The 65,061-nt window shown below is 46.6% G+C and overlaps 3 protein-coding genes across 5 annotated transcripts; 1 reads left to right on the top strand and 2 right to left on the bottom strand.

Moving 5' to 3' along the window:
- Positions 1-7,233: 7,233 nt before the first annotated feature.
- Nr0b2 (nuclear receptor subfamily 0 group B member 2) lies at positions 7,234-9,361 on the bottom strand. Its single transcript, XM_020183103.2, has 2 exons — positions 8,768-9,361; positions 7,234-7,721 (listed from the first exon to the last, which is right to left on the bottom strand). Exons 1-2 carry the CDS (start codon positions 9,306-9,308, stop codon positions 7,480-7,482), a joined length of 783 nt encoding a protein of 260 aa, XP_020038692.1. The 5' UTR covers positions 9,309-9,361; the 3' UTR covers positions 7,234-7,479.
- Positions 9,362-20,915: 11,554 nt separating this feature from the next.
- Nudc (nuclear distribution C, dynein complex regulator) lies at positions 20,916-37,943 on the top strand. The gene is made up of 9 exons (XM_020183090.2): positions 20,916-21,117; positions 23,639-23,716; positions 34,972-35,175; positions 35,268-35,324; positions 35,843-35,962; positions 36,048-36,242; positions 36,849-36,932; positions 37,032-37,150; positions 37,674-37,943. Exons 1-9 carry the CDS (start codon positions 21,037-21,039, stop codon positions 37,723-37,725), a joined length of 990 nt encoding a protein of 329 aa, XP_020038679.1. The 5' UTR covers positions 20,916-21,036; the 3' UTR covers positions 37,726-37,943.
- A 1,691-nt stretch (positions 37,944-39,634) lies between these two features.
- Positions 39,635-48,357, bottom strand: Kdf1 (keratinocyte differentiation factor 1). Of its 3 annotated transcripts, none has more exons than XM_074080893.1 (4): positions 48,283-48,357; positions 41,393-42,472; positions 40,673-40,747; positions 39,635-40,199 (listed from the first exon to the last, which is right to left on the bottom strand). In XM_074080893.1, the coding sequence occupies exons 2-4, from the start codon at positions 42,438-42,440 to the stop codon at positions 40,117-40,119; spliced, it is 1,206 nt and encodes a 401-aa protein (XP_073936994.1). In that variant the 5' UTR covers positions 42,441-42,472; positions 48,283-48,357; the 3' UTR covers positions 39,635-40,116. The 3 variants fall into 3 exon arrangements, with proteins under 3 accessions (XP_073936994.1, XP_020038669.1, XP_073936995.1); XM_020183080.2 differs by having other exon boundaries at positions 48,223-48,334; XM_074080894.1 differs by lacking the exon at positions 48,283-48,357 and adding an exon at positions 47,621-47,745.
- Positions 48,358-65,061: the final 16,704 nt, after the last annotated feature.

Raw genomic sequence — 65,061 nt, 5'->3', positions numbered from 1 at the left:
TTTTTTTTTCATTTTTCTTTTATTATTCATATGTGCATACAAGGCTTGGTTCATTTCTCCCCCCTGCCCCCACCCCCTCCCTTACCACCCACTCCACCCCCTCCCACTCCCCCCCTCAATACCCAGCAGAAACTATTTTGCCCTTATCTCTAATTTTGTTGTAGAGAGAGTATAAGCAATAATAGGAAGGAACAAGGGGTTTTGCTGGTTGAGATAAGGATAGCTATACAGGGCATTGACTCACATTGATTTCCTGTGCGTGGGTGTTACCTTCTAGGTTAATTCTTTTTGATCTAACCTTTTCTCTAGTTCCTGGTCCCCTTTTCCTATTGGCCTCAGTTGCTTTAAGGTATCTGCTTTAGTTTCTCTGCATTAAGGGCAACAAATGCTAGCTAGTTTTTTAGGTGTCTTACCTATCCTCACCCCTCCCTTGTGTGCTCTCGCTTTTATCATGTGCTCATAGTCCAATCCCCTTGTTGTGTTTGCCCTTGATCTAATGTCCACATATGAGGGAGAACATACGATTTTTGGTCTTTTGGGCCAGGCTAACCTCACTCAGAATGATGTTCTCCAATTCCATCCATTTACCAGCGAATGATAACATTTCGTTCTTCTTCATGGCTGCATAAAATTCCATTGTGTATAGATACCACATTTTCTTAATCCATTCGTCAGTGCTGGGGCATCTTGGCTGTTTCCATAACTTGGCTATTGTGAATAGTGCTGCAATAAACATGGATGTGCAGGTGCCTCTGGAGTAACAGTCTTTTGGGTATATCCCCAAGAGTGGTATTGCTGGATCAAATGGTAGATCGATGTCCAGCTTTTTAAGTAGCCTCCAAATTTTTTTCCAGAGTGGTTGTACTAGTCTACATTCCCACCAACAGTGTAAGAGGGTTCCTTTTTCCCCGCATCCTCGCCAACACCTGTTGTTGGTGGTGTTGCTGATGATGGCTATTCTAACAGGGGTGAGGTGGAATCTTAGTGTGGTTTTAATTTGCATTTCCTTTATTGCTAGAGATGGTGAGCATTTTTTCATGTGTTTTCTGGCCATTTGAATTTCTTCTTTTGAGAAAGTTCTGTTTAGTTCACTTGCCCATTTCTTTATTGGTTCATTAGTTTTGGGAGAATTTAGTTTTTTAAGTTCCCTGTATATTCTGGTTATCAGTCCTTTGTCTGATGTATAGTTGGCAAATATTTTCTCCCACTCTGTGGGTGTTCTCTTCAGTTTAGAGACCATTTCTTTTGATGAACAGAAGCTTTTTAGTTTTATGAGGTCCCATTTATCTATGCTATCTCTTAGTTGCTGTGCTGCTGGGGTTTCATTGAGAAAGTTCTTACCTATACCTACTAACTCCAGAGTATTTCCTACTCTTTCTTGTATCAACTTAAGAGTTTGGGGTCTGATATTAAGATCCTTGATCCATTTTGAGTTAATATTGGTATAGGGTGATATACATGGATCTAGTTTCAGTTTTTTGCAGACTGCTAACCAGTTTTCCCAGCAGTTTTTGTTGAAGAGGCTGCTATTTCTCCATCGTATATTTTTAGCTCCTTTGTCAAAGATAAGTTGCTCATAGTTGTGTGGCTTCATATCTGGATCCTCTATTCTGTTCCACTGGTCTTCATGTCTGTTTTTGTGCCAGTACCATGCTGTTTTTATTGTTATTGCTTTGTAATATAGTTTGAAGTCAGGTATCGTGATACCTCCTGCATTGTTCTTTTGACTGAGTATTGCCTTGGCTATTCGTGGCCTCTTGTGTTTCCATATAAATTTAACAGTAGATTTTTCAATCTCTTTAATGAATGTCATTGGAATTTTGATGGGAATTGCATTAAACATGTAGATTACTTTGGGGAGTATCGACATTTTTACTATGTTGATTCTACCAATCCATGAGCATGGGAGATCTCTCCACTTTCTATAGTCTTCCTCAATCTCTTTCTTCAGAAGTGTATAGTTTTCCTTGTAGAGGTCTTTCACATCTTTTGTTAGGTTTACACCTAGGTATTTGATTTTTTTTGAGGCTATTGTAAATGGAATAGTTTTCATACATTCTTTTTCCGTTTGCTCATTGTTAGTGTATAGAAATGCTAATGATTTTTCTATGATGATTTTATATCCTGCTACTTTGCTATAGCTATTGATGATGTCTAGAAGCTTCTGAGTAGAGTTTTTTGGGTCTTTAAGGTATAGGATCATGTCGTCTGCAAATAGGGATATTTTGACAGTTTCTTTACCTATTTGTATTCCTTTTATTCCTTCTTCTTGCCTAATTGCTCTGGCTAGGAATTCCAGTACTATGTTGAATAGGAGTGGAGATAGTGGGCATCCTTGTCTGGTTCCTGATTTTAGAGGGAATGGTTTTAATTTTTCTCCGTTAAGTATAATGCTGGCTGTAGGTTTGTCATATATAGCTTTTATAATGTTGAGGAACTTTCCTTCTATTCCTAGTTTTCTTAGAGCTTTTATCATGAAATGATGTTGGATCTTGTCAAAGGCTTTTTCTGCATCTATTGAGATGATCAAGTGGTTTTTGTCTTTGCTTCTGTTAATGTGGTTTATTACGTTTATTGATTTTCGTATGTTGAACCACCCCTGCATCCCTGGGATGAAGCCTACCTGGTCGTGGTGAATAATCTTTTTGATGTGTTGCTGAATTCGATTTGCCATTATTTTGTTGAGGATTTTTGCATCAGTGTTCATTAAGGAGATTGGCCTATAGTTCTCCTTTTTGGAGGTGTCTTTGCCTGGTTTTGGGATAAGTGTAATAGTGGCTTCATAAAATGTGTTTGGCAGTTTTCCTTCCCTTTCTATTTCATGGAACAGTTTAAGGAGGGTTGGTATCAGTTCTTCTTTAAAGGTCTGATAGAATTCAGCAGAGAATCCATCAGGTCCTGGACTTTTCTTTTTGGGGAGACTCTTGATTGCTGCTTCAATTTCATTTTGTGTTATAGGTCTATTCAGGTGATTAATTTCCTCTTGGTTCAGTTTTGGATGATCATATGTATCTAGAAATCTGTCCATTTCTTTTAGATTTTCAAATTTATTTGAATATAGGTTCTCAAAGTAGTCTCTGATGATTTTCCTGGACTTCCATGGTGTTTGGCTGGCCTTGAACTCTTGATCATCCTGAGTCGCCGCCTGAGTGCTGGGATTACAGGTGTACACAACCATACCCAGCTCTCTACCATCTTGTTCTGTGATGCATTCCCTAACCACCTCTTCAGACCCATCTCCTGCTATGCTGGGCCCCATGCTCCAGGCTACTTGCAGCAAGCAGCAAGCACCCCTTGCTTTCATATACCTCTGTGCCTTTGTGTATGTCGCTCCCTCTGTCTGGAATGCCCATCCCTTGCAAACCCTGATTCATTCTCAAAACAGTGAAGCATTTTTCCACCTCCAGAAAGATTTAATCATTCCTGCTGTCTGTTGTACTTTCTTCTATCACCGTTCCAATCACTCTGTGTTATAATTACTTATATGTCTTCCTGTACCATAGACAGGATTTCCTTGAAGGCAGTAACTGCATCTTATTTATTTTGTGCCCTTTTCCCTGGCTCTAGCACAGGATCTGGTACAAGTGGATATCAAGGTATTCCGAGTGCTAGAATGAATGATCGAATGGATAATGAGTATTGGCCTTCTGCTGGAATCAAAGGTTCTAGGATATGCAAATTCCCCAAGGGCAGGGAGGTTCAGTCCAGGGATCAGCACATGTCAGCTGCCTGACCGCTTAATATGAAGCTAATGAAGACCGAGATTAGGATGGCAATAAAATGGTACCCTAGGCTAATCCAGAGTCACTGCTTTCCAATGAGTCATTCCTGGCTGAGTCTGAAGACAGGGACGGTGGCTAAGAGGTAGATGGTCAGTAGACAGTGGCAGAGTTGGCACCAGACAGCCTGGGTCCTAGCCATGAGTCACTTCAGCCTGTGTTAGTATAAGAACCCAGCCTTCTGAATCACACAGGTCTGAGCTCAAAGCTCAGCATAGACAGTGGTCAGCCCAGACCTTGAGTAAGTCACATGCCCTGTCTGGGCCTGTTTCCTCATCTTGCTTACCTGGAAATGAGACAGAGGTCCCATCCCAGGAAGTTAGTAAGGGAGACACAGTCCCTCTCCTTTGAAAAGCCTACAGTCCTTATTACATTGGACCATTATTGTCCCATTTGTTTTGTCATGTATATATATATATATATATATATATATATATTTTTTTTTTTTTTTTTTGCGGTACCAGGGCTTGAACTCAGGTCCTACACCTTGAGCCACTCCACCAGCCCCTTTTTTTGTGTGTTGGGTTTTTTTGAGATAGGGTCTTGAGAACTATTTGCCTGGGATGGCTTTGAACCATGATCCTTCTGATCTCTGCCTCCCAAGTAGCTAGGATTACAGGCGTGAGCCACTGGCACCTGGCTTGTCATATTTGTTTGATGCTCCTTGCACAAGACTTAGAGTGAAAGATAAAGAAACAGAAGTGTAGCTTTCCAACTCTGTGGAGGGGTAGGGAAGAAATTTGAAAAAGATAGAGTTAAAGAAGGAAGCTATTTAGATGACAAAAAAATAAGTTAAGGAATAGGCTGTCATGGGGTATGGTCCCAAATTAGACACAACGCATGTGTTTTTCAATAGACGAATGGTTAAACAATATGTAGTACATCCATATCATGTAATCCTACTTAGTAATAAAGGGGAGTAAACTATTAATACACACAAAAACATGGATGGATTCCAAGGGAGTCACGATGAGTGAAGATAGCCAATATCAAAAAGTTACATTTTGGCTGGGTGTGGTGACTTGCAACTGTAGTCCCAGCTACTTGGGAAAGACTGGAATATTCATGATTCAAGATCAGCCCAAGAAAAAGAAAGACCCCCATCTCAACCAGTAAGTCGAGTGTGGTGGAGCACACCTTGTTTCCAGCTACATGGGAGGCATAAGTAAGTGAAGCAAGGTTTGAGGCTGGCACCGGGCTTCCTAATGCTTGGTGGGGTTGGAGGAGGAAGAGTGAGAGGCAGGAAGATGGCCTGAGGGTTCAGGGAGGTACCATGGTTAACTAACAGAGGCAGTTGTTGAAGAGGCATCAAAGATACAGTGTGGGAGAGTGGGGTGGGAAAGGGGGAGAAAGGACCCGAACATTGTATGCACATATAAAAGAAAAAAGAAAAGAAAAGAAGTGGTCTACACAACTTTCCAAGCCAAAAAAAAAAAAGATATAGTGTGAGCCAGGTGCCGGTGGCTCACACCTCTAATCCTAGCTACTCAGGAGGCAGAGACCAGGAGTATCACAGTTGGAAGCCAGCATGGGCAAGTAGTTTGAGAGACCCTATCTCAAAAAAACCCATCACACACAAAAAGGGGGGACTGGTGGAGTGGCTCAAGGTATAGGCCCTGAGTTCAAACCCCAGTACTGCAAAAAAAAAAAAAAAGATATAGTGTGACCCTCAAACTCTGAATCTGCTGATTGGGTCCCATGGGGGAAGCAGGCTTTTAACTCTTGCAAGAGTGGCCTCCTGTGTCTGCATGGTTTGAGGGTCTGGTGTGGGCCACAAGGCTGGGGGTGGAGGGCAGGGCAGGGAAAGGCCTGAGTATCTAAGGCCAGGGTTTGGGGGTCTGATGGGAGGTGGGAAAATGCAAGGCCTGTTTGGGGCTCTAGAGGATCCTTCTACTGGGGGATCTTGGGTGTGTGTGTGGGGAGTGGTTAAAAAGAGGGTTGTCACCCATGTTGTCACTGTGGAGAAAAGGATGATTGGTTAGTTGAGGTTCCAAATGCCAGGCAGAGAAGTTTGGTCTGGATATGTAAGATCTGGGTAGATCCTAAAGATGTGTGGACACAGGTGTGCTTACTTTGGAGCCTCTTTTCTCTTTACCATGATATAGGGAGGATGAAAAACGTGCCCTGGTGTGAGGGTGTCTCTGTTGTGTGCTCCACACTTGTGCAGGGTGTTTGTGTGGCTGTGTGGCTTGGGGCATGTCTCTATTGTGGGAGCGTGTATATGTGTCTGCTTCATGGTGCTGGGTGAATGTGGCTGCGCCAAGCTTCTCTGTTCTGTGTAGGGGTGGGTGGAGAACCTGTTTATGGGGTGTGTGAGTTGTATGTCTGTGTGGGTGTGTATAGGTTGTACATCTGAGTTGCATGTGTCTTTGTCGTGAGGTCTGAGCTGTGTGTTTCTGTCTCATGTCTCACTTGTGAGCAGAAGGCTAGGTAAGGGACAGAGGTGCCCTTGTTGCTGTCTAAGCTGGGGGCCTTAGAGAAAGGCCTAAGCTGTTGCCCCTGACAGAATGACCTCTCACTGAGCAATAATTAATTTGGCCCCTGTGAGAAGGATCCAGATTGTGGTGTCAATGGGGTGATGTGTGGCCAGGGCAGGAGGAGGCCTGCAAGTCCTATAGGCATCTGTGCTGTTATCATCCCCTCCTGCCCACCCTTAAGGTCAGTCACCCTGACTAGGTCAAAATATTTAACAAACAGTGAAGCACAGACATTGACCAATCCAAATAGACCTAAGCCAGGCTCAGAATGGAGTAGTGCTGGAGGCCATGGCTAGGTCTTTCAAGTGGCTAGACAATGGGAGTGTCCAGGGGGAGGGTCCCAGGACAAAGGCATAGCAGAGAGGCAGTGGAAAGGAACTCAGGGGCTTAGGGTGGGTAGCTGTGAACCTTCATGGAGTGGCATGACCATGCCCTGTGGCTAAAGCTTAGCATGCCTCTGCCTCTAGGCAGTTTCCAGGCCAGCCCTGGGTGCCTTGTGTCCTCACGTTGGGAGAGTAATGGTGCACTCTCTTCTGCCAGCTGCAGGAATGGAGGAAGTGAGGAATCCCAAACCTCAGAAATTGCAGTGGCCTTGTTTAATTTAAGACTGGGTGTCTTCCTGATTTGCTGTGACCCCACTTCCTGTGAGGTGAGAGGGAACCTATAGGGAGCAGGAGCCTTAGAGGGGTTAGTGGAGGATTTGGTAGCGAGGAGAGAAAACTCCCCCTTCCTATAATAAAGGCAGGTTGGAGACAGGGTTGTGAAGTGGTACTATCAGCTGGATTCAAACCCAGATGCAGAATAAATCTCATCCCCAGAAATGAAGTCACCATCCCACTCTGAAAAATTAATGCCCCAGCTCCCCAAGGCCTGGGCCTCCCTGTGCCCCATATGGTTCCTTCCCATGGGCTCCCTCTGACAGGAACAGATGGGACCTGGAGGTGAGCTAGTCCCTTCCGTACACACGAACTACAGTGTCAGGTTCCAAGCATGTCACACCTTTTATTACAAAAACCAATAACTTAATTCAGTTCTGTACAAAGTCAATAGGAATTCTGGCCCAGTGAGCAACCTAAACTTCCATCCCTATCCCAGACAGCTGGAGGACTGTGTCCAAATCAAGGAAGTCCAAGTTGGGGTGTGGCTGAGTGAGGGGCTGCTTCTGGAGAGGTAAATGTGGTCAGGCTTCCCCCTCCAGGAGCACTGGGTCTCCCGTCTGCAGGTCACCTCAGCAAAAGCATGTCCTCCAGGAGTCCAGCGATGTCAGTGTCTCCAATGATAGGGCGGAAGAAGAGATCCTCAAGAAGGCTGGGCGGAATGCTTTTAAGGGTGGAGGCCATGAGGAGGGTGCGGGCCAAGCGGTTTTGGCCTGCTGGATACCATGGCTCCAGAACTTCACACAGTGCCCAGTGAGCCTCCTGCTGCAGGTGCCCGATGTGGGAGGAGGCATGGAGGCCTGGCACATCTGCAGCAGAGAGGGCAAAGCGATTGATGAGCACCCACTTCCAGCCACCAAAGGATGAGGCTGGCCCAGAATCTGAGGATGCCAGTGACACCCTCTGCCTCTCTCTTTTTTTGCAGTGGATGTATCTCAGGGTCTCTAGAATGCCAGTCAAGCACTCTAATTCTGAGCTACATCCCCAGCACCCCCTCTGCCACTTTTGCTCCACCTATGAGGCTCCAACTACCACCTCCATTATTTATTATCATATTGTTCATCCACTTATGGATAGGCAGTATATAATAATAGTTAAGGACCAGGGTGGCCGGGTTTAAATCTCAGTGCTGTCAATTATTAGCTGAGTAACTTTCAGCAAATTACTTAACCTCTGTGCCTCAGTTTCCTCATCTGTAAAATGGGGATAGGATGGCATTGTTATGAAGTAGAAATGAGCCAGTATATGTAAAACCCTTAAAATAGGGCCTAACATATGGTAAGTGTAACTCGAGTATTTACTACTGTTATCACAGTTAATCACTGTACTTCACGCTAGCCTTCAGGGCCTTTTGGTGGGGTTCTCATTTCATTCTCTCTAGTTATGAAGAACAAGAACACACTCTCTGTTGCTCTCTAGGGTAGATTTTACAAGGACTCCCTCCCCGTCCTCCACATCTCTTCGTTACACTCCTCTGTGTGGTCTTTCTGAACCCACAGAGGAGTTTAACCTTCAGAGCTTCAAGGGCAAACTGCCCTTGAAGATGTGGCTGAGACACAGTTGTCTGCCTTACCTCCTCCCCGCTCCCACATTGCTTGAGGGTCAGAGCAAAAGTGGCAAAGGTCAGTCTCTGGAGTGAACAGACCTGAGTTTCCATCCCTGCTCTGCCCCTCCCTGTCTGTGTGACCTTCAGTTAGTCACTTAGCCTCTCTGTGCCTGTTCTGTGAGAAAGCTATTTGATAACAATGGGGACCCAATGAGATAATGGATGTCAACCCCGTAGAAAGTCCTGGCCTGGCTGGACCCTATCTCCCTCCCATCTTGGCACTCCATCCAGGAGTACCTGAGAGCTTACCTGGGTTGAACAGGATGGTTCCTTTCATGTAGGCATACTCCTTGGGGCCCAGCTCCAGGCTGCAGAAGGACTCCAGGCAGCATTGAAGCCACTGCACGGCAGCCAGAGAGGGCTGGTGTCTCTCCAGCAGCTGCTCGCTGCCAGCCCTGCTACTGGGCTCTTCCAGCAGGATCTTCTTGAGTATGCTGGGCACTGGGGCTTCTGCCACCTCAAAGGTCACAGTGTCTTGGGCCAGTCCAAGCAGGAAGAGGGGGCCCCAGCAGCTCTGCAGCAAGCGCCGCTGATCCTGGGGGTGCAGCTGGCAGAAGGAAGGCAGGTTCCTGAGGAAGGCCACTGTCTTGGCCAGGACGTCCAAGGCCTCCCGGCAGGTGCGATGGGGAGCACACAGGCGAACAGGTCGGTGCTGCCTGCAGAGGCAGTGGCTGCGGGATGGGGGCACGGAGGGCCTGGGCCTGAGGCTGGGGCTCAGAAGTGCATACAGAATGGTCGGTTGGCCTGCAGTGCCCTGGCATGGGCAGGCCCCTGACTGGCTGGAGCTCATGGTTGGGGACCTGCTCCTACTTCTTCCCAGTGCTCTGGCCCTGGATGCTGCACTGTGTGTGCTATTTATATGCCTAGTGTGCAGGAGGGGGAATGGCCTAACAACCTTGACTCCAGAAGTCATGTTCATTGAAAAAAAACAATGCAGACACATTGACCCTGGCAAGACCGGTGGGGAAGCAGCAGGGGAGGGGACATTAGGAGCTCCACGTGGCGTTGATATGGCTTCAGTCAATGAAGTGGCCGGTGCAGGGTGCAGGGCACAGGGCCACCTGCCTGCTGCCTGGCTATCCCTTATCAGATGACTCAAGTGGATAAACAGGGTCATTAACCCAGGCTGTACCAGGACACCAAGGCCTCAGGTGCCCAATCAGCAGGCGACTGTGACTGCCATTTCCATTGGTGCCAGCTCTTGTGTATGCACAAGACCATATTTCTCACTGAGCCAGGAAGCTGGCCGCAGACTGGACAAGCCTTGAATACAAGGCCCAGCATGGAAGTGCCTTATCGCTGGCTTGTTTGCCTAACCTTGGAGCCCTGTTCCTTCTGTCGGTAAGGAACAGGCGGCAGGGAAGGGAGCCAGAACCCTGGGGGCTGGGAGGACTTTGTCCACTGTGCAGTCCAGGAGGTCCCTTTCCTCTGACTCCAGTGCTGGGAACCCTGCAGGAACAAGGTCCTGCAGAACCCCCTTTTCCAATCCTGGATTCCTACAGCTGGTATGTTAATCACTTCCCAGTCTAACATTGAGAGCTTTTACATGAGACTAGATTCTTACTCTGTGAGACTCAAGCAGATGAAACGACTCTCCCAGTGTCTCCCCAGCAGGAAGGGAGAGGGCCCAGATCTGCCCAAAGTCCTTGTTTTTCCCCAGGATCTCCTGACCCAATTATGCAGTCAGAGTCTGAGTTTCCTGAAGCTGGTGGCCAGCTGCTTGCCCCCTGCTGCTGCCTGGTCTGCAGATGATAACTGCTTGTGATCTGAGCCAAAATGTTGTCCTGCTGCCACACTGCTACTGTGTCCTGGACATCTGTCTTAGGCTATGAGGTGGAGGGGAGTGGTTGTGTCATACCCCTGAATCCTGGTTAGCCTAGCCTGCAGGCCCTCTGCCACCACACACTCTGGCAGCTTGGTGCTCTGAATGGGAGAGAGTGGCTGTGGCATTGCCAGCCCCAGCACCTGCTCCTGGCTCCATCGCTTCCCAGCTGTGTGACTTTGGGCTGATTGTCACTCATCTGTGAGCCTTACCTGGGCAACAAGGCCTGCCTGTGGGGCTATGAGGACAGAACGAGAGACTGGCTGTCAAAACCCAAGCAGTTTCTGACATAGGGTAGGGGGACTTAGCGCTCCACTCTCTAACTAAAGAACTAAGCACCAGTGGGCAAGCACAAGCAAGTGCACATCTTGCACCTGATTGATTGTGGATAATCTGTTTTTTTTTATACTCAGGCTCACTGTGTAGCTCAGACTGGCCCAGAACTCTCAATCCTCCTGCCTCACTCAGCCTCTGGAGTGCTGGGATTATAGGCATGAACAACACACCTAGTTTTTATTTATAAAGATCCTGTCACATCATTTTTTCCCCATAGTACCAGGGATTGAATTTTGGTACTTGTACTTGCTAGGCAGATGTTCTAATGTCATGACCTTTTATCTCATTGAAGCCTCACAGTGTTTCCTCAAAGAAGACTGTGGGGTCAGATTGACTGGATCCAAATTCTTCTTCACTTAGCTGACTGACTTTGGCAAGACACTTTCTCTTCCTTTCTTTTTTTTTTCAGCACTGGGCCTACATCTTGTGCCACTCCACCAGCCCTTTTTTTTTCCAGAGTGTTAAAGTTTTTTTTAATTGATTTTTATTTTTATTTTCATTTATCCACATCAGCCCTTTTTTTGTAATGGGCTTTTTTTTTTTTTTCTTGAGATAGCGGACTATTTGCCCATGCTGGCTTCAAACCATGGTCCTCCTGATAGCTGCCTCCTGATTAGCTAGGATTACAGGTGTGAGCCACTGGCAGCCAGCTGACACTTTCTGTGCCTTGGTTTCCTCATCTTTAGAATGGTAGCAAAAATGTTGAGAAATAGATATTGGCTTTGGGGCTAGAAGGTTAGACCACTTAGAGGATCTGTGTTAGGAAAAGAAGGAAAAGTCAACTATGAAACTGAATGCTCAAAACAAATCACTACAAAATACAAATTAAAATAAGCTGACAGCTGGGCGCTGGTGGCTCACACCTCTAATCCTAACTACTCAGGAGGATCAAGGTTTGTAACCAGTCCCAGGCAAATAGTTCAAGAGACCCTATCTCAAAAATACCCAACACTAAAAAGGGCTGGTGGTGTGGCTCAAGTAGCAGAGCACCTGCTTAACAGCATGAGGCCCTGAGTTCAAACCCCAGTACCATCACCACCACCAAACCAAAACAAAACAAAACTGAAAAAAAAACAACTGACAGAGCCAGGTGTGGTAGATCACACCTGTAATCCCAGCACTCAGGAGTCAGAGGCAGGCCAGCCTGGGTTACATAATGAGACCCTATCTCAAAATAAATAAACAAACAAAGCTAAAAAGCTGACAGAAAATACAAACATCACAAACCCAGCAGAATAACAAAATATTTTTACTGATCAATTGCTTGTCAAAATTCACTCATATGGTTCAACAGCCATTCTTTCTTGCCCCTTTATGGAGCAATGATTTATTTTTATTTTGAAACAATCACATACACAAAAAAGTTGCAAGTACAGTTAGAGCACTTTTTTGGGAGGGAGGGGCAGTACTGAGGTTTGAACTCAAGCCCTCATACAGATAAGGTGCTATATATGTAAGTCACGAATCCAGCCCTAAAAGCACTTTTTTAAAACTTTGAACCATTTGAGAATAAGTTTCCTGGCTGGGGATGTGGCTTAGTTGTAGAGTGCTTGCCTAGCATTCTCTTTGTTGGGGTTTGAACCCCAGTGCTCTACCACTTGAGCCATACCTCCAGCCCCCTTGTCTAGCATTCTTGAGGACCTTGGTTTGATCCCTAGCACCAAAAAAGAGAGTAAGATGTCAACTTAATGCCCCATAATCCTGGAACACTTCTTTAGTGTGTAATTTCTACAAAGATATTCTCCTACATAATCCCAAAGTAACCATTAAAATCAGGGAGGAATCTTTGCTCCCATTTCCTGCATGGGGGACAGGAAATGAGTCTCCCCCTCCCCTGCCTCTGTCTATACTTTGTCCTGTTATACTAAAATAAATTCTTGCTAAAAGTTACAAAAAAAATTCAGGAAATTAACATTCAAAATTTTATCATCTAACCTCAGATCCTATCTAAATTTTACCAAACAATCCAGTGAAATCCCTTACAATGAAAGGCCCAACATCTCAAATGGCATTTATTTGCCATGTTCCTTTCATCTGGAAAGGCGCCTGTGTTTTCTCTTGCCTTTAATGGCCTTGACACTTTGGAAGGCTAGTAGTCATTCTGTTACATGGCTCTCTGTTTGGGTTTGTGCAAGCTTCCTTGTGATTCTGTTCAGGTTGCACTGTAGCAGGAGTATGGCAGAAGCAATGCTTTGTTGTCAGCAGCAGCAGTTACTGTGTGTGTGTGTGTGTGTGTGTGTGTGTGTGTGTGTGTGTGTGTTAGGAGAGTTTATTAAGATAGAAAAGTAGCGAATGGCAGAGCTCCCAGAGCAGAGAGGGGTCCCAAGAGAAGGTGTCAAGCAGTTATTCTTTCCCTTTGTAATGTATCAGGATTTTGTGAGGAAGTATTTTGAAACTATGTAGATATTTCTCTTCATACTGTGTGTTTTGTTTACTTCTGTTGCTATCATTGTTTACCATGATGCTTACATTGTCACTAATTTGAGACAGCTGGGACACTAGGGCATCTTGGGCTGCAGAGGGTGTGGGTTAAGAATTGGAATTGATGCTGGGCGCTGGTGGCTTACACCTATAATCCTAGCTACTCAGGAGCCAGAGATCAGGAGGATTGAGGTTCAAATCCAGCCCCGAGCAAATAGCTCTAGAGACCCTGTCTTTAAAAAACCCATCACCAAAAAGGGCTGTTGGAGTGGTTCAAAAGGTAAGAGCACCAGCCTAGCAAGCGTGAAGCCCTGAGTTCAAACCCTAGTGCTGTCAAAAACAAAACAAAAAAAGAATTGGAATTGAGGATAAGGAGAACCAACTGACTCATGGGTGGTGGTGGGGGGAAACAACTGGAATTGAGAATTGGTAAGCCAGTACTTAGGTGTCTTTTTCATCCTCAACAGGTTAAACACCTTGATTTCACCTCCAACCTTTTGCCCATGCTGTTCCCTCTGCCAGGAATGCCTTTCCCTTACCCTGTGTGCTTGCCACACTCCTGGGCACTGCTCATGGTCTAGCGGAAATGTTATGGTTCTAGTACAGGCTTCATACCTCTCCTTTTCATGTCTCGGGAAGAAGAAAGTGCTCCTTTCCCAAGTTCCAGGTCACCTGGTCCACACCCCTGATAGCACACTCAGCACGTGGTGTTCAGATCACTTAGTTACCTGCTGTGGTAGTGTTCAAATGCCAATGGAGTCAGAGGTCACTAGGGGAGGCTGGTTTCCCCAAGAACACTTCTTGGGCGACATTAGTTATCTTGATGAATTCATCAGGGGCCAGTGTCAGGCCTTTGTCTCTCAGGGAGGAGTCACAGCATATGACTGCCTGAGACTGACTTATAAAATCAGAATGCTGGTTCAGGGCTGAGTCCTGAGAAGTGGACAAGCTGTGGATTCTGGAGTCAGGCTGCTTGCCAGGGGTTAGTCAGCTTTCCATTGCTGTGACAAAGTACTTGAGACAATCAGCTAGGCATGGTGAGTACTCAGGAGGCTGAAGCAGGAGTATCATGAGTTTGAAGCTAGACTGGGCAATATAGGAGACCCTGTCTCAAAAAAAAAAAAAAAGGCTGGAGGCGTGGCTCAAGTAGGGTGGCTGTCTCACAAGTGCAAGTTCCTGAGTTCAAAACTATACTACTGGCTCAAGTGGTAAAAATGCTTACCTAGCAATTATGAGGCCCTGAGTTCAAACCCCAGTGACACAAAACAAACAGATGAACAACCAAAACAAACCCAAAATCAAAACTATACTACCAGTCGGGCCCCAGTAGCTCACGCCTGTAATCCTAGCTACTTGGGAGGCTGAGATCAGGAGGATCATGGTTTGTGGCCAGCCTAGGCAAATACTTTGCAAGACCCCTCTCTTCAAAATAATGATAGCAAAATAGACTTGAGGTGTAGCTCAAGTGGTAGAGTGCCTACTTTGTAAGTGGGAAGTCCTGAGTTCAAGCTCCAATACCACAAAAAAAAAAAAAGAAAAAAAACTACAAAAAAAAATCAACCTCTTTTGGTTTGGAGGCGTGGCTCAAATGGTAGTGTGCTTGCCTAGAAAGCATGGAGCTCTGAGTTCAAACCCTAGTCCTCAAAAAAAATCAACATAAAAGAAGAAAGATTGTAGATTTATTTGGGCTCCTGGTTTCAGAGGTTTCAGTCCATGGTCAATGATCCCTTTGCTTTTGGTCTGACAGGAGGCTGAATATCATCCTGCTCTCTGCATCCTGAGTAGCTAGGATTACAGGCATGAGCCACTGGCACCAGGCTTGGGGACTATATCTTACCCTTAGCCCCTTCCCCCCCGCCCCAGCAAGCGTGAGACCCTGAGCTCAAACCCCAGTAACACCAAAAAAAAAAAAAAAGAGAGAGAAAAAAGAGAAAGATATCGTCCCCAAGGGCACACCCCCAAGGATCTGCTTCCTTCTAATAGATACCACTTCTTAACTTTCTATCACCTCCCAGTCACCCATCAAACTATGAATTCATCAATGGATTAATCCAGTGATAAGGTCAGTGTCCTTATGATCCAGTCACTTCCCAAAAGCCCCACCTCTGAACATTGCTACCTTGGAGACCAAGCCTTCAACACATGAGCCTTTGTGGAACATTTCAGATCCAACCCATCATACTGGGTTTGAATCCCAAGTCAGCCCTTTCAGCTATTGTGACCTTTGGGCACATAATGTCATTTCTATCTTTTATTTATTTATTTATTTATTTATGTATTGTTTTGTTCATGTATTCACATGTGCATACATCATTTGGGTCATTTCTCCACCCTGCCCCCCTCCCCCACCTTGTCTCCCTCCCCCCCTCAGTTCCAGGCAGGTCTCGTTCTGCCCTTATCACTGATTTTGTTGAAGAAAAGACATAAGCATAATAAGGAAGACAAAGTGTTTTTGCTAGTTAAGTTAAGAATAGCTATACAGAAAGATTCCTACTATTGCTTTCGTGTACCCATGTGTTACAACCCATGTTGATTCAATTCTAACTGATCTTTACATTGTTTCTTGATCCCCTGCTCCCCTGTCATTTTAAGGTTTCTGTATTAGTTCCTCTGGAGTGGGGACATCAAATGCTTTCATGTTTTGGGTTTTCTACCTATTCCTATATCTCCTGTATGTGCTCTCCCCTTGTCTTGTGATCTAAGTTCAACCACATTGCTGCATTTGCCCTAGATCTAAAGTCCACAATGAGGGAGAACATACGATTTTTGGTTTTCTGAGCCTGGCTGACCTCGCTCAGAATGATGTTCTTTAGTTCCATCCATTTACCTGCAAATGATAAGATTTCATTTTTCTTCATGGCTGAGTAAAATTCCATTGTGTACAAGTACCACATTTTCTTAATCCATTCATCAGTAGTGGGGCATCTTGGCTGTTTCCATAACTTGGCTATTGGTGCCACCAATAAACATGGGTGTGCAGGTGCCTCTGGAGTAACCTGTGTTGCATTCATTTGGGTATATCCCCAGGAGTGGGATTGTTGGATCATATGGCAGGTCTATGTTTAGATTTTTAAGAAGTCTCCAAATTTTTTTCCAGAGTGGTTGCACCAGCTTGCATTCCCACCAGCAGTGGATTAGGATTCCTTTTTCCCCACATCCTTAGTGTGGTTTTGATTTGCATTTCTTTTATGGCCAGAGATGGTGAGCATCTTTTCATGTGTTTTTGGCCATTTGAATTTCTTCTTTTGAAAAAGTTCTGTTTGGTTCAGTTGCCCATTTCTTAATTCGTTCATTGATTTTAGGAGAGTTTAGTTTCTTAAGTTCCCTGTATATTCTGGTTATCAGTCCCTTGTCTGATGTATAACTGGCAAATATTTTTTCCCACTCTGTGGGTGGTCTTTTCAGTTTAGAGACCATTTATTTTGTTGGGCAGAAGCCTTTTAATTTTATGAAGTCCCATTTATTTATCCTTTCTCTTAGTTGGTGGGCTGCTGGGGTAATATTGAGGAAGTCTTTGCCTATACCTGTTTGTTCCAGAGTGTTTCCTGCTCCTTCCTGTACTAACTTCAGAGTTTCAGGTCTGATATTTAGGTCCTTGATCCATTTTGAGTTGATACTAGTATAGGGTGATAGACATGAATCTAGTTTCAGTTTCTTGCAGACGGGTAGCCACTTTTCCCAGCAACATTTGTTGCAGAGGCTTTCTTTTCTCCATTGTATATTTTTGGCACCTTTGTCAAAAATGAGGTGGGTATAGTTGTGTGGACTCGGATATGTCCGGGTCCTCTGTTCCGTTCCACTGGTCTTCATGTCTGTTTTTGTGCCAGTACCATGCTGTTTTTATTGCTATTGCTTTGTGATATAGTTTGAAGTCAGGTATTGTGATACCTCCAGCATTGCTCTTTTTGCTGAGTATTACCTTGGCTATTCACGGTCTCTTGTGTTTCCAAATGAACTTAGGGTAGATTTTTCAATCTTTGTGATGAAAGTCATTGGGATTTTGATTGGAATTGCATTAAACATGTAGATTGCTTTCGGTAGTATAGCTATTTTTACAATGTTGATTCTTCCGATCCATGAGCATGGGAGAATGACGTCATTTCTAAATGAGGATAAAAACAGTATTTATATTATAAGAGCCTTGTAAGGGCGAAGTCAAATAACATTTATAAAGTGTTCTGTGAAGTACTACACATTTATTAAGAAGTCAATACATTTTCTGATAGCCTATAAAATGAGAGTCAATGGTAACAGGCTAAGTCCATTTATTCATTCCCTAAATGTTTACTGAGGTTCTTCGGTGTTTGAGGTGCTGAGCTGAAAGCTTAGATGAACCAGACAGGTGCGAGCTTCTATTAAGTTTCTGTTCCAGCAAGAGGAGATAGATGTGGAATCTTAATTGTAGATTGCAGTTGTTGGAAGAAATTACAAAGAAAAAGCAGAGGGCACTTAAAAAACAAAACTCACAGATGTGGAGACTTGACTGTGTGCCAGGATTGGTAAGGGCTAACAGAGGAAGTGGCATGTGAGTTGAGACCTGATGGATGAGGAAGAATTGCCTGGTAAAGACCTAGGACTTAGGACAGGGCATTTACGTATCTGAACGAAGCCTTCAAGGAGGGACCTGTTAAGTAAAGGGAGAAAGGGACAAAACGAGGCTGGAGAGGTGGCAGGGCCCTGATGGTGTTGCTCCTTGGGAGCTGTGGTTGGAAGTTTGGAATTTATTCTGGATGCAATGGCAATCCACTGAAGGTTTTTTTTTTTTTTTCAGTACTGGGGTTTGAACTCAGGGCCTACACCTTGAGTCACTCCACCAGACCTTTTTTTGTGATGGGTTTTTTTGAGATAGGGTCTAGTGAACTTTTGCCTGGGCTGGCTTTGAACTGTGATCCTCCTGATCTCTGCCTCCTGAGTAGCTAGGATTACAAGAATGAGCCACCAGTGCCCTGCTAGTTTTAAGCATGGAAGTAACAAGATCTGACTTATGCTTTAGAAGGATTGACCTGGTTGCTGGATGGAGGATGGAACTATAAAGGGATAAGAAAGGGGGCGAGGAGACCAATCAGGAAACAGTAGGATTAGCTGTCCAAGCTGGATGATGCTGGCTTAGACTGGAGTAGTAAGGGACATTTGTGCATAGTAAGGTGAGAAGGGGACAGGATCCAGGTATATTCTAGAGGGAGAGCTGATGGAAGGTACTTATGGATTAGATAAGACTAGATTTGGGTGTGTGTAAATGAGTGGATGGGTAGAAGTTTTGGCCAAAGGTGGACTGAAGAGTAACTCAATGAGGAAGAATTTGGGAGGGATCCATTTGCTGGGTGGGGGTTATCACTGGTGGTCAAGTTCTTTTTTTGTGGTGCTGGGTTTTGAACTCATGGCCTATACCTTGAGTCCTTCCACCAGCCCTTTTTTGTGAAGGGTTTTTTCAAGATAGGGTCTTGTGCTGGCTTTGAACTGTGATTCTCGTGATTGCTTGTCTTCTGAGTAGCTAGGATTACAGGTGTGAAGCCACTGTTGCCAGGCGGTTAAGTTCTTTTTAACATTAATTCTTTAATGTAATCAAATATATCTAGTCAGAGTTCAGAGTCAAGTTGTTTCAGAGATAACTTTTTATCGTGGTAAAATATACACAGCATAAAATTTACCATCTTAACCATTTCTAAGTGTACACTTCAGTTGCAGTAAGTGTACATTAACGTGTTATGCAATAACTGTCACCACTGGGCATCTCTAGCACGTGAGTTTCAAGAAATGTCAGACATCCAAGTCGAGTTGTCTAGGGGGTAATGAGATAGATGATTGGAGCTCAGGGGAGTCCTGGCCAGAGATACGATGACATCGCTTAAGGGGAGAATGTAGGTAGAGAAGAGAGAGCAGAGGGTAGGCCTCCAAAATTTACAAGTCTGGGCAGCATAGGATTCTGAGAAAGTGTTAGTAAGGTGAGAAGAAAACTAGGTAAGTGTGGGACATAGAAGCTCAGGGTGCCATAACAAAATGCCATAGACAGGGTGACTTCAACACCAGAATTTTATTTTCCCATGTTTTTGGAAGCTAGAAGTCCATGTCACAGTGTTAACAGGTTTGGTTTCTACTCGTGCCTCTCTTCTTTGCAGGTGGCTAAGAATGTCCCATATGTCCGTACATGGCCTTTTGTCTGTGCAAATCCCTAGTGTCTCTTCCTTTTCTTATAAGAACACCAGTACTATTGAATTAGGGCCCCACCCATAGAAAATCATTTCATCTTTCTTGTTTGTTTTGAGGCAGGATTTTGCTATGCAGCACAGGATGGCCTCATTTTTCCATCTGCCTGCCCCTCACCCTCCCCATTGCTGGGATACTGGCATGCAGCACCATGCCCAACTGACTTTTTTTTTTTTCCAGCAGTACTGGGGTTTGAACTCAGGGCCTCATGCTTACTAGATGGGTGCTCTACCACTTGAGCCACTCTGCCAGCCCCTAACTGATCTTAATTATGTTTTAAAGGCCCTGTCTCCAAATACAGTCACGTTGACCATCAGAGCTTCAACATGTGAGTTTTAGAGGAACACAATTCAGTCTGTAACAGAAGTCTAAAGGGGAAAAAATGTTTCCAGAAAGAAGGAGCCAACTGTCAAATGCAACTGAGAAGTTGAATAACATAATACTACTTTCATTGGCATTGGCATTGGCAATATGTACCATTGCAAATTTACCTAAGCCTTTTAAGCCAAAGACTAATTTGAGTTAATTGAAGAGAGATAGAAAGTGAGGAAATAAAGAAATAAGTGCAGCAATCTTCTCAAGTCTTGCTATGAGTGAGAGCTGAAAATTGTTGTGGTAGCAGGAGAAAGTGGGGTCATGGAATAGTAAAAAAAATAAGTGAAATAGCTGGGCACCAGTGGCTCATGCCTGTAATCCTAGCTACTTGGGAGGCTGAAATTGGGAGGATCATGGTTTGATGTCAGCTTGGGCAAATAGTTCATGAGACCCCCCATCTCCAAAATAACCAGAGAAAAATGGACTGGAGGTGGGCTCAAGAGGTACAATGCCTGCTTTGCAAGAATGAAGTCCTGAGTTCAAACTCCAGTCCCACCAAAATCAAAATAACATTGAAACATGTTTGTAAATTGAAGTGAATGATATAGAAGAAAGAAGTGTGAGGGAGGAGCCAAAAATGTTACTTATGGGGGTGAATTCCTGCAAAGACTAAGATGAGATTCATTGCACAAGTAGTGGAGTTGGCCTTAGATGGCTGAGACCTGACCCCCAAATTAACTGGAGTAGAGATCATTACAGCACTTGTTACATAATTTGTGGGTACCAATGTAAAATGAATCTGTGGAGCTCTTTATTTAAAAAATTAAGAATTTCAAGACTGCAACAGAAGAGTATTAAAGTACAGTTTGTATGCAACTACAGTTTGTATGCCCATGAAACCTGGTTGAGTGTGATGACAATGATGGAGGTAGGCTGTCTTTTGGGTAAGTGCCACCTTCTTTGTGCTTCACACAGGATTAGAAGAAATGACTAAAAATACTTTCAGTACAAGCTGGGAAGTCATTAGTAAAGCAAAGCTTGTGCCTTTTTTGACTTCCAACCTTGTCAGAGTTCAGTCCAGGGCTTTCTAGAAGGCTCCAAAGCATCTGGTGACCATAGCAACTCAAGCCAAACTCCCGGGTTCTCGGCTCCGCCCACCGCTTCATTGACGCGCTTGCTGATTGGCTTAGCAAGATGACCAATGGTCGGTGAAGCGGGCTGTTTGCCGCGCAGTCAATGGCCGCCGGCCGGGAGGGAGGCGGGAAGAGGGAGCGCCAGGGCTGGGTAGCAGGGCGTGTGCGTGTTTCCGGTTCCGCTGCGGAAGGCTGCCGAGAGAAGCCGTTGGGCCGGACGCGACCCGGAGAAGCGGGGAGAGCGCGGGACGCGAGTGTGGAGCTCGGCGCGTAGATCCACCAGCGAGATGGGCGGGGAGCAGGAGGAAGAGCGGTTCGACGGCATGTTGCTGGCCATGGCGCAGCAGCACGAGGGCGGCGTGCAGGAGGTAAGCGTCCGCGCGGCGTCGGCCCGCCAGGCCCGGAGGCGCTTGTCTGCCCCGAGCCTCTGGCCACGCTTCCTCTGTCCTCTGCCTTTGAGGGCCAGGATCCGTCCCCGGCCCTCGGGGGCTCCTGAGTTCCCTCCACATTCTCAGTGCGCCCCAGCTTCCGGTCTGTATACCGCGCAGGCGGGTCTCTAACCTCGGGTTGTCAGTTCCGGGCCTCTGGCGAGCCCTCTGTAGTTCCTATCTTAGCAATTCCGGCGACCCGGAGCCCGTCCCTGGAATTGCTCGGAGCCTTAATTAGCGTCTCCCCTTGGTCCCACACACGCGTCCGGGCCCCAGTTCCCTTTGATGGCCGCGTGCCAGAGCATCCCTCGACGAACTATCCCAGACATGGAGCCACCCTAGCAAGTAGTGTGTGGGGTGGGGGCGGAGATCCGGGTATGTTAGCACGTGGCCTTATGCCTTAAATGGAATTGGAGACCTGTGTTCGCAGTTGTTTTCCACCACTACCATGGGATCTTTCCACGTCTCCATGCCTCAGGTTGCTTGTCTGTGAGATGGTGAGATGGAACTGTGAATACCAGTTTTCTTGATTTGTGGGAGAATAATATCTTGATGTGAAGGGCTTTGAGTTCTGAAGCAAGTATTTGTCATGCGTGATTAACGTGTGTCAGACACTCAGGAGACTGGAACTTGGAGATACAGATGTGAGGAGAAACTGGTCTTTGTCTTCAGAGAACTTTACAAAAGCATAATTCGCGCCGGTGCTGGCGGTTCATGGCTGTAATCCTAGCTACTCAGGAGACAGAGATCAGGAGGATCGCGGTTCAAAGCCAGCCTGGGCAAATAGTTTGCAGGACTCTGTATTGAAAAAACCCTTCACAAAAAAGGGCTGATGGAATAGCTCAAGGTGTAGGCCCTGAGTTCAAACTCCAGTGCTGCCAAAAAAACCCTAATTCGTGCTAAGTGACCAGAACCAATAACACATCCTGTGTGGACGATAAAGACCATTTGATACAGATTGTGTAATTGTTTTTGTTTTTGTTTTTGTTTTTTTTTCCCCTAACAGAAAGTTAGAGGTAGAAAAGTCTGTCAAGATCAAGCCAGAGCTCTTGTTCTATAAAGCAGTTGATGCCAGAAAGTGACAGGGATTTGCCCAAGCTCATTTCACAAGCCCTTCATCCAGACAGGACCATAATCCATTTCTGATTCTGTGAGTCAGAAAACCTCATTGAGCACTCCAGTCTCTAGATTTACTCCTAAGTGCCTGTGGTGATCAAGGACTTCTAAACCTGTGAGGTGGGAGTGTGTTTCTAGTCTGCACATGTGAAAAGGCTCCTTATCCTCATTGACACAAAGTGAACTTAGGAGTGAGTTCTTTTTTTTTTTTTTTTTTTTTTTAATGATAGTAAAGTTTATTAGGAAAGGAATTTAGTATAACAGCATAAAAAAAGTGGGGAGAGACAGAGGGGGAAAAAGGGAGAAATGATTCCTGCTCCCCATGCAGGAAATAGTAGTAAAGACTCAAGGAGTGTTTTTGAGAGAATTGAAAAAGTGTCTAGAAGCAGGGATTGCGACCATTGAGATAAGTTCTAGCATCAGATTTAGAACCACTCACTTGAGCAAATTGAAGGGCTTGTATGTGCTAACCCTAGGCAACCACTGAATTATTTCAGCAAAAATTGAAAACTTGTACTGAGCATGTACCAACTTTGAACTGAGGTTTGAACTGAGGACCTCAGGCTTGTTGGGTCGATGCTCTACCACTTGAGCCACTCTGCAAGCCCAAACATGTACTAACTTACGATGAGGACATCATAAGTTGAAAAATTAGTTTATAAGACCCTATCTCGAAAAAACCCACTTAAAAAAAAAAAAAAAAAGGGGTTGGTGGAGTGGCTCAGTTGGTAGAGTGCTTGCCTAGCAAGGTGAAGCCCTGAGTTCAAATCCCAGTACCTTCAAAAAAAGAAAAAGAAAGAAAGCAAATGTACTAATGCACCTGACCTACTGAACATAACTGAACAACAGTGTGCACTGTAGATAATGGGTTGTTTCCCTCTGTGACAGGGTAGCTGAATGGGAGCTGAGGCTTACGGCCTAGTACTGCAAGAGTATATTATACCATATATTGCTAGGAAAAGATCACAATTTAAAATTCCATTTCTACTGAATGCATGTTGCTTTTATACCATTGTGAAGTCAATAAAAACCATCATAAGTTGGGGACTATCTGTATTTGAGGCCATTATCTGTTGCCCTCATTGCGATGTGGAAAGAATATGCTGAGGTTCTTGGCTCCTACTTGTGAGTTTACCCTCTGTCTTCCCTATGATCTAGATAAGGTTAGGGTAGGCTTCCGGGTGGAAGTGATGGAGGGGGCTGGTTGGGGAGGCTGTCCCCTCAGTTGAGAGCCTCAGAGGTGAAATGGTTAAGTCCCAAGTTTCCTTGTAGACTGAGGAGGTTAACTGGGGTTGAGGGCTTTCATCATGGCACCCCCACAGCTTCAATCTTTTCTGTCTTTCAGCTTGTGAACACATTCTTCAGCTTCCTACGACGCAAAACAGACTTTTTTATTGGAGGAGAAGAGGGGATGGCAGAGAAGGTGAGTGTTGGGGACTCCTATCCCTTGGGCAGGTTTGTCTCTTCAGAAGAAAAGCTCACCTGGCCTTCCTTTGGCATGATAGGAATACAAGAATGGGGCTTGGAAGGGAAGCAAGCTGTCACTGAGCCTCATTCCTTGCAGTGTGCTTTGTCCCCATATTTCCCATGGTTCTTCAGTAGTTCTATCAGAAGTAAATAGTTCTATTAACTACCCTCATTTTACAGATGTAGAAATTGGCACAGGGATGCTTTTCTCCTTATACAAAGTCTTGAGCTGAGTTGTGGGAGAACTGGTATTGAACCTGAGGCTGCTGTGGGCCTACCTTCTATCCCTGATGCCATGCTTCTTCATTCTTTTTTCCCTGGGGTTTTAACTAATTACTTAGCTGGGCAAATGTTAGAATTTGAGGCTAGCAGATGAAATTTTTCTTTTTTTCTGTTGGTACTGGGGTTTGAACTCAGAGCTTTATGCTTTCAAGGCATCTTCTTTTCCAGCCCAACTTAGGTTCTGCAAGCCAAAGTTCAAGTGTTTGGGAGTTGTTTGTGGTACAGGTTCTGAGATCTAGCTTATGATTCCTTAATTTATAATTGCATTTTTGAAGTTTGGTAAATAATAAGGATGGAACTTCACTGATTTTTTTTTTTTTGGCTTATTTATTCATTTATTCATATGTGCATACATCGTTTGGGCCATATCTCCCCTCTGCTTGCCCCCTGATTTTTTTTTAATTGATGATACTGGTGTTTGAACTCAGGGCCTCATGGTTGCTAGTCGGGTGCTCTAACACTTGAACCACCCGACCAGTCCTTTTTCTGTGTGTTGGATATTTTTGAGATAGGATCTTGCTTTTTGCCCAGGCTGGCCTTGAACTGAGATCCTCCTGATCTCTGCCTCCTGAGTAGCTAGGATTACAGGTGTGAGCCACCAGCACTCAGCTTGAACTATTTTTTTATATTCTTAATACTTGCTTTTACTTAAACTTAAGAGACATGGTAATAAGATATTTTACAAACTGCGTTTGGTAGCTTGAGGATTCTAAGGAACCAGGATATGCTGTATAAAGAGTCTTGAAGCTCTGAGGCTACTCCGTCATGGACACAGTAGCTTGGCAGGAGTCCCAGTAGGTGGCTGGCCAAGTTCTCAACAATTTTCTGGCCCTTTTAGTCTTCACTTCAGTAAAATGGAAGGAGTGCCCCCTTCTATCAGCAGTCACAGTCATTTGTTCAATGAACATTTACTGAATATTTAATACTTTGGTTATGGTAGTCCTGTGCCAAATGCGTCCAGATACAGAGGTGAATCTGGTCATGGTCTTTGTTTTTATGGATCTCATAGAGTAACTCCCTTTGCTAAAAACAAAAAACAAAAGGCAGTGAAAAAGTAGTGTACATTAGGGCAGGAGCCCTGGGAACATAAAACAAGGACTATCCTAGGTTCAGGGTTCAGGAAAGACTTCCTGAGGAAGAAGTGATGCTTGAGGTATGAAAGATGAGTTGTAGGCTGGTAGAGTGGGTCAAGTAGTAGAACACCTGCCTAGCAAGCGTGAGGCCCTGAGTTCAAACCCCAATGCTACCAAAAAGAAAGAAAGAAAGATGAGATGTGATAGCTGGGAGAAGAGAAAGAGGTGAACTTTTTTTTCTCCCCTCCCCTCTCCAGAGTACCACTTTTTAGATCAGGCTGCTCTGAAACTCATGATCTTCCTGTTTCAGCCTCCTGAAACAGGAATTACAGATGTGCACCACTGCACTGGCTAGAGAGAGGCAACCTCTCAGCATTAGGAAGTAGTATCTCAGAAGTATACCATGATGACATGTACTATATGGTCGTTGTCTGTTGGCCTCATCTTAGAGCTGTCATGCTCCTGGGCTCTCTGTTCTCTTGGAATCAGCTCTTTCCCAGAAGATCATTCAGATTCTCAGGCAGTTAGAAACCAATCTAGCATTTCTACTTGGTCTCTGGTATTACACAGTAGCTCTTGAGTTGAACAACTGGTAAGCGCAGAGCCGCCAGCTGCATCATTTCCAGTGCAGTGGCTGAGAGCATAGGCTCTAGAGTTAGACATAAATTGAATCCTGGTATTTTTTCCTGCCCCATCCCTCCACTTTGAACTCTGTGGCCTTAGGTGATCCTGAAATTTCTGAGACTAATCTTTCAGATGATCTTTACCTTGGAGGGATGTTCAAAGGATAAGAAACAATATAGATTAAGTGGCTAACATGAAAATAGAGTCCACAGTTCCCCTTCTAAACCCCTTAAGTCCAGATGTGTTTTGGGATTTAGGGTTCTTTGGATTTTAGGATGATGATATGTTGCTACACTGTGTATTACATACAGTGTACCCCAAGTCAGGGGTCAGGAGCATCCTATAATCAAATAACATTGATATTTCTGCAGAGAAAATTCTATCAACCCTCATATCAAGTGGGAGCAGTGAGGTTGTAAATTCCTTCATGCCACAAGCTTACAAAAAATATAAAACGCTTTTAGTTTTTAATAACTTTTAGGACCAGGAATTATGAGCGCCAATTAACCCTTGATGATAAAATCAATATAGTATTGACATAATAGAAAAATGGATCATAGAAGGAAAATAGAGAATCCAGAAATACAGTATAGTATAAATGAGGATTTAATGTAGCCAAGGTGGTAGTTAAGTTTAGTAGGCAATGAATGGCTTACTAGGTCATGTTGCTACAACTGGATATTTATTTGTAAGAAAACAAAATTATAGGGGCTGAAGATGTGGTAGAATGCATGCCTTGCATATGTGAGGTTTTGGGTTCCATCCCTAGAACTGTAAAGAAAAAAGAAAAAGAAGCAAATGTGAACCATTTGTTTTACTCGTATGTCAGAGTAAATAGGAGATCAAGGAAAGTCTTCCTGCATGGGAGGCTTTTGCTTATTTATTTATTTTTAGTGGTACTGGGATTTGAACTCAGGGCCTTGTGCTTGCTGGGAAAGTGCTCTGCAATTTGAACCAAGTCTCCAGCCCTTATTACTTTTAGTTATTTTCAAATAGGGTCTCATGTTTTTTCTGGTCCTCCTGCATATCTGGGATGACAGGCACCAGCCATCATGTCCAGCTTATTGGTTGTGATGGTGTCCTGTTAACTTTTTGTTCAGGCTGGCCTTAAACTGCAATCCTCCCAATCTCCAGCTCCCAAATAGCTTGAATTACAGGCATGAGCCACTGAGCCTGGTCATTATAGTTAATTTAATAGGTAGAAAGTAGGCCTGGCATGGTGACTGTAACCTGTAATCCTACTCAGGAGGCAGAGATGTAGTGTAAGGACTGGAGGATTGCAGTTCAAGGCCAGTTTGGGCAAAGAGTTAGCAAGATCCTATCTTACCTCAGCCAGTGGTTGGTAGCTCACGGCTGTCATCCCAGTTATACCCAGAAGCACAAATAGGAGGATCATGAGCCAGGCTGGCCTGGGCATAAAACGAGACTCTTAAAAAAAAATAGCCAGTTGAGAAAGGGCTGATGCCATGGCTCAAGTGATATGGTGCACTGAGTTCAGCTCTCCAGAACTACCAAAAAAAATGTAGGAACTCATAAATTGACAAGAGGATAACAGAAAAAGAGACAATTACAAAAAGAACAAATCCAAAGAGCAATGTGAAAAGATGTTCAAAAGCCAAGTGTTATAGGACACATCTGGTAATCCCAACACTCAGGAAACTGAGGTAGGAGGGTCATGAGTTAGAGACCAGCCCTATCTCAAAAAAAAAAAAAAAAAAAGTCAAGATTCATTGTACTCAAGGCAGAGTGTCAGCTTACTCCTTGTTACTCAGGAGGCAGAGATTGAAAAAACACAGTTCAAGGCCAGCCCAGGCAAATAGTTTGAGAGACCCTATCTCCAAAATAACCAGAGCAAAATGGACTGGAGGTGTGGCTCAAGTGATAGAGCTCCTGCTTTGCAAGCATGAAGTCCTGGGTTCAAACCGTAGTTCCATCAAGAAAGACAAAAAGTATGGACAGACCTGAATGGATGAACTGAATATGATAGATACATGCATACAGCTGAACATTCTGCTTTGAAAGAGAAGAAAGTCTTGTTACATGTATGGAATAACTTATTCTCTGAGGATGGGACTCCAAATGAAACGAACTAGTCAAAGTGACAGATACTGTATTCCACTTACATGAGCCTGGAGTAGTCAGATTCATAGAGAATGGTGGTTGCCAGCAGCTGGCGGGGAGGGAACGGGAAATACAGTGTAAAGTTTTCAGTTTTGCTGGAGTTCTGGGGTCTGTTTCAAAATGATGTGAATATACTTAACACTCTTAAAGTATACACTTAACGATTAAGATGGTAAATTTTGTACGTTGTTTTATCACAATTTAAAAAATTCTAGTCATATTTTTATTTTACCAGTTTTATATTTACTTATATGTATATACATTGTTTGTGCCACCCCTCTCTTACCCCCCAATTCCAGTCATATTTTTAGATTAGTAAATGGTTTGTGGATGTTAATCAGCTTTTTTTTCCTCTTTTGTGGCACTGGGGATCCAGTCCAGGGTCTTGCACATACTAGCACTCTACAGCTGAGCCATCCCTAGCTATAGAAAAGTAATTCTTTAAATATTATCAAATATCCACTTAGGGTTCTGATTTCCCTCAGTGCTTATTTTTTTTTTTTAAGTGTACACTTGAGTAGCGTTAAGTATAAATGTTGTGAAATACATCTCAGAATTTTTCACTTTACAGAACTGAAACTACACCCATGAAACAACTCCTTTGTCTGCCCCCACAGCCCCAGGAAGCCACTATTCTACTTTGATTGTGATTGACTGCCTTAGATACTTCATTTAAATGAAATTACGTATTTGTCCTTTGTGTGTGTGGCTTATTTGTTTTGGGTGGTACTGGGATTTGAACTTCAGGGCTTTGGACTTGTAGGCAGATGCTCTGTTGATGGATCCATACCTCTAGCCCTGTCCCTTTTGTGACTTCTTTATTTCACTTAGTGTACTTAAAGGTTCATGTTACAGCATGTGACAGGATTTCCCTTGGTGTGGTTCTAGGGATTGAATCCAGGGCCTTGTGTGTGTTAGGCAAGTATACTACCACTGAGCCACCCCTCAGCACCCCTTTTTAAAGATTGAATAATGTGCATTGTATGTATATCATGCGTCCCTTCCCTGCCCCCTGGAGATTGAACCTAGGGCCTTGCAAATGCTATGCTAGTGGTCTATCATTTGAGCTATGTCCCCAGCTTAAATGCATCCCTTAAAAGACTGAGATACTTCTGAGAATTGCCTCCTTGGGTGATTTTTCTCATTGTGCAAACACCATACAGTGTACTAACACCAACTAAGATGGCTATGATGCTTCTAGGCAGTACAATCTTTTTTTTTTTTTTTTTTTTTTTTTGCAGTCCTGGGGCTTGAACTCTGGGCCTTCACCTTGAGCCACTCTACCAGCCCTTTATTGTAAAGGGTTTTTTGGAGATAGTGTCTCTCCAACTATTTGCTTGGGACTGGCTTCTAACCCCAGTTCTCCTGATCTCTGCCTCTGAGTAGCTAGGATTATAGGCGTGAGCCACCAGCGCTAGGCTAGGCGGTGTAATCTTACAGACCACTAATCTGTTCATCTGTGGTCCTAATTTGAGGGAAACATGCGGCACATTGTTTTATGTTTTCATCTGTCAGTGGGCTTTGACATTCTACCTCTTAGTTATTATGAATAATGCTACTATGAACCTGGGATGCAAATAGATGAGATCCTGCTTTCAGTTCTTTTGGTCATATACTTAGAAGTGAGATTGTTCGGTCATACAGTACTTCTATATTTATTTATTTGTTTTTGTTTGTGTGTGGCAGTACTGGGGTTTGAGCTCAGGGACTTAAAGTAGCAGGGTAGGTGCTCTACCACTTGAACCACACCCTAGCTCTTTCAGCATTTTTTTTTTTTCTGTACTGGGGCTTGAACTCAGGGCCTTTACCTTGAGCCACTCCACCTGCTGTATTTTTGTGATAGGGTTTTTTGAGATAGGGTTTCACGAACTATTTGCTCAGGCTGGCTTTGAACTGCAGTCCTTCTTGTCTCTGCCTCCTGAGCAGCTAGGATTACAGGCGTGAGCTACTGGTGCCCAGCTCTTTCAGTATCTTTTATATGCTTAGTTGTTTGTATATTGTCTTTGGAAAAGTGTCTATGTATTGCCCATTTTTAAAATAGGTTATTTGATTACTGTTGTTTCCTTGATTCATAATCCAAATAAAGTCAACACATTACATTGGTTGATGGGAGGCACCTGTAGATTGAGATCCCCTCTCCCTCTTTTCCCCCATTTTCCCCCTTGCAATCTATTTGTGAAGAAACCTGGTTATTTGTCTGGGCAGATTTCCCACAATCTGGATTTTGCTTATTGCATCCTGTAAACTGTTTCACTCACATTTCTGACGTCAAATGTGTGCTTTCTTTCTTTTTTTTTCTGGTGGTACTGGGATTTGAACTCATCCTCACACTTGCTAAACAGGCATGGTACCAGTTGAGCCACTCCACAGGTCCTTTTAAACTATTTGCTTGGGCTGGCTTCGAACCACCATCCTCCTGATTTCTGCCTCCTGAGTTGGTAGGATTATAGGTTTGAGCAGCCAGCGCCCTGCACATGTGTGCTTTCTTCCTTCCCTTCTCCCATTTCCCTCCCCTTCCCCATCTCCTTTCCTTTCTCTTTTCTCCCCCACCTCCTCTCTTTTTGGCACTAGGGATGGAACCCAGGCTTTGCACATGCTTCGCACACATTCTAGCACTGACTCATATCCTCAGCCTGTGGATTTTTTTTCCTACCTCACAACTAGTTCTCCAGACACCAACTGGCTATCCTACAATTCATTTAAATTCTTATGGCAACTACCCAGAGTTAGTGTAGACCCCACAGGTTAAGGGATCAGTCCCATAAAACTGCCCACTTGGCACATCAGTCAAATCCTAGTACATCCGATCAATGATCTGATTAGGGGTTTGTACAACCCCCTCAGGTTCTGTAATTCTCTGGGTGACTCACAGGACTTGGGAAAATGTTCTACTTATTATTTATTATGAAAGATGCAAATCAGGAATAGCCAAAGACAAGCAGTACATAGGGCAAGGTGAATGTGTAGGAGTGAAGCCTCTGTACTGTCTTCAGATTGATGTCCCTTCCAGCAAGTTGATATGTTCAGCAACCCACAAATTCTCTAGACCCCATCATTTAGGGGTTCTTGTGGAGGTTTCATGCAGAATCATGATTAATTAAGTCATTGGCCATTGGTGATCAACTTGATCTCCAGGTCCTCTTCCCTCCTGGGAGGTTGGGGAGTGAAGTGGGTATATCAGATTCAACCCTCTGATCTTGCTGGGTCTTTGTGGGAACCACCTGTTACTCTGAAGCTATATCAATTAGAGTGGCTTCATTAGAAGCACAGAAGTTCTTGTCACTTGGGAAATTCAGAAGGATTTAGGAGCTCTATGTCAGGAACCTAGGACAAAGACCAACTACTGTTTCTATTTCTTGTGTCCCCCATTTCTACAGTGTCACGTAATATGCTTCTTCTTGGGTCCCCCTGTGTTGTTAGTTAGATCTCTAGGCTTGATTTGTTTCAGTTGGGTCTTTTTGTTCTCCTGAACTGTTTCATAATGGTCTGTATACTCCATCAGGAGCACATAATACCCAGTTGTCTCTCTTCGTGATGTTAACGATCATTGAGTATTCCTAAACCCATTATTTCATTCTTAGAGGTTTGCAGAATGCTGGTACTGTACTGATCTCCCTCTGTTAGCTGAAACTTCCCCTTGCTAACCATTTGGTTGCATTGATGGGATATGAGGAAAAGCCCCTTACTCAATGCTTTCAAAACAATTACTTGATTGCATAGTGGGTTCTAAAGATGACGCACCTGAGAGGTGGGTTTTACCCCTTGTTGTAAACTCATGGACAGTCTTCCAGGCTGTCGCTGTGTCAGTCAGGAGGGAAATCTGTGTCAAAGAACACATGCCACTTTGGGTGAGACTCCAGTCAGCACCAGTGCCACACTGTCAAGCCCTGTCCCCATTCCTTGTGCACATCCCGTGTAAATTGCTGTCACAGCACTCTGCATTGGGAGGTTTCTTTGTCATGTCATATCATACTTTCCTGTTTGTCCAAATCCAGTTATTAAAATGTCATTATCATTTTAGTAACAGCTGTTTGATAAAATTCTTCTGCCGTCAGAAAAATGTTTGAGGTACTTTGGGTGCTACAGAGATAGGAACCATAAGGCACAGCCCTGATAGTCACAGGTAGGGAGGAAGGTGCTGTCAGTAGGGTTGAGGTACAACTCTGGGGATCCTCAGGAAGGAGAGAGGGTGGAAAATGTTGGCAGGAGGGTGGGGCACCTGAAAGCCAAAGTGGGGTCAGGACTGACAAGGAGGGGCAGAAGGGTGTCCAAGGTTTAGGGGCAGCACTAGCAAGGTGCAGAGGTGAGGAAGCCTGTTGTAGGAAAAGCACTACAGGGGAAAAGCCTGAATCCTTTCGGGAAGGGCATTGACATGACTTGCAAAAGTTGGTCTACTCTTGAGGGCTGCGGAGGAAGTCTCAAAAGTCAAGGTCAGCAAGGAACAGGCCAGTCAGAAGGACCTGGGCAGAGAGGCTGAGGGATGAGGGTCTGCATTGTGGGCCATTCTGTGCAGGGGCTGTTGCTGTTTGTGCTGGAGCCCCAGACTGAGAGAAGGCAGCTCCCAGGATGGTATTCATGTTCACAGGTGATCTTTTCTTTTGTCCTTGGTGATGCCACTCCTCAAGAAAGGAGCCACAGGGGAGGAGAAAGTTGCTTAAGGGTACTGGCTTATGGGTAAAGCCGGGGAGATCCTAGGTTGGCTGTAGTGATCACAACAATGGCCCCAGTGGTAGTTGAGTTGTTGGGGACCTTAGAATTACCTTAGGGATGAAGTGAGGACCTCAGCTGAGACCCTCATTCCTGTATTTTTTTAGTGGTTGTAGGATTTGAATGCAGGGCCCCACTCTTGGCTACGCAAACACTTCACTTTAGTCTCACTTCCAGCACTTTTTGCTTTAGTCATTTTTCATATAGGGTCTCATATTTTTGCTTGGGATTGGCTTCAGACAGTGATCCTTTTACCTATACCTCCCATGTAACTTGAGATCACAGGGGTGAACCACTGGGCCTGGTCCCAGCTGAGACCTTCCAGTCCTTCCCAAGAGGCCTTGTTGAGCAGCTTGGAAGGGTGAAAGGGCAAGGGCCAAGCCCAGTGGTCTCTCATGTGGGCAGGGGCAGAGCTAGTGGACAGGAGAATTGCTGTGGTGTGGAGGAATTTCAGCAGAGCCCCCTCCGAGAATCTGCACCAGAGGCAGTCGCTGTTGTCTACTGTTTGACTGTATCACTTCCTCAGGTGGTAGGGGTCAGGAACTTATGCCTTTGGGTTCATCACTACCCAGTCAGGGAGGGCCTGTGCTCACTTGTGCAACCTCACCCTTCCCTTCCTGCCGGGCTGTGATTCCTAAAGACGTGTCTATGACTCCATGACAGTCTCTGAGTTGCTGTCTCTGGGGAGGCTCCCATACCCCAGAGTGTCCTTCAGTGGGAGGTGACTGGGAGGAGGGGTCAGAGGCTGCTGTGATTGGCTTTGATTCTGCCTGGTGGTTCAGCTCTGTCCTCGTTTAACCTCCTGGAGCTAGTCAGAAATAGGACGAATGTGATGTGACATGATTCACTGGGGTTGGGAGAGGGGGAGGGCTCTGTTCCCGATTCCCTTTGGCCACTGGTTGGCAAATGGCTTGAGTTCAAGGTCCCCTGATTAGGGACTTGGGACAAGGCCCTGTGGTGGAACAGCCTCTGCTATGCAGTTGTCTTATGACCTGCTGTCTTTCTTGATGGCAGAATGGCCTTCAGGTGGCTCATCCACCCCCAACACACCCCATCTGATTACCTGATGTGCTTGGTGGGGGAGGGGGAGCTTTTGGTGCCATTATCCTTGCAGAACATGGAGCTACTGCACTGTGGCAGTGGGCTGGGGGTAACCAAAGGGGGTGCACAGGTGAACAAGAATCCACAGGCATTTGGCAGAGCTCTACGCCCAGGAGTCCTTGCAGACCCCTTCCTCTAGCTATGTGTCATATGCTTAGGAGATGTGAGGCTGCTAGGTGTGTGCACTTGAGTGTGTGCCATGTGTGGGTGGGCAGAGTTGGGTTTCCTAAGGGTGTGTCTGGGGCCTGCTAAAGGACAGGAGGTAAAACTCAAAAGACACTTAAGTTCATCTTAGAAGGGAGTGAGTAGGAGCTTGCCAGGAGACTTGAGAGTGGGACAAAGACTCATTCTAGGCAAAGAATACCATATTGCAAGGCTGCTTTTAAAGAGGCACAGAGGGATAACCTCAGGGTTACACTCCCAGAGTTTCTGATTCAGTAGGTCTAGGTCTGGAATGGGGCCTAAGACCTAGCATTTCTTTTTGTTTTTGTTTGGAGACAGGATCTCACTTTGTGGCCCAGGCTGGCCTGGAACTCCTCCTAATCCTTCTGCCTCAGCTTCCTGAGTGCTGGGATTACAGGCATGAACCACTGTTCCTGGCTGAGATCTAGCATTTCTAAAAGGTTTCATGTGATTCTGATGCTGCACGTGGGAGTGGCACACTGGAGACTACTGACCTTCCACAGCAGAAAAGGTGCTTCTCTCTGCCCCACCAGCCAACATGCATAGCCCCAGCCAGTTAGGGAGTGTTGGGAAACCAACTTTGATGAAACAGTGACCATACTGGGCTCTTGATAGGTGCTGTTATATTCATTCCTTTCATTCTTCCTGACACATGAGGAAACTTGAGTCTTACAAAGAGGCGAAGTTGTTCACTTATTTGGGGTCACATGGCCAGATAGCAACAGGGGGCAGTGGAGGTACCTCTTGGGTGTGACAGGGAGGTCGGCTCACAGGGTGTGAGGCGACTGCTTCCTGCTAATGTGGCCTTTCTGGGTGTGGTGGTGAGAGCTATCCTGGGGGCTGGAGACATAGGTAGGAGAGATAGGGAGCAGGCAGGCAGGGGCCTGAGAGCCCAGGAAAGGTTTCACAGAGAGGCTGAGGCTTGACTTCTGCTTACAATAGCTGTTGATTGAGCCAGGTGTTTGGCAGGTATTCTCATCACAACTCTGAGGTTGGTGGTGTGTTATCCCCATTTTGCAGATGAGGAAATTGATGTTGAGTGCTGTGTTTTGCCCTGGCTCTAGGCCTTCAGTCACTGCCCCCTGCTCTGATGCCTCATCACCTTCTCTGCCTTCCCCAGCTCATCACACAGACCTTTAACCACCACAACCAGCTGGCACAGAAGGCCCGACGAGAGAAGCGAGCTCGGCAGGAGACTGAGCGGCGGGAGAAGGCAGAGCGTGCAGCCAGACTGGCCAAGGAGGCCAAGGCAGAGACCCCTGAACCCCAGATCAAAGAGCTGACTGATGAGGAAGCTGAGAGGCTGCAGCTGGAGATTGACCAGGTCAGGCTAGGCTCACCCCCGACCCCTGCGCCAGTCTTCTGTGGGCACTGGGAAGTGGGGCTCTGTTGCCAACTGTCTGCCCTTTGCCACAGAAAAAGGATGCAGAGAATCAGCTCAAGAATGGCAGCCTTGGCTCACCAAAGAAGCAGGTGAGATGGATTGGAGAGGTACCTAGGACTAGTGAGCGGCTTAGGAACTAGCCTTCCGTTTTCTCTTGAATGCCCTTCCTTACCTTCCCCGACCCCAGCTTTGGGTATCCTCCCCATACTTTGGAATTCCATGCAGAGACATGAGACAAATGGATTTGGGTTAAGAAAATAAAACAAATGAAAAACCCTATTGGCCTTAATCCTCGGGCAGGAAAACCCAGGAGCCAGAGAAAGCAGTGCCTGTACAGGCATCATCTGAGGTGGGTTGAGGTCTGACACAGCCATGTCCTTTGTCCCATGGTTATGTGATAATAGTCTGAGCTCTTCTCAGGCAGAGATCAGAACCCAGTTTTTACTTTTGGTTCCCAGTTGACCAGGATGTGGAGGTCTACCCCTGGTCCGAGTGGGCAGGGGCAGTCTACTTTGTGACTGTATGCTCAATGCCAGTCCTGGGCCTGGCCCAGTGGGGAGGGTCCAGTTTGTCAGGTAAATAGCTGAGCACCCCTGATTGTGAACAGGGTGCTGAGGAAGAGGAGGAAGAGGAAGACGAGAAGGACAAAGGGAAACTGAAGCCCAACCTAGGCAATGGAGCTGACTTGCCCAATTATCGCTGGACCCAGACCTTGTCGGAGCTGGATGTAAGTGGTGTCTGGAGCCAAGGGAGTCAGCCTGGGATCCTGGCAGCCCCTAGTGACCACTCCTGAGTGCCTGTGTTTTGTCCAGTTGGCAGTGCCCTTCCGTGTCAACTTCCGGCTGAAGGGGAAAGACGTAGTGGTGGACATCCAGCGGCGGCACCTCCGGGTAGGGCTCAAGGGACAGCCAGCGATCATTGACGGGGAGTTGTATAATGAAGTGAAGGTGGAGGAGAGTTCGTGGCTCATTGAGGATGGCAAAGTTGTGACCGTGCATCTGGAGAAGGTATGTGAGGCCTGCTCTCCTAGTCTAGGAACTGATGGGGGGGTGGGGAGGGTCTCCTGACTTACTTGGGGCATCCTGGGGACCTTGCAGAATTATCTTACTCTCCACAAGACTTTTTAATCTTCCCTCATTTTGGAGTCAGGAAGGAGCTGAGATTTGCTCTTGTGAGCTGGCTATACCTCTACAGTGTGCCAGGAAGCTGGAGAGAGAACAGTGAACAAAATGTAGAAAAATCTGTGCCCTCAGAAAGCCTGTTCTTTTTCACATTGTCTTCTCAGAAAGGTGGGACACACACCAGCAAATAGACATGGCGTCTGGAAAGGGCCAAGGGTTCAAGGACAGCTTCCCCTGGCACAGAATGCCTGGCCTAGCTGACCTTAGCTGCCACTCACTTGCCCCTCTGTGCCCATGGATTTGCTTTTCCTCCAAGCCGGAATGTCCTTTCTTTTTACTTTTCTTTCTTTTGGTATACTGCACTTTTCTCTTACCCTAATTATGCTGATTTGTAACTTGGCCTCAGGTTTTTGTGGATGGGAGAGTTTGGTTCTGGAAGGGTTCTGGTCAGAGTGAGCCCTTCCCACCCCCTGGGTGTCCTCTTTTTCACAGATTAATAAGATGGAGTGGTGGAGCCGCTTGGTATCCAGTGATCCTGAAATCAATACCAAAAAGATCAACCCTGAGAACTCTAAGGTGAGCTCCAACTGTTGGGGCAGGCTTCAGCAGAGGCGGGGAGAACCCTGGGGGTGGGGGTCCTACATCTTCACCCATCCCTGACATGTCTGCCCCCAGCTGTCAGACCTCGACAGTGAGACCCGCAGCATGGTGGAAAAGATGATGTATGACCAGAGACAGAAATCCATGGGGCTGCCCACCTCAGACGAGCAGAAGAAACAGGAGATCCTGAAGAAGTGAGCAACTCAGAGATGGGAGTGTGGGGAGGATGGCTGCTGGGGGCTTAGACCTGGGTGAAAGGAGGTCACTGAGTAGGACTCAGTAGCTGCTCTGTCCCCTTGTAGCATGAGCCAGCTAAGTTTATGACTTTGTGACCTTGGCTTGCCTACCCTAATCATTTGCTGGGGTCACCTCGAGGGCAAGGCCAGCTCAGGGTAGGAAGCCAGGGGTAAAAGGCGGTCATCGCCATCTACAGGAAAACTGCCAGTGTTGGCACCTTTGTTTCCATCCTCCAGCCCAACTGAGCCTCAGACAAGTAGGGCCCTTTCTGGACTAGTTCCAGGATTCTTAGGGTTCTAAAGAGGTTAGAACTGGGCTGCTGGAGAGGCTCAAGCAGTAAGAGCACCTGTATAGCAAGCATGAGGCCCTGAGTTCAAACACCCATGCTGCCAAAAAAAAAAGTTAGAACTGACCTTGGGACTGGGAGAATGGGTTAGTTTGGCAAACACAGCCAAGTTTCACCCTCTTCTGTTTCCCCAGGTTCATGGATCAGCATCCAGAGATGGATTTCTCCAAGGCCAAATTCAACTAGCTCCTGTATCTGCCTCCCTGAATTCTTGGGGCTGAGCCTCCAGCCATCCAACCTCCTTTCCCACCCTTCCCTGGGACTTGGGAGCCTCAGGGCTGGGGCAGGCAGGGGACTAGCCCAGGCACGCAGGTCCCAGGGCATTATGGGAGAAGGGCTGGGGCCTCTGGGGTCTGGTCCTCCCCAGTTGGCTGTTACACATTAAAGCTATTTACCCAGCCCCACCTGTGTCCGCTCCTCCCTCTGTCCTTTCCCTGGGGGACAGGCATCTTGTAGCTGCTGCTAGAGCTATGGTTTTGGCTTCTAGCCCAGATTCTGCCATGTGACCTAGGGACTTGCCCCTTTCTGGGCCTCAATTTCTCATTACTTACAAGAAGGATTAGGACAAGGCTTTAAGTCTTTGTGGTTCTGAGCAAAGGTGAGTTTTTCTGGTCACAAAGACCAGAACATGTCTCCTATTCTCAGGGGCCTATGACCCAGCAAAGATTAGAACTAGCTGGCGCCACCTCCCCCTCTCCCCCCAATCAAGTGTTCTATAGATTATTTGCCAGGGGCAGAAGAGCAACAAGGCTCTAGCATCAAGACACTAGCTAGCTTTGGAAGGGAGGTGGGATGTCCTGGGATGTCCCAGGCTTCATATCTGCTGTGTGGTGCAGGGACCTGGCTAGGACGACAAAGCAAAGTCTGGTGGGGCCCCACTGTTCTGATCTGGACTTAAGCAGATTTTAGAACTCCTCAGCCTCTTGGCACCACTGATGTCAAGGGAGGTGCTCATCCCTTCCCTGATCCAGTCCTTGAACCAGCTGTGTCCTTCGGTGCACAGAGGCCACAGAAATTAGGGCAGTACTTGTCTTCTCTCAACGCTTCATAAACCCCTTTTCCGGGAATAGAGGTTCATGAGACTGTTTGGAAAATGGTTCTCTAGGGCCAAGGCTAGAGTGGAGGGACTGTGCCACTCTTACTATGGGCTTCAGTGCTCTGTAGTCTTTTTTTTTTTTTGTAGTGTTGGGGGATGAAACCTAGGGTTTCACATGCATGCTGGCCAGATGCTTTACCACTGAGCTGTATTCTCAGTCCCCATGTCTCCTGGGAAGGCCTTCCTTGATCTGGGTGAGACAGCAGCTTAAGAAAAGGGGCCAGTTAGGTTATCAGAGCTACAACTAGGGTGGGCCTTGTGGTCACAGCCCCAGGGGCCATTCTGTGTGTCTTAACAGGAAACTGGGTAAACAATTACTTTGTCTAATCACTTTCCACAGGGTGCTCATGAGATAACCAAAAGGACTGGGGCCTGTAGGTGAAGAGGGGGCTGTGAGGAGATTGTGACCATCTTCCAGCTTATTTGGCATTGAAGAAAGGGTTGGGATCCTGTTCCATCTTTCACCTGAAGGGATTCCACTAACAAATGCACAGTGTGAAGAGCACTTAAGGGCCCTCAGCCCAGCTGGACACCGGTTCCCAAACAAGGTGCGCTTGGCAGCCTCAAGAAGCTCAGCTTCCATGTACAGAGTTGTTACCAGCTACTGACCACTGCCCCTTGTTTCAAGCCCCATTCCAGGACGGGGTTGGGAAGGCCCAGATAACAGTGAAAATCACAGTGCTCTTAGTACCGGGGACAGAAAAGGCAGACAGCTGACAACTGATCAGAACATGCCAGCCTGCAGGCAGTGGGCTGGAGAGCAGGACAGTACAGACAGGCTTCCCTTGAAGATCCTCAGCAGTGATGAAAATCACTTGTCAATACTTTCTCAGGTACAGATGCTGTTGTTGGTGGTTTATCCCCTGGAACTCAGTAAACCCAAGACATAGGCAGCCTTGCTCTTACCTTATCCTGACTTCCCCTCCAAAACACTGGGCTGGGCTGGATGCCTATGTCCTGTCTCCTGTTCTGGGCAGTTATTAGACAAGGCAAACGGGACAGAAAGGAATATATATTCTGGCCCAGATGACCAGGGAGGCACCTGCTACCTTTGTACTTGCAGCTATGGTCATGTTAAGATGTAGAACATCAACCAAGAACCAAACTGCTCAACAGAACATAATAAGTGGGCACTGCCCACAGAATTCCAAACAGGTCCTGCTGTCCCCAGCCCAGTCCACTAAGTTTCCATGATTGCTTAGGGTGACATGGTTTGGGGATGGAGTCTGTATTCAATCCCAAAAGTAACTCCCAAGTTCTTGCTTTCCATGAACAGGCCCAGGCAGGGGTCAGGCCAGGGGGATGCAGATGTGGGCACCATAGCCCTGTGAAACGCAGTGGCTCAGGAGCCAGTCAGCCAAGGCAAGGAGCCAGAGGGCACTGCCCCTGGGCTCGCAGTCCAGCCTCTCCCAAAATGGGTCTTGGCCCTTCTATTCTGTAGGCTTCTCCCAGGAGTGGCTGCACTGCTGGGCCCAGTGGGGTTAGCAGTACACCTGGAGCAAGGGTGCCCCTGATGAGTCCGTGTCGGTGCCCTGGAAGGACGAATCATGGCTGGCTGGGTACCCTGGTTAGGGGAGGAAGCAGAGCCTCAGAGAGGGGAAGGAGCTTATCTAGGGCCCACAGCCAGGGAGAAGCCTGCTGAGAAGAAACAGCAGGGCTTGAGCCTGGTCAGTCATCCTGCCTGGGTAACCCACAGTTTTGGCCAGTGAACCTCTGTAAAAGGGTAATGACTCTGCTCCTAGGGGACCACAGTAGAAACCACAGGTGGTCTTTGCAGCAGCAGGTTGGACCACTTGCCCTCCAACTTTCAGGTGACTGGGTTTTAGAGCTTAGAGCTTGGGGTTGAATCACTTCTAGCTCATCTCTTCTGGACACCTGCCTCTTGCTTCAAGCCCACTTACAGGATGGGTAGATGTGGCCACACTGTCCCTATCTGATCCCATCCTCATCCACCCCAAGAGGAAGCTGGGAGAGGGGCATGTGAGGAGCGCCTAGGGTAGTCTCCCACCCTCTGTACTTATCAAGTCAGGACCACACCTGGGGCTCCATATGGCCTCAGCTTCCGGGCGATGGCATCTGCTGTCGTCTCCTGGGAGATCTGCACTGTCAGTTCTATGGAAGGAATATGAGGGGCAGTGGTCATTATCACATCCTTTCAGCCCCTACCCCGTTTCTATGTGCATCTCAGCAAAGGAGGAGCCACTCATCTCTGCAGTGCTAGAGAAATAACTCTTAAAACAAGGACACAAAGCTGGTATAGTAGTATGCAGCTGTAATCCCAACACTTGGGAGGCTGAGGCAGAAGGATCTTGAGTTCAAGGCCAGTCTGGGTTACACAGCAAAGTTCAATCAGCCTGCGTTATACCATGTCTCAAATTACCATCCCCAAAGAGAGAGAGAGAGAGAGAGAGAGAGTGAGTGTGTGTGTGTGTGTTTCAGGTCAGAGGTTCAAATTCTTACGGGCCCCTGTTACCCCTATTCTGGTAGGTGGTAGCAGCAGAGAAGAGTAGCCGGTTAGGTGAGCTTTGTGCTTTCTGGAAACTGCAATGGCCAGAGCCCCCAGAGTCCTCATGTTCCTCTCAGCCTTTCTCAGACCTCACTGGAAAGGACCAGAATGCTAGTTTGGTGGGCTGGGGAGTTGAGAGAGGAGGACGTAAAGCAGAAATTTGCCAAAGGGAGGGCCCACAGTGGCTAAAGACCCCAGTCCAACCTTCCTGTGGCCAGAGCTCTACTTCTCTGCCCCTCTGGCCCACCTACCGTCCTGGCTGAGACCTGAGCCCACCATGGTCTCGTGACCACTGTCAGGGGCAGCAGCAGCGGGGCCAGCAGCCCGGGCAGAGCGTCCCTCTGAGGTCTGCGGGCGAGTGCGGCTCTTCCGGGTACTGATGCGAATGATGCCGCGCACCAGGCGGCCCTCGGCATCCTGCTCATCCAGGTGGTAGTCCTGCGTGATGCTGCTGATCAGGTCGGAGATCTTACTGGTCTTCTCCAGGAACACGGTGTCTGATGTGCACTTGGCCAGCTCGTCGATCTGGTGCACGCTGAAGAGCTCGGTCAGTTTCTTGAAGATGAGCACGTCAATCTCCCGGCTGGACATGGAGCCACTGCCCATCTCGGGCAGGTCCAGGTCCGATTCGTGGAAAGAGTAGTACTCCTCAGAGCCGCGAGGACTGCTGGCCAGGGTGCTAGGCAAGCTGTGCCGCATGGGAGGGGGCTCAGGCAGAGGCTCCTTGCAGCAGGAGTCCGTATCAGGGGCTGGGGAGGTGGCGCTGCGGTAGGGGTATACGGGGATGCCTTTGAGCTTGACGTCAGGGTAGCTGAAGCTGCTGCCCATGGTGGACTTGAGCCTCTGGCCATCCCTGCGGCTCGGAGGAGCACGGTCAGGGCTCGGGGGCACGCCATTGTGCTCCTTGGTCCAGTTGACTTCGGCAGCCCCCTCAGTGGAGTCCCCAGCAGACAAGCAAGGGCTGCAACCCCGCACACAGGCTCCACAGCGCTGGAGGCAATCCCGGCAGCGGCGGAAGCAGAAGGCAGCGCGGCACCAGTCCCATCCCCACGGGCGCCAAAGCAAGCAGCAAGCCGGGGGCTCCGTGGCCGGCTCTGCGGAGCCAGAGATGAAGGTGATGCTCTCGGGCCCGTGGTGGCCAGGGTCCTTGGGGTCTGGCCTACGGGTGCGGCGGCCTGGCGGGGGTTGTGGGAGGTGCGGCGGCTCATTATAGGTCTCCAGGCATAGCTCCGTGCGCCGCTCCCAGGGTCCCAAGCGAGGTGGCCCAGATGATGGGCGGGTCTGTCCCGGCCGGGGCATGGCTCATTGCATGGTTTGCTGCAGTCAGGCACCTGTGGGGAGAAGCCAGGATGAAGTCAGGAGCAGAGGTCAGGGTCAAGCCCCTGGGCTGACTCAAAAGAGCTTCACACTTCAGAGGCCTGTGATGTGGATGGGCCGAGTGTGCCATAAACTCTCATGTGTGGCACCCTTCTCTCCCCAAATAGAAAGTTCTCTCTGTGCCCCAACTTGGATTTCAAATTCTCCAGGACTTCTCATCCATTGAATGGGTATTATTAAAAAAAAAAAAAAAAAAAAAAAGCCCAGAAATAACAAGTGTTAGCAAGGATACAGAGAAATTGTGCATTGTTGGTGGGAATTTTAAATGATGAAGCTACAGGGAAAAACCCTATGGCAGATTCTCAAAACTTAAACATGAGATCAGGAATGTAGCTCAATGGTAGAGTGCTTGCCTAGCATGCACAAGACCCCGGGTTCCATCCCCAGCAACATTTAACACTAAGCAGTTTTGATACCTTTGACGTACAAGAAAACTGAGCCACAAAAATACATCTTCATTCTGTTTTTTGACTTGGTTGCTAGGAAGCTCAGAGCTAAGATTTATTCACTCATAAACACTGAGCTTGGCCCTGTGTTAGGCACTGTAAAACCAAAGCTAAATCAGAACTACAGACCCTGTAGATGATGATTTACAAATGGTTTTATAGGAAAAATAGATGTTTAAAAGCTTATAAAAGAGCCAGGCATAGTGGCACATGTCTGTAATTCCAGCACTTAGAAGGCTGAAATAGGAAGATTGTGAGTTTAAGGCCAACCTGGGCTATATGGTGAGACCCTGTCTCAAAAAAACAAAAAACAGGCTGGGTGCAGCTGGCTTATGCCTATAATCCTATCTACTCAGGAGGCAGGGATCAGGAGGAACATGGTTTGAAACCGGCCTGGGCAAATAGTACTCAAGACCCTATCTCAAAAATACCCAATACAAAAAAGGGGTGGCTCAAGTAGTAGAGTGCCAGCCTAGTGACTGTGAGGCCCTGAGTTCAAACCCCAGTACCACCCAAACTAAATAAACAGACAAAGCACAGGGTGGGAGGGCGATCTGGCTGAGACATCTGTCACCCCACTGATTGCCATGGTTGGCTCAGTGGATTTGACTGGCTAGGCGGGTATGCCCTTCTTCCCTCACTGCTCCATGTACATCCCTCTGGAAGTTTCACACTCAAACAGACAACCATCCCTGATAGAGGAGGACCATTCTTTGATCAAGGGTACAGAAGAAGTTGTGTTCCCCTGCTAAAACCTCCAAATAAGTTCTCAAAAAACAAAACCTAGAAGTTTTGCTGGGCATGGTGGTTCACACCTTTAATTCCAGCACTCAACTCAGGAGGATGCAGTGAGAGGATTTCAAGTTCCACGCCAGCCCAAGCTACATATTGAGATGCTATCTCAAAAAAATTATATATAAATATATTTAATACATACTTATATATATTATATAAATATAAACATATGATGGTTCATATAGGATATCTGATATATTATTGGAGTAAATTACTGCCTGAGGGGTCAGAGAAGATGGCTGGTCCTTGGTCACATGTGAGGGTTGGCTAAGCAGTAAGAGACCTGATCTGAAATACTGATCCCTAGCCAGGCAGAGATTAGGAAGATTGAGGTTCAAAGCCAGCCTGAGCAAACAGTTCATGAGGCCCATTCTTGAAAAAACCCACCACAGAAAATAGGGCTGGAGGAGTGGCTCAAGTGGTAAGAGTGCCCCCCCACCCCAGCAAGTGTGACGCTCTGGGTTCAAACCCCAGTACTGCCAAAAAAACCCCAAAAAAACTGATCCCATATTTTTTTTTTATCACTGATTTAGCAACACTGGGGTCCTTAAAACTAGCGATGTGTGAGGAGCAGGGGACTAGGCAGCAGGACAGCTATGTTCTAGTTCCAGTTCTGCTCCTTATAAACTATGGGCCTCAGGCAGGACAATGCCAACTCCCACAAATACCATCACCTCCACCTGAACACTGTCAAGGTGCCATTCTGCTACCTCTTTCCTACTACTTGTTCTTTCTTTTTGTTCTTTCTTTCTTCTTTGTTTTTGGTGGCACTGGAATTTGAACTCAGGGTCTCATGCTTGCTAAGCAGGTTATCTACATTTGAGCCACCCACCAGCTCTTCCCTACTACTTGTTGAAGTCAGTGAAATTGCTAAAAACTCTGAGTCTGGAAAAACCTGGCAGATAGCATTTTAATCGAATGATTAAAGTGAATATCACCAATAATGGGATGAAATAAGATCAACTGTCTCTTGACACTAGGCACCAAGGAGGATATGACATCACTCAGAAAGCGTTCCTGCTCAAAATGTGTAGTGTGGATATGAGACCAGCTTGAGAGACAAGACAACTAATGCAATATGATCCTGAACAGGATCAGGGGTCAGGAGGAAAAACTGGAAACTGGACAGTATGGATAATTAGTGAAATCAGACAACAGACTGTACATTATTTGTAGTATTGTGTCAATGTTAATTTCCTGAATTTGATTACTACAACTAAAACAATGGAGGGATTTGGTTTATTTGTTCGTTTGTTTGTTTTTGGTGAGACTGGTATTTGAACTCTGGGCTTCAGACTTGCAAAGCAGGTGCTCTACCACTTGAGCCACTCCTCCAGTCCATTTTGCTCTGGTTATTTTGGAGATGGGGGTCTCTTCAACTGTTTGCCTGGGTTGGCCTCAAATTGCAATCCTCCTAATCTTGGCCTCCCAAGTAGCTAGGATTACAAGAGTGAGCCCCTGGCTCCCAGCTACCATTTTGGTTTTTTGAGACAGGGTTTAGCTCTCTAGCCCAGGCTGGCCTTGAACTCAGCTCTCCTGCCTCAGTCTTCTCAGTGCTGGGATTACAGATGTACATCTCTATGCCCAGCAAGACAAATGTTTTTGTTCTTAGGAAATATACACTAAAACATTTAGGGATAAAGAGACATGCTATCTGAAACCTAATCTCAAATGGTTCAAACTAACTAACCAACACACATCTAGAAGGCACATGTGTATATACAGAGAGGGCAGGAGGAAGGGAATGTTAACTATGGGTGAGGAGAGGGGAACACAAGAGTTCTTTATTCCTGCAACTTTCAGTCCACTTGGAGACCCCACTCAGCTCTCCTCCAAGGACCTCAAAGATCCCTAGTCACATAGGAGCACCTCTCCCATAGCCTCCTGCTAGGCTCGCTGACATCTGGGTCAGCCTTGTACCCATCGTTTTAGGATAAGTCTATCTCCCCAAGGACATGAGCCTCCTTTCTGCCTCAGTGTCCAGAACAGGGTCAGGTTCAATGGTGCTTCAGGGAACAGACACATTCTATGCAACCTGAGGGAACACCAGGACCACTGCATAGACAGACAAAGAACTTAGGTCCTAGGCTGACCAGATTGGGGACCAACAGTCTTCTAGGAGAGGCTCATGTAATCCCATTTTCAAAGGTGTACAAACTGAAGTTGAAATAAGTGACTTTAAAATCCCTCATGGTACCTATCTAGCAAGCATGGGGCCTGAGTTCAAACTCCAATACTGCCAAAATAAATAAATAATAAAGTCCTTCACAACCCAGAAGCACATGATTAAAAATCTTTGCCTTCGTCTGAGCAACATGGGGTTGGTCACGGATTCATTCATTCACTCAGTGCACAAATACATTCTGGGACCTACTATGTGCCAGGCACTGTCCCAAATTCTATGGATGTGACAGTAAAACAGATGCGCTCCTGAACCTCAGGAGGCGGCCTTCTACTAAAAGTGATTATTGATGGCTTACGCTGCTCCAAGTGCTTTATCTGTAATAAATCGATTCTCACCAGCCTCTCTGTAGTATTGTTACCACTATCCTGAAGCAGAGAAGTTAAACAAGTTGTCCAAAATCACACTTCTATTTATACCAAATCTGTCTGGCCCCTGACTCTCATCCATCGCCCCTCCCAGTGCTCAAAAGAGGACCATTATCCATTAACCCATGCCACTTGTTACTTGGGAGGAAAGGGGCAAAGCTGCCAGCTGCACAGACAAGCCTGTGCCCTAGGAGGGCCCACCTTGGGGGCTCAAGTCTTCCAGATCCAGGCCTTGATCAAGAGGGTGGGAGTGTCCACAGTATTGGTGGTACCAGGATTTGTAGGAGTGTGAGGGGTTAATGATGACGGGCTGGGCCACTGTCTCCTTCCCCAGCTCCAAGGCTTTAGTACTTGCTACTGTTGTTTAAATTCATCCAGCATATTTATTGTTGAGTCTAGCACTGTACTACATGTTAAGGAAATGGCAGTGAATGGGTCAGAAACAGGCTGTAGCCTAGGAGGACTTTCACCTAATTTAACCATCACTATTGCCCTGTTAGTAACTCTCCGCTTTGCAGATCAGGAATCTGAAGCTTAGAGAGGTGAAAGTGACTTTTGCACAAGACACCAAGCTGGGTAGGGACGGATGGGGATTTGTACTGTGGTTGGCCAGGCTGCTCTGTGGTACATCTCCAGCCTGGATGGGATGGGGAGAAGGCATGCAAGACCTGGGATAAAGACAGTGACTCACCTGTAATCTTAGCTACTTGGAGGTTGAGACCAGGAGGATTACAAGTCAAGGCCAGCCTAGACAAATAGTATGAGAGACCCCCCCATCTCTGAAATAACCAGATAACCAGAAGAAAATGAACTGGAGATGTGGCTCAAACAGTAGAGTGCCCGCTTCGCAAGTGGGAATCCCTGAGTTCAAAGCCCAGTCTTACCAAAAAAAAAAAAAAAAAAAAAAGATAGTGCCTGAACTGTTTTCCTTTACACAAGTCTTCCAGGCTACATCTTTCCTTTCTGCTGCCCCCCACTCCCAACCCTAGTAACACTGGTCACTTGGTTTAGTGAAAGCTTCCACCTGTATTTTGGCCTGGGGCAAGTCTCTTGGCCTCAGTTTCCTCATCTGTTAAAAATGGAGAGATTAGTATCTTCACAGCCAACCCCCTCCAGGTTTAAATGAAATTCTGGGTACAGGGGGTTTAGCACAGAGCCTGGCAGCTGGTGTGTGTGTTGGGGGAGGCTCATCACTGGGCACTCTATGGCACCACAGGGTTGTTCCCTGGGGCCTGTGGGTGTGTGGGGGGGGGGGAGGGGGGGGAGGGAGGGTCCTGCCCACCCTCCCCCGACTTCTCATTGATGCTTCACCTTTCCACCGGGGAACACACACTCAGGTGTCCGCCTGTCCACGGTCTCCTCCTCCCAGGGCAGACTTGCCGCAAAAGCCTCTGCCCTGTGTCCAGCCAAGCCTCGCACACACGACCAGCCGTCGGCCCCGGCGCGGGGCATCGGTGCACCTGGGTCTCCTACCCGCGAGGCGCTGCCCAAGACGCCCCCACTCAGGCGCGGGGACACAGGAGAGCCAGAGCCGGGCACTACCCGCGGACCAGCACGGCCTCTCCGCCAGCCCTGCCCTCGGGGCGGGCACCACCCTCTCCGGCTGCAAGGGCCCTCGCCCGCGGGCGGCTCCAGCCGCTCCCGGGTCCTGACACCGTTCCTTGGAGTGAGCGCGCCCCCTCCCCGCCCCGCAGCCCCGAGGGCGAGCACGGCTCCCTCGCCCCACTCTGCCCGCCCAGCCCCGGCGCCCGCTCAGGCCGCTCCCCGGCCGGGCCGCACACCCCGGAAGTGGGTGGGTGGCCCCCGAGGAACCCGGACCCCGACTCTGCCCGTCCAGGTGCAGCTCCGGGGCAGGGGGTCCCCGCACTGACGCCGCCCAGGTTCGCGGCCCCTCCGGCCCGCGCGGGGTTTACCTGTTCCGCCAGGTGAGCCGCCTGCGGTTCAGCCCTCCTCCACCCCCCCTTACCGCTCACCTGGGGCGCAGGTGAGCGTCTCGCGGGAGCGCGGCACGGGCCGCCGCTGGGGACACACTTCCTGTCTCCGCGAAGCGCCGCGCCGCGCACCTGGCCCGAGGCCCCGCCCTTGAGCGCTGGGCGGGCGCTGTGCCGGCCGTTCCCAGCGAACCAGGCCTGGCGGGCCCGGCAAGGGTGCCGGGCTCAGTCTCCCGCTCTGTTCAATGGGCCGGTAGCCTAGCAGTCCCTAAGCTCCAGCCTGCAAAGGGCCGGTCTCCTGGGAGGCCTTCCCTGACCCCTAAGCCCGTCTGGCTTCTGTTATGTGGAGCCATTCCCTGTACTCCTTCCTTATCGCAGTAGTCCGTGGGCTGTTGGTTTTTCGTCCTCTGTCTCCTTTTTTAAGCCTCTAACCTTGGGGACAGGGTCTAGGCTTGCCCGCTGTGTTCCCGGTGCTCAGCAAGGGCCTGCCACATACAGCTGCTCAGCAAATATTCTTCCCTGGGCATATGGCTAAGGCTCTGATTTCTTCCTTTTCTCTGAGACGGAACTGGAGGCCTGGGCTGTCTGCCACAGGTGAAGACAAGTAAATATCTCAGCTCTGGGGCCCCGAGTAGGGTGGAGAAGAGGGTCCGGCTGTGCAGCCTTGAAATACACACCCTGGCTCAAGAGGTGACCAGTGATTACTACATCCCTAGGAGGTCTCTGCAGGAGGCCACGCTGTTGCGTGGCAGGAGGGCCCGGTTCTGACTACCCCTGGGTTCCTGCTCCCTTTAAAAACAACTTAGCAACTGAACAGTTTTGCTGAGGGGGAGTTGTTTGCTCAGGCAGTTGGCACAAACCATTCGAATTTTTGGCAGGGCTCTTTCCTTCTCTCAGCCTCATCTATGGAGTTAATGGTACCTGTCCTAGCCAGGTGTGGTGCTGCATGCCCTAATCCCAGCTCTGGGGAAGCTGAGGCGGGAGAACTGAGTTAAAAGCCAGCCTGGGTTACATAGCAAGACCTGGTCTCAAAAACAAAACAAAAAAGGTAACTTTTTCCAAATGGGAGGCTAAAAAGAATGAATGGGTACACAGGGAGATAAAGAATGTGGGAGGAGATCACATAGGTGTGCAGTTTGCACCAAATACCCTATGGTGGCCCTTGCACTGCCCTGTACTCTCAGACCCAGCAAGTCCATTTCTAGGGCACAGCCACTCCAGGAAGCAATATGCAGGAGAACGTGAGTAGAAATATTGTTCATAGAAGTCCCAAATTACCAATGATGATCCTAGCAGAGATCAGGAGGATTGAGGTTTGAAGTCAGCCCCAAACAAATGGTTTGCAAGACTCTATCTTGAAAAAAAGCCTTCACAAAAAAGGGCTGGTGGAGTGTCTCAAGGTGTAGGCCCTGAGTTCAAGCCCCTGTACTGCCAAATAAATAAATAAAGCAAGGGAAGCCAGGTGTGGTGGTGCCCCCTGTAAACCATATTCGGGAGGCAGAGGCCAGCCTGGGCTGCAAAGGGAGACCCTGTCTCAAATATATATATATATATTCCAAGGGAATGAGGACACAAGAGTCAGAATAATGACTACTTGGGGATAAAGTGGGCCAGGAGGCAGGAATCAGAGAGGAGCCTATAGGGAGTTTTGGGGTTTTTTTGTTTTTTGTGGTACTGGGGGCACCATAGGGAGATTTAATTTTTAGTACTTCTGGTCCATGGATTGGGTAATAGATTCAAGAGCTTTCATTTATAATGAATGAAAAAATATATATTGGTGCTAATTACTTAGAGGGGCTATCACTGGCAAAGTTCTCAGGTATGCAAAAATGTTAGAATCTAGTCTTTAGGTTTTTTCCCCCATTGATTTATTCTTTCTTTCTTTTAAATGAGGTGTTCGCTAGAGGTGTAGCTCAGTGGTAGAGCACTTGCCTAGCATGAGTAAGGTCCTGAGTTCAATCCTCAGAACCACACTAAAAACAAAACCAAAAAGAAAGAGACAAACCAGTCAGGTATAATTACACAGCAAAATTGACCCTTTTTATTGTACAGTTCTGTGAGTTTGGAAAAAATGCATACTGTTGCACAATGACTCCCACAATTAAGATATAGGTCACTTGAAAAGTTTCCCAAACCCTCTATAGTCAATCCCTCCCCTTGACCATAGCTTCTGGCATCTACCACCTTTCTTCTGTACCCATAGTTTTTATTTCCAGAACTTGTTCTATTCTGAAAGTACAGAATTGCACTACAAAATTCTAGTTCAGTGGTATCTGAAATCCAGTGAGCTACTCTCTTTACATAAAAATGGGGGGGAAAGGAAGAAAGGGAGGAGGGAAAGAAGGAAAATTTAATGTCTTCTTGGTGTATGAGGGAACTTTTCTCAGAAGTCACATCCCTGCCTTAGTGACCTTAGTAAAACCATTTCCCTTCTCATAAAAATGAGAGTGACAGCTGGGTGTAGTAGTGCACACCTATAATCCCAGCATTTGGGTGACTGAGGCAGCAGGATCTTGAATTTCCAGCCAGTGAGACTACATCTCAAAAAAAAAAAAAAAGGGAATTGCTGGACCGGTGGCTCATATTTGTAATCCTAAGTACTCGGGAGGCAGAGATCAGGAGGATTGTGATTTGAAGTCATCCCAAGCAACTAGCTCATGAGACCCTATCTCAAAAATACCCATTACAAAAAAAAAAAATAGGGCTGGTGGAGTGGCTTAAGGTAAAGGCCCTGAGTTCAAACCCTAGTACCACAAAAAAAATGGGGATATTTCCCCCATATAGTGTTATGTGCAGTGTTTTGCAATCAGCAATCAGCACAGAGTAGCTGTTATTATTCTAATCACAGTCACACAGAAACTTGCCCCCATCTCTTCCCCCTCCCTCCCATACTCAAAGACACTGGGCCCTGTTCCCAAGGGCTCTTTTTCCTGTCACAGTGTATTGTCAAAACATTGGTTAAAAACTAATGATACTCTAGGCACAGATCCAAAAGAATTAAGAGCAGGGACTCACACAGATATTTGTACACCATTGTTCATTGAAGTATTAGTCATAGTAGACAAAAGGAGGAAGCAACCCAAGTCCTTATCCACAGATGAATGGCTAAACAAAATATGGTACACATATACAATGGAATATTATTCAGCCATAAAAAGGAATGAAGTTCTGACTCAGGCTATGCCATGGATGAACCTTGAAGACATTGTGCTACATGAAATAAGCCAGACAAGAAAGGACATTGTATGATTCTACTTCTCTGAAATATTGAGAATAGTTAAATTCATAGAAACAGAGAGATTAGAAGTTATCAGAAGCTGGAGAAGGGGACTAGGAAATGATTGCTTAATAGGTACAGAGTTCCTGTTTGGAATGATTAACAAGTTTTTGAAATAGATACAGATGATGATTGCATAACATCGTGAATGTAATTAATACCATTGAATTTATACTTAAAAATGATTTAAGCCACGCATGGTGGTGTACACCTGTAATAACAGCACTTGGGAGACTGAGGCAGAAGGTTCATTAGTCTGAGACCAGCCTGAGTTACATAACAAGACCCTGTCTCAAAAAACAAAACAAGGTTTAAATGACAAATTTTGTTATAAATATTTCACCATTATTAAAAGAAACCCCAACTTTTACTTGTCAATTAAAACAAAGCAAACAAAAAAAGATGGCACTCTTTGAAAATAAAACAGGGTATCTTATTGACCCAGTATTCAGCTTGACAAGGGAAAGAGAGGGCCAGGCGCCAGTTGCTCACGCCTGTAATCCTAGCTACTCCGGAGGCAGAGATCAGGAGGATTGAGGTTTGAAGCCAGCCAGTGCAAATAGTTCACAAGACCCTATCTCAAAAATATCCAGCACAAAAAAAGGGCTGGCAGGGTGGCTCAAGTGGTAGAGCACCTGCTTACCAAGCATGAGGCCCTGAGTTCAAAACCCCAGTACTACCTGGGGGAAGGAAAGATAGGTCTTCTGAGGTGGGGGATTTTCTAGATTAACAACCCCCTTCTCCTGTGTGCTTTACAGTTTACAAAACAAACATTTTAATTGATCCTTACAACAGCTCTATTGGATAGGCCTTGTCATATTTACTTTACAGATGGGGAAATTGAGGCCCTTCAAGTTTAGGCCATTTGACAAAGCCATGCCATGGATGGGGTAGAGCTGTGCAGGAGCTCAGCTCTCTGACTCACACACATAGTCCAAGCATTTCAAGCTGTGTTTGGGCCTCTTTCTATTCCAGGAGTTTCCCTTCCCCTTCCCCTTCGCCTTCCCCTTCCCCTTCCTCCTTCCCCCTTCCCTCCTTTTCTTTCTTTTCCTTTTCTTCTCCCCTCCCCTCCCCTCCCCTCTCCTCTCCTCTCCTCTCCTCTTCTCTTGCTTTGTGATGCCATCATTGAACCTTGGGCCCTGTGAATGCTATACACACACCCTACTATTGAGCTACACCCCCAGTCCTACTCCTGGTTTTATAACTAGAGCCTTCTGAGCTCAATTTGTTTGTTGGCTTTGACCCTGAGCTATTGTCCTGGCCCTCTGCTTTCACCACTGTTGCTCAGGTCTATTAGGTGTTTTTTTTTTTTTTTTTTTTTGTCACCTTCCTCTGCCACCATTCAGGCTTCTGTGTTGATGACAGACTGAAAGGAAGAGCGAGATGTCAAGGGTCATCTGGATTTCTGGCTTGTGTTACTGGGAAGGACAAGTTTGGAGTGTAAGAATGCAAACTTAGATCTATTGAATTCGAGGATTTGTGAGGTGTCCAAGTACATCACAACTGTGCACATGAGTGACATACACAGTGCTGTGTAGAAGCTGCCACACCTGCCGCTTTGGAGCACTTGGTGAAGGGGTGTGGCCTGCAGGCTGCCTCTGCTTCCTTTCCACCATCCACTGCTGCTTGCCTCTAGTGTGCTTCTGCCATACGGGCACTGGGAGGCAGCACACAACAGTGGAAGTGGCCAGAATTTGAGTCACAGCATCTGAACTGGAATCCAAGACAGGCCCTGCCCAGCTGCAATGTGAACATAGCCTTTGAACCTCATCATTTCTCATGGAGGATGGGTTTCACATGAGGCAGGATAGTGCAATGGGACAGAGGATGAGCTTTGAAGCCAGAGGGCCTGAAGCTGTGCCCCAGCCCTACTACCGAGTGACTTTGGCTAAGTTACTGAACTTCTCTGTGTCTCAGATGTCTGTGGTGGAGGTAGCACACTAGACTCTCCTGGTTTGAGGTTGTTTCCCACAATTTCAGTTGCTTCTGTTCAACAGCAGTCAAAAAAACAGAAAATTCCAGAAATAAACACATCATAAGTTTTAAATCATGTTCTGAGTAGCATGATGAAATTTTGTGCTTTTCTGCCTTGTCCCAGGCAGGACATGAATTATCCCTCTGTCTAGAAAATCCATGCTGCCTGTACGACCTGACAGTCACTTGGTAGCTGTCTTGGTTATCAGATCAACGGCTGTGATACAGTAGTACTCATGTTGAATCAGCACTCATTTTACTTAATCGTGGCTCTGAAGCAAAGAGTAGCGATGCTGGTAATTCGGATATGCCAATAGAGCCAGAAAGTGATTCTGTTAAGTAAAAAGGTGAAAGTTCTCGACTTGAGAGAAGAAAATTGTATTTCGTGGTTACTAAGATCCACACCATGGCAAGACATTTTGAGACCACATTTACATAACTTTTATTACAGTGTATTGTTATAATTTTTCTATTTTATCATTAGTTGTTGATAATCGCTAATTTATAAGTTAAACTTTATCATAGGGATGTCTGTATTGGGAAAAAATCCTAGGTGGGTTTGGTATTGAGGTTTCAGGAATCTACTGAGGTCTTGTGGATGAGGAAAGGAACAACCTCAAGTACATGGTGAGTGCTAAATAGATGTTAGCTATTTTATATTAACCCCTTTTTTCCTCTCCCACCCCCTTTTGATTCTGGGGCCAGTCAATATCACTGCCTCTGAGAAAAAGCAAGAGAACGTGATCATGATACCTACGATCTATTAGGTGTATTATGCATCTCATTCTAGTTAATCCTCACAGTAACTCAGAGAAATAGATCTCAACCCCCATTTCATGGCTAAGGAAGCAGAGGGTCAGACATTTAAACCAGGTACCCAAGTCACACAGCTAGTAAGTGACAGAGCCCAGAGCTGAGCCTACATTCATTCTGGTTCAGAGCCTGAGCCCCCTGCAGTGGCTCCTCTACATACTCCAGAAATTAGACCCTTGGAGTTTGCCCAAGACCCAAGAAGAATGAAGGGTTTTCCCTCAAGAATTTCCTTCCATAACCAATTCCAACTTTGCCTGCTATACCATTCTTTCCAAAGATAGGATTTCCTGAAATTATGAATGGAATAAATAGAACTCACTGAAACAGAACCCAGTGCAGCAGAAGGGAGCAGAATGGTGTAGGATGGGGCTGAATTAGAAGGTGTGAGTAGAGGTTGTCTTGGCTTTTCTGATTGGTCAGGTTGTCTGTACAGGCCAAACAATGGGCCAATGACCATTCAGAGTTGCTTCTCCCCTTTCCTCCTGGCCAGAGGAAGGTATATTCTGAAGGCTAGAGAGAACCAGGGCAGTCTGGGAGTTATCCTGGGAGGTGAGGGGCTGGTGAGCTGGGCTGTATGCTGGGGGGAAGCTGTGTATAGAGGTGCAGCCAGAACTGCGAATTCTGAGGAGCTGGGCTGTTGGACCTCTGGAACACTAGGTTGTACAGTTCATGGGAGGCCCTAGGTCCACCTGAAACTGGAGGGGGGCTGCTGGGGCTCCCTGTTATAGTTCATGATGCACCAAGTTGTTGGGCCTGGAGGGAGAGCTGTAGTCTGAGGAGCTGTCCTGAACCAGGTTGAGGCAGGGACTGCTTCTTTGGCTTCTTAATTTTGTTCCAGACCCTAATAGAATGATTTCCCAAAGCCCTTGTGTTGAAAGAACCTTCAATTAAGGAGGAAATGATGTTGTGCCCACCCAGGGATGCCAGAAAAACAAGGAGGAAATGAGGGAACAGGCTTAGTTAAGGTCACAGTAAGTGGTAGGCACTAGAGAAGATGAACCTCTGCTCCTTCATTTGGCCCTGAGTGGTATCAAGATAGACTAGGGTTCAAGTTCTTCCTTTGTCATTTAGTGGCTTTGTGAGCTGGGGCAGATGACTTACCCTCTGTGCTTCAGTTCACACTCAGTAAAATCCATTTGTTCTTTCATCTTATACCCTCTCCCCCATGATACTGCTTTCCCCCACCTCCCCTCCTCAAATACCATCCTCAAATTCTCCATCCTTCTGAGTGTTGGGATTAGAGGTGTACACCACCAAGCCCAGCTTGGAGTCTGTTTTGTAATCTGCATGACTTGAGAACTGGAGGGGCTTGAGTAGGTGAGTGGCTTGATCTGACCAAGACCTCAAAAGGTGCACACTGGCCACTGGATGGTGACTGCAGGAGGATAAAGAGTTCAGTAAGGAGGCTGGTGCAGTTACCCAGGTGAGATGATGGTGCCTGGGACACAGCCAGCAGTAGCCAGACCTACAATAAATTCTGGAAATGGATTCCATAGGACTGGGTGTGGAGGGGAAGAAAGGAGAGGGCTCTGGATGTCTGTTTCAGTTACCTATTGGTGAGAAATAAGCTACTCCAGAACTTAGTGACTTAAAACAATTGCAATATATTGTCTAAACTTTCTGTGGTTTGCTTGGGGCTTGGTGGGCAGTGCTGCTGGTTTTGCCTGGGACGGTTCATGTGGCTGCATTCATCAGGGAGCTCGCCGAAGCTGTCTTGTCCAAGATGGTGTCTCTTCCTCCATGGCCTCTCAGCACTCAGAAGTCTAGACAATCTCCTTTCTAACACAACAGCTCACTTCTAAGAAGATGAACCCCAACATGCAAACACTTGTTGAGCCCCTGCTTGCTTCACACCTTTGGTGGCACTGGGGTTTGAACTCAGGGCTTCACACTTGCTAGGCAGGTGCTCTACCACTCAAGCCACTCTGCCAGCCCTGCTTCACATTTTGTGATATTCCATTGGCCAAAGCAAGTTCTACAGCCAAGACCAGAGTCACCATGGGAGGGGACCACACTAGGGCACAGACACCAGGAGCCTGGCTTAGTAGAGACCAGTATAATGGTGTAGCACAATCCCCAGGGTCTGTGGTTGGAGGAAATTGATGAAATTCAAGGGCAGAGTTTGCTGGAGGTGCATATCCTGTCCCAGAACCTCCCAAATTAGACCCTGGGGAGGACAGTGGGCTTGAGAGAGTTGGCAGCAGTGAAGACACAAGTCCCTGGCAGGTGTGGTGAGGCTGGGTTCGGTGGGAGTGGGGACAAGGAGGGGGCAGTAATCAAGACGTTATCGGTGGGTAGTCTCAGAGGATCTTGGTTGAGAAGATCTCAAGTCATTGCTATCCTGAACAAAGAATTGAGCAGAGACACACCGATGGCAAAGCAGCAGCAAAGTTTTAGTGAGCGTGAAAGCAGCACAGTACACTCCAAGGAAGGAGAGGGGAGTGGGCTCCAGTGAGGTGGCTTAAAAGCAGCACCTGTAGCTCAAGGGCATTGGTGCCTTGGTTTGGATAGGTACAGCAAGGGTTGGGGAAACTTGGATGATACTTAGGGGTGGTTTTTGGTGATTGATTGACTGTGTGCATGTGAATTCACTCTCTCATGAGATGCAGTCCACATTCTTTAGGCTATAATTAGGGACCCTTGTGCTCATGCCTCAGGTTGAGTCCAAATGAAGATGCAATTTCAGATTTTTTTTTGGTGGTTCTGGGACTTGAACTCAGGGCCTTATGGTTGCTAGGCAGACGCTCTATCACTTGAGTCACTCTGCCAGCCCAAAAATGCTCTTTCAGAAGGGGCATTTTGAGGTGGTTTTACTTGGAGCTAGACCACCTGTATTCTGTAAAATGATGTATGAGGAAGCCACCTGTTCCCCATGACCTCCTTTGGGTACTTTCCCTGAATTTCTTGTCTCAAATTCCCCCAAGAGACAAAGTCCCAAAAATCTTTTCAGGGTTGCTGAGGGATAGGTAGCATCTTCTTCTGTTTCAGCTTCTAAACTGGCAGGTTTAGAGAAGGTGTCTCTCCTACTTCTTTCCCTTGGGACTTGCCAAGTTATACGGTGGCCCTTGTCTGAATCTGTTCAGCAAGATCAAGGTTGCTCATGAGGAGTTTGTTTGCACAGGATGGTAGCCTTGCTGCATCAGAACTTGGCCTTTAATGGCCTCAATCATAGGAGAAATGAAGCAGGTTAGTAACTTAAAATGCATGGACCGAAGCACAACCCTAAGGAAATTAAAGCCAAAGGGCCTAGAAATGGGAGAAGCTAGATGAAAATGCTAACAAAGGCAGGAGATTGGACAGCCAATTACTGCCAACACCTGCCTGTTTCTTTACTTTATTAATAAGCTCTGATATTTTTCTTGAAGCCAGATGAACCATATCAGGAAGGCTCCCAAGAGTAGTGGTCCTAGGTGAGGGGCCCATTTGGATTGTGGGGGAGAAGTGAAAGAAGTAGGCATGTCAGGCCTTTACTTGCCTTTTAAGCTGAAGCTTTCTGATTCCTCCGGAAGAGAAGTTTAGGTCTTCTATCAGCTCACAGGAGCAAGTGTCCTCAGACTGTTCTTGATCAGAAGACGTCCCCTATCACACGTGTTATCCTAGGAAGATGAACCCAACTGTCCGTCCTTGCACTTTGATGGCTGTAGGAGTGGCTAGGGTCACTGGATAGGGACCTTTTCGTTTGAGCTAGAGTTGGTCAGCTGGGGGGTCCTCCTAGGACTTGACCAACACCTGTTCTGATTCAGTTTTGAGTTCTCCCCCTTTTGATGAGGCCGGTAGAACCTTATTTCCAGATTGTTCCTTGAAATGTCCCTAGACCTACTATGTATCTTAGGAGACTGTCAGTCTTAGGATCCATCACTAAGTCATTAGAGAGGAATGGCCTCCCACAGAGCATTTCAAAGGGGCTCAGATGGATCTTGGGGCATTTCTAATTTCTCATAAGGCAATAGGTAGTCCACTTCCTGGAGGTCACTTGGCAAAGCTTGGCCAAGGTCTGTTTGGTCCTTTTCATATTAACAGAGGATTGGGGTCTTAATCCAAATGTAAATGATATTTAATTCCCAAGGCCTAAGTGACCCCCTGGGTGACCTGCAAAACAAAAGTTGGCCCATTATCACTCTGGAGTGTCCAAATCTAGGAATAATCTTTTAGAAGGGCCCTTGCCACCTCAGAGGCTTTCTCTGTCTGGGTAGGGAAAGCCTCAGTCCATCCTGTAAAAGTTTCTATGAGAACTAGCAATTGCTTGTATCCTTGACAGGAGACATTTGAATGAAATCTACCTACCAATCCTCTTCTGGGTAAGCATCCTTCTGTGGATTGGATCAACTAGTGGGGTGAAATCTTTGAACCAGAACTGTTATAAGAGCACAAGAACAGCCTCGGCAAAAATAAAACTGTAGATTTTATTCTGGTCTCTTCAAACAACCTGTTGATTAGCCCCTGGGTTGCATCTAGGCCCTAGTGAAGAATTTATATGTAGCCTTTATCATTTTCCATTGGGTTTCTTCCATTGGGGCAAGATTAAATTATCTATATGCACCAAGATCCTACTTCATGTCCTCCCATCAGGGAAGCCTCCTTGTCCTCATCAGGAGTGCATTTGAAAGCTCCAGCTCCTGTGGAGGGAAGAAGGCCTGGTGGAGATCGGTGAGACATCTAGAGGCCATAGAGCTGTCTTAAGTTTAGCTTCTCAGCCTGCCCAGTTGTTTTCCTGTGATACCAGTATTAAATCTTTCTGATGTCCCCAGTAGCCAGCCTCCAATAGCTAGAGATTTTCCATGTTTTATTGGGATTGCCTTCCTGAGAGAAGTCCTCTTTCCTTCCATGTAGTTGCTTGAACATATAGTACTAAGAAGGTATATTTTAAAGTGGTATGAATGTTAAGTTTTTTTCTTTCCCCAGAATTAAGGCTCTAATTAACACTATCAGTTCTGCTTTTTGGGTTGAAGTCTGGGCCGGCCGCGCATCAGTTACTTCCTCCTGGCCCACCATTGCATATCTTGCCTTTCATTCCCCATTTAGCACAAAACTTATTCCATGAGTAGACTGTTCATCCTTGAGTTTGAGGAGCGGCTTATCTGTCAGTTCTGTCTGCTTGCATAAGTTTGTGCAATTACCTGCTCACAAGTAGACTCACTCATTAGTTCAGAGGGCAGCAAAGATGCAGGATTTAGGATGTTACAAGTCTTTCTGGTCATTTCTGGGAACTCTTGAAGGATGGCTTGATATTTAGTTTCTCTCTGGACATCCACAGTGACTTTTTACTGGGTGGCCCTTACCTGATAGGGGGCAAGAACTTCTGGCTGCTGATTCAGAGTTATTTTAGTGGCCTCCTCCACTAAGAGGGCAGTGGCAGCTATTGCCCTCAGACATCCCAGCCAAGCCAGGGCTGTTCCATCAACCTCTTAGAAAGATAAACCACTGGATGAGTTTCCATCCCTACCTCTGGGTTAGAACTCCTATCCTTCCCTTTTTGTCCTGATATGTATAGCACAAATTGGGAATTCCTAAGGCCAGGAATCATCACAGGCATCATCTGTCTCTCCAATCCATTCCAAGTTTTTTTTTTTTTTTTTTTTTTGTGGCTCTCAGGTTTGAACTCAGGACCCCATGCTTGTTAGGCAGGCATTCTACCACTTGAGCCACTCTGCCAGCCCTCTAGGGTTCATTGTCTGGCCCCTTTGTTGCCTCATATAGATAGAGGCTTGGTTATGACTCTAAAGTCAGGCATCCAGATCTGACAGATTCCTGCCATTCCGAGGAATGAACAGAATTGATGTTTAGTCAGTGGGACTCTTGGGCTACAGATGGCTTTTATTCTCTTGGCCAACAGTCTTTGGGCCCCAGGAGTGAGGATATAGCCTAGATAGTGGACCTCCTATAAAGAGATTTTGCCTTGTTATTTTTGACTTTGTATCTCCTATTGGCCAAGAAACTAAGAACCAGGACAGTACTGGCTCTGAGTAGAGCTACAAATCAGAAGATCATCCACATATTGGAGAAGTCCTTAAATCTTTCCCCAGTGCCCTGGCAAATAAATAGGGAACCATCTCATAACTCCTGGGGCAGCAGTGTCCATAAATTTTGTTGTTATTCCCTTGTAAAGGGATCATACCACTCAAAGGCAAAGAGACATTGGGAGTCATGATGCAGAGGGATGACAAAGAAAATATCTTTTTTTTCTTTCTATTTTTCTTTTTGCTTTTAAGAAAGCATCTTTTTGCTGGCAGAATGGCTAGGATAGTAGAGCACCTGCCTAGCAAATGTGAGGCCTGGAGTTCAAATCCTAGTACAGGAAGGAAGGAAGGAAGAAACATAAGAAGAGGAAAAAAAGGATCTTTAGGTCCAGAACCACGAATCACTTATTGTCTCCACATATTTGGAACAGGATGAATCAACCACTAGATGGTTGAAGGGACCATGACCCAGTTTACAAGTCACAGATCCTGGACTGTCCTATATTCTCCTGTGGGTTTTATCATAAGTAGGATAGGGGTGTCACAGGAGATTGACAAGGTCTTAATAGCCCATGTTTTAGAATTCTCTTAACAATTGCTTAACAATAGAGGATACTGCTTATGTTTGGGATAATGGTTGGGGTTTTTGAATTGTATTTTAACAGGAGTAACCATCTTTGCTCTTCCAGGCATCCCATTGTACCAAGCTTATGGGCTTACCTGTTGGTCCACTTCCAAGAGGGATTTGGTGGGCCTTCTGGGGTTCTTCCTGAAGCATTAGGAGCTCTGGAAAATTGTCCATTAGCAGGACCAAATCTATGCATAAAGACCTAAGTTTCAACATGGAAAGGCAAGAGGGGTGGTGGTGGTGAAATTTCCAAGCATATTTTTTTCCACCAACTCCCACTACAATTATGGTCTGGGAGGAAGGATTTCCACCATAGGTGAGAAAACAGAGTAAGTCACCCCCATATGCAATAGGAATTGAATTTGCTTACCCAAGACATCCAAGGCTACACGAGGTTCTTCATGAGTGATTATGATCTTATGTGGAGGCTGCAGAGTGCCTACATTTACCTCTGGCTAATGCAGCCAGAGTCTTAACTGGTTGGGTCCCTTTCTGGGAGTGGGGACCATCAAACTTCCATAGCCAAGAATCCTCTCCCTTTTTGAAGCAGTTGTGACAAGGGCTGGGATGTGGCTCTGGGCAATCCCTGGCAAAATGCTCCAGCTGCTTACATTTGTAACAGGTTGGCTTCCTGGGATTGCTACCTCTCTGACTTGAGGACGCCTTTTGGGTCTTGAGGATATCCTCAATCACAGTGCCATAACTTTGGCCTGCTTCTTTTCTTTATTCTGTCTCTTCCTTTTCTCATCCAGATTATGATTGTTATTGGCCAGAAAAGCAGCATTCAGCAGCTGGGTCTTATTAGTCTGAGGTCCTAGCTGTAGTTCCTGAAACTTCTGCCTGATGTCTGGCGTGGACTGAATAGTAAAATGCTGGCCCAGGAGGGCTGCTCCCTTTCTGAAGGAGGGATCAATATTGGTCTGTTTGCTAAAGGTTTCCTCAGCCTGTCATAAGATGATATAGGATTTTCTTCTTCTTGAGTAATTCCTTTAGCCTTATAACTAACAGGTTATCAGTTTCATGCCCAGGAGGGTTGCCTCCACCATGTTGGCTCTCCTTTGCATCCCTCCTCACCCCTCAAGAGTTGTAGTGTCAGTTAGGCTTATTTTCAGGGACTGTAATATCTACTGGTTGGTGGCCCTGAGGATCCCTGGCAAAAGTCTCATCTGCTTCCCTATGATTAGCAGCAAGAATTCTTTCCTTTTCTAAAGGGGTGCAATAATTGGGACCAATAAGAATTGAATATATCTTCAGGATAGATCACAAGCCAATGCCAGGGTCTGAGACCCATCTGCAAACTTATCTGGGTTTTCAGAATATCTCCCTAGTTTTTCTTTGCATTGTTATCTGCCACAGAAAAAAAGCATTTGCACCCAAATGAGCCCTCTGCCTCTCACAGTATGAACAAATCTTGAGAATCCTCCAAGTAAGGCATTCCACTTTGAGTATGTGTGTGCAGTTGGATGGGGGAAGGGCTTTTGAGTGGCTGGGGTGCAGAGGGAGGATTGTGGTAAGGCTGTATGTCACTCCCTGTAGTAAGGGATCATCAGGGACATCCACATTTCCCCATTTAGGGTCTGAAGGTCTCCCTGGGAAGGATACTGATATAAGACCATAAAGGTTTGGACGTATGGCACCTCAGACCATTTTCCTTGCCTTACAAAACAAATTGCAGGATGGTATTATAATTTAAGTTCACGTTTGCAGGCCATATTTCTTGACTGCTCAGTTGGCATTGAGGCCAGGATACATTACAGTAAAAGATAGGTGTTTTTGTCAGGGTCAAAATGATTCCAATGGTTAAAGATACAATCAAGCAGAAAATTCATTGGGATAGACACAACTCCCCCATTTTTAATATGCATAAAGAATAAAGGGGGAGAGAGAGGAAATAAGTCTTAGATGATGAGACTAAGACTCCAAGGACCCTTGGGTGTCACCTGATGGTCCCAAGAGTCCTGGTATGTGTGTGGGGGAAGTGGGGAGCAACCCCAGTTCTTTCGCACAAACTATGGCCAGATGTCTGACTCTAGATGGGTGTTCATGCCGTTAATTTCTCTGGGTTGCCTCCAAAGGCTGTGTCCAATTTCAGCTCTGGAAATTCACCAAGTTATGGTATTTTTCCTAGATCACGTATTCTTGGTAGTACAAGGTCAGAGAGATGTGCTGACTGACCAAGACAGATAAGGGAAGTAAAAGTGGAGAGTCAGCTAATCAGGAGCTCCAAAGAGCAATCAACGTTTTTAGAAAGAAATGTGGCTTGGTTTCTGTATTTCTTTGTTTCTTGAATTTGAGGAGGTTGCCAAGTTTGAGGGAATCCTTTCTCCATCCTTCTCTGGGTTGCCATTTGCCTGGATGCTACATCCCACAAGATTTGAAACCCATTTGAAAAAGTTCCTTTCCACAGATCTCTGCTGTGTCACAGACTAAAGTTCAGGGTTCAATTTGCCTGTCTGTCATCAGGGCTCTCCTCCTTCCACCAGGAGCCAGGCACCTTGTCACCTGACCTCATCTCAGAGCAAGCCCCTACCTTCTCCCATAGCCCCCAGTAAGTGTCCACCATCAAGTAATCACCATCAACTAGGCTGTCCTAGTTCTAGACAAGGAGGTTCCCTACTGAGACGGGCCCAATTTTAGTGCAAATGAATAAAAGTTTTTGTATTGTCATGCAAAAAAAAAAAAAAAGAAAGAAAGAAAGAAAGAAACATGGCTTGGTGAATGCAGGCAGTGCAGATGGCATTTTGAGTAGGGAGCTTACCTCCTGACTGGCTCACCAAAATGTTACTGGTGGGTGATTTCAGAAGATCCTGATCAAGAAGATCTCAGGTCTTTGGTGTCCCAAACAAAGAACTGAGCAGAGTTCCCATACAGATTGCAAAGCAGCAACAAAGTTTTATTAGGCACGAAAGGAAGGGTGAGAGCGGGCTCAAGTGAGGCGACTTAAGAACATCACCCGTAGCTCAAGCAAACTGGTGCCTTGGTTTGGATGGGTATTTATAGCAGGGGGTGGGTGTGGAGATTTGGGAGGTACTTAAAGAGTGCCTTTTGGTGATTATCAGATTGCCTGCACATGTGAATTCACTCTGTTATAATGAGATGAGGTCCATATTCATTAGGCTATAATTAGGGGCCCTTGTTCACATGCCCAGTTTTTGGGTCCAAATGAAAATACTATTTCAAAGGGGGCATTTTGGGGCAGTTCTGGATGGAGTTAGACTACCTGTTCCCCCAAGAGACGATCCGCAAAGAGGTCACCTGTTCCCCATGACCTGGTTTGGGTACTTTTCCTGAATTTCCTGCCTCAAAGGTAGAGAACCTGAAGACACCCCTACCAGTGCCTTGCCCTTGACAGTTGCAGAGACAAGTAAGACTCAGTGTGTGACTTCGGGGAGCCCACAGTGCAGAGTATGTGTGTGGGGAGACAGACCACACCCAGAGGTGCCAACACAGTGAGGGAGACCACAGCCTAGTGCTCCACTGGAGGGCTGACCAGGGCTCTTTGGGGTCCCAGGGGAGGGATTACAGGAGTGCTTCCCATAAAGGAGCATGAAGATGGTTGGGCTGGAGCTGGAGGGGCCAGCTGCTTTCTAGTCCTCCAGTGAAGGAATAAAAGCAGACTCTCAAGGGGCCTCTGTGAAGACTGTCTGCAGATAGCATTTTTCTCAACTTATAGGCATGAAAACTGAGGCTCTGAGGGCAGAAGGGACTCCAATCACATCCGACTCCTTACCTTCTGGGCCACCTTCCACCTGTGCAATTCTTGCTGAAATCATACAGAAGGTGGGGGAGGGAGGGCTCTCTCCTGTGCACATGGCAATGGGAGGAGCTGCTGCCCAGTGCCCCTTTCTCTGCCCTGGACGTCTGCCGCCACCTCTGAGGAAGTCCTCCTATCTTTTCTCAGTGTGGGTGAAGCCCTGTGAGGAAACCTAAAGCGAGGCAGTGACATGGACTGAGGTGGGCAGACCCAAGCTTATCCTCAAGGAGTCCGAAATCTAAGGATGGAACCCCAGCTTTACCCATCGGCTCCTCTGTGCAATTTAGCCCTCAGGGGCACCCTGTGTGAGAGGAGGGAACAGGTCTGAGCTCAGGCACCCCCAGTCTAGAGGGATGGAGGGTGAGTTAGTAAGCTCTCCATCACATAATCAACTCATAATTTATTTATTTAATTGGGT

Source organism: Castor canadensis, chromosome 7, assembly GCF_047511655.1.
Source record: "Castor canadensis chromosome 7, mCasCan1.hap1v2, whole genome shotgun sequence".
Taxonomy (NCBI): domain Eukaryota; kingdom Metazoa; phylum Chordata; class Mammalia; order Rodentia; family Castoridae; genus Castor; species Castor canadensis.
This window is presented reverse-complemented; position numbering and strand designations above follow the sequence as displayed.

Bases quoted from the DNA above. Each gene is read 5' to 3' on its own strand.
- Nr0b2 (XM_020183103.2), bottom strand. From the start codon at position 9,308: ATGAGCTCCAGCCAGTCAGGGGCCTGCCCATGCCAGGGCACTGCAGGC. The intron at 7,722-8,767 runs GTAAGCTCTCAG...TCTCTGCTGCAG, and splicing joins AACCATCCTGTTCAACCCAG to ATGTGCCAGGCCTCCATGCC.
- Nudc (XM_020183090.2), top strand. From the start codon at position 21,037: ATGGGCGGGGAGCAGGAGGAAGAGCGGTTCGACGGCATGTTGCTGGCC. The intron at 21,118-23,638 runs GTAAGCGTCCGC...TCTGTCTTTCAG, and splicing joins ACGAGGGCGGCGTGCAGGAG to CTTGTGAACACATTCTTCAG. The intron at 35,325-35,842 runs GTGAGATGGATT...GATTGTGAACAG, and splicing joins TTGGCTCACCAAAGAAGCAG to GGTGCTGAGGAAGAGGAGGA.
- Kdf1 (XM_074080893.1), bottom strand. From the start codon at position 42,440: ATGCCCCGGCCGGGACAGACCCGCCCATCATCTGGGCCACCTCGCTTG. The intron at 40,748-41,392 runs GTAGGTGGGCCA...TTCCTTCCATAG, and splicing joins CTCAGGTCTCAGCCAGGACG to AACTGACAGTGCAGATCTCC. The intron at 40,200-40,672 runs GTGTGGTCCTGA...TCCCCTAACCAG, and splicing joins GAGGCCATATGGAGCCCCAG to GGTACCCAGCCAGCCATGAT.